We start from the raw sequence: 72,089 nt of genomic DNA on the forward strand, positions 1-72,089 counted from the left end.
ATTCAAGCATACATATATAAAATCTATCTATCCAATGACGAAAAATGTTGCTTGAAGTTTCACTGTGGTAGCATTGTGGTACATGGCCAAATATATGAAAACACAGCTGCATAAATTAGTGTATGGGACAGACATGCAGCTGTGTTAGTACTGGAATTCTCAGAGATATGTATAGATCCTCTGCTACTGTTTTCATTGGGATTATGCACAGTTCTTTGACTGCAGTGCCTGGATCTAATATCGTCAACACCAAAGAGTATACATCCAGCAATAAAAATGGATCATTTACAGGATCACTGAATAGATCACAGGGCTGGAACACCTCTCCTATGAAAACAGATTGAGAGAGTGGGGCTGTTTGTCCTGGAGAAGAGAAGGCTCAAGTGAGATCTTCTGTGGTCTTGCACACCTAAAGGGTGCTTGCAAGAAGGCTGGAGAGACTTCTCACAAGGGCGTGTTGTGATAGGGCAAGGGGGAACGGCCTTAAGCTGAAAGAGGGCAGGTTTAGAATAGAAATAGGAAAAACTTCTTTACGGTGATGGTGGTGGGGCACTGGAACAGAGAAGCTGTGGATTCCCATCCCTGGAGGAGCTCAAGAGCAGGCTGGATGGAGCTCTAAGAGCCTTGATCTAGTGGAAGGTGTCCCTGCCCATGGCAGGATGCTGGCGCTAGATGATCTTTCTGGTCTCATCTAGTCCAAACCACACTTTGACTGTATGAAGACAAGCCCCCTCAAAAGCGGAGGGAAAGCATCATGCACATGTTGCCTGTGAATATCTTATGTTCTTTGATGTTATTATGGAGAGGAGGAAGGTAGTTGAGGATCTCAGGGAATTAAGTCGATCTCTACTACAATTCTGCAAAGGTCCTCAGTTATATAACTTCATCTTCATTGCAGGCAAGCCTCAGCACAGTATATGCGGGCAGTTTTCAACCTTCGTCTGCTGGCATGTCCAGAAGAAGCTGACTCAGCCCATAGGGAGCACATGGCTGTTGGGAAAAATGGCTCCAAGCCACACTCCAAAGATGTGCTGACTCCTAACACTGCAATGCAGTGGAGAAGAAAATCTCTGCTGTCAGAGCTGCTTCCAGGAAGAACTCAGATTGCACTTGGAGTTCACTGCTAGGTAATGAAATCAAGGAACATGGAATTGCAGGAGGAAGAACATTGACTCATGCCCATCTATCTATCTGGAGTATCCCATAAAAATCATACTTTTTTCAGATTTTTAGTTAATTTCTTGGTGAAACATAGACTACCATGCTATCTTGGTTTGTATCAGAAACAGTATGGTCAGCAGGACTAAGGCAATGATCATACCCTTGTACTCAGCAATGGTGAGGCTGCACTTTGGATCCTGTGTTCAGTTTCAGGCGCCTCACTACAAGGAGGACATCGAGGTGCTGGAATGAATCCAGAGAGTGGCAACAAAGTGGGTTAAGGGTCTGGACTACAGTCTTACAACGAATGGCTTAGAGACCTGGGTTGCTTAGCCTGGAGAAAAGGAGGCTTGCGGGGACCTTATTGCTCTGCGCAACTAGCTGAAAGGAGTAGCTCAGGCAGGGGTTGGTTTCATTGCCCACGTAACAAGAGATAGGATAAGAGCAAACAGATTCAAGCTGAATCAGAGGACGTTTAGATGGGATATTAGGAAAAATTACTTCACCAAAAGGGCTGTCAATCCCTGGAACACGCTGCCCAAGGAGGTGAATGAGCCACTATCCCTGGAGGTATTTACAAGATGTGCAGTACTGGTATTTAGGGACATGGTTTAGTGCTGAACATAGCAGAGCTGGATTAAAGGTTGGACTCAATCACCATAGAGTTCTTTGTAGGCAAAATAAAAAATTATGCTCTTTTTTCTATTTCTAAGTATTTAATGATATTTTTCCTTTTTGCAGAGATTTAGTATTTTTTCAAAGTTGTCCTGTTTCACAGTTTTCCTGCAAATTAATAGGGCCTGTTGAACTGAATCTGAGCATAAACCCTTTTATTTTTTGGTAAAAGAAGACAACAACTATAGATGAAACTATAGATGAAATGCACTTTTCCCACATATTGAATTTATTCCTGTATTTAGGTGTTCTGTGATGACCAAAGCTCCAGTTTAGAACTGGATACTTGAGCTCAGCACTGTCCAGAGAAGGCTCTTTGTGAATAACTAGCAATCTACTGACAGAAAAGGTGTGGAAAAAAACTGAGATCGAAAGTTTACTAAGTCTTTATGCCACAGATTTCCCTTGGCATTTAAACATGGAAAAATCAATATAAATTCCTCACTTCTATGCTGTAGGCTAACTAACATAAAGTTTTTCTAATTTTATATGTCTTTGTGAAGAATGTGCAGAGGAAAAAAACAAAGTGAAAGCTGAATGTTTTTACTTTTACATGGTACTGCATTCCATTTCTGACAACAATCTGTATTCCTCCCAATCCTAAAAACAAAATAATTTTTATCTCTGAAGGAAACTTTTCTTGTAGAAAAATAAATGCCATGAGCACCAGAGTTTTAACTGCTAAGGATGGTAAGAACAGTGTTTCTTTCACAGGGCTACGATTGGCTTGATTTAATTCACTGTGAAAGACAAGTTTGACCGATCTCTCGTAGGTAGTTTAACATGACATCTTCAGATATATATTGAGGTCCCCTTATCTCAGTATTGAAGGGAACTCTGCTGACTGCACTCAATTGCCAAATGACTTAAAGCTTAGGTGGTAAGTTGGGAACCTTATTCTTTCCTTGAGATGTCAATTTTTTCCTTGACATCTAGAAACTTAATAAAATTTTTAAGTATTGTCATAGTGTAAACAAACTAAGTTAATTTTACCATTTTCAGCTAATTTTACTTACTTAAAAGTTCTCCATTTAAGACTTAGTGTTACAAACACTTCTGAAGGTGTCTAATTCTAGTGCAATACCCATTTCTAAACTAGACAGAATTAGTTACCATGCAGAGGTGCCTAATTCTCCACAGCAGTCAATATAGGCATGGGCAGCTGCAATACCACTGGAAAAGCACACTATTCAAATAGAAATTTCCTGGAACATACTAAAAGCTTATAGAGACTTTTTGGAATGATGAAGTCTATTACAAAGTAGTCTACTAAAAAGAGAAACCTTAGCCATGTATGCAGCCCTCATGCCAACTGGATGGAACTGGAATTAAACCAGCCTCTGAAAGGAATACTGAATGTTGTGACCATTGACACTGACCACTGAGATCATGCCACCCCTACCTAGATTGCTTTCTGGCCTCCACTGGATTTTCCTTCCTTGAAGTTTTATACAGTCATCAATTAAAACAGTTATTAAACACTGTAGACTTGTTCATGCTGTAGTGGAAAGAATAAGGCTACAAAACTGCAAATGCCCATCCATGTGTCCTATCTGTTTGGGAATGTCTTGGCAAGTAGAATGAGTTTGTGCAAGAATGTGGAGAGCTAGGCTGAAAGGATAGTGCAGGAGGGAATCTTCCCCAATGACTCGCAGCTGTACTGATTACCAAGGACTGGAAACATCTGTGTCTGTCCATCAGTTTGGGGGATAGAAAGGAGTGGGTTAGCTAGCCATAGTTGCAAGCACTTAGAGCTTGAGATCAAGAGTCTGCTGGCTATGCTGAGGTAAGGGACAGATAAGGTAAGAAGATGTGTGACTGTGAGGGTTAGGTGACCAGGAAGGAGACAGCCTGGGGTTAAGCAGTCATGCAGAATGAAAGGAGGAGTGAGAACTATGTGGAACTGCCTGTAAGATAAGGAATCAGTACTGTGAGAAGCTGCCAATAGGAGAAGGAATCAGAGTTATCAGAGAGAGGTCATGAAGGAAGGAGTCAGCTGTGTAAGAGAAAGGTCTGTGAAAAAAGACATGTAGAGTTTGTGAATAAAGGACTGGTGGGAATGCCAGTTCAAAGGCTGGTGGTGATACCAGCCCTGTCCATCTCAATATAACTGTAACACAAGAAAACCTGCAATAGGGTCAAAAATGGAGGGAGAGAAGGCAGGGATGTTCAGAGGGATGGCATTTGTCTTCCCAAGTCATCACTGCATGCAGTAGAGCCCTGCTTTCCTTGGCATGGCTGAACACCTGCCTGCCCATGGGAAATGGTGGATGAATTTCTTGTTTTGCTTTGCTTATGTGTGCAGATTTTGTTTCACCTTTTAAATTATCTTTGTCTCAGCCCATGACTTTTCCCACTTTTGCCCTTTCAATTCTCTTCCCCATCCCACTGGGAGAATGTAAATGAGCAGCTGGAAGGGGCTGAGTTGTTGGCTGTGGCTAAACCACAACAAAGACCCCAGGAGACAGAGTAGAAGAATCTGTATTTAGGTCAAGGAAGACCTTGTGTTTAGGGCTGGGAGACAGTGTAGCTTATTGCTGTGGAAATGAGTCAGTTAGCATGTATGCTCATTCCCTTCTTTCCTGGGCAGTTTGTGACAGTATGGAAGATAACCACCAAGATTTTATCCACCTTCTTTCCCAAGAAGAATTTAAACCACAAGGCTGTACTGTATACAAGAACTTGTATTATCTCTTCATTGTCTACTAATAGCATTTCCTCCCTGCTGACTGCAGGGCACGGTAAAACACTCAAAAGCAAAATTTACCAAGGATTTTATATTCCTGTATCAATCCTTCAACTTTTGAGGATGCATCCTGAATATATTGTGTTTAACGCTGCATTAGAAGTTAAATACATAAAAAGTTACATTTTGTGATTTATTGCATACACCTACTGTTTTTTTCAGCCCATTATTTTGGTGCTTTTAAAAGATGCCACTGACTATGTCTTGTGGCAGTGTTGCACTGAAGGAATATTACTGTACTTTCAGAGAGTTTCAAAAGATATTAATTTAGAAAAGGACATTTTCCAGTTTCCTCACTTTTCTCTGATTTCTATGAAGAGTTGTTCATACACACTGTAGTTCTAGTATTAGGTGTATCTGGAATCATTCTCACAAAAATTAAAGGGGGCTCAAGCAATCATGTAATTAATCCCTCATGCTAGTGAGAACATTTAGAAATTGGGATAAACTCTAACCTCAGCCCCTAGAAACTCAAAATAAAGTGATATAGCTTTCTAAGGCCCTGTGCAGAGAGGAGCCTGTGTTGCAGCGGATTTGCTGGCAGGAGTTGTGACCCTGCAGGGACCTGCACTGGAGCAGCCTGCTCCTGAAGGCCTGCCTTCTGCGGGACTCGTGCTGGAGCAGCTCAGGAAGAGCTGCAGCCTGTGGAAGGGGTATACATTGGAGAAGTTTGTGGAGGACTGATTTCTGTGGGAGTGACTCCACACTGGAACAGAGGAAGAGCGTGAGATGTCCTCCCTCTGGGGAAGTAGGACCAACATGGAGAGTGTGTGATGAACTTACCACAGCCCTCATTTCCTGTCCCCCTGTGCTGCTGGTGGGGAGAAGGTGGAGAATTTAGGCATGAAGTTGAGGAATAAGAGAGTTGTGGGGGGGGACAAGTCTTTTTCTGAAATTTAGTTCTTGTTTCTTATAAGCCTACTCTGTTTTGATTGGTAATAAATTATTTATTTATTTTTTCCCCCTGGTCCTATCTTAATGACATTCATTATTTTTGCACTTCATCCTCTACAGTGTTTCTTTTCTCACTTATATGAAAGCCAATTCATAGGGTCTTTTGCAATAGAAGAACGGGTCATGGTTTTAAACTGAAAGAAGGTTGATTTAGATTAAAGAAAAAATGCTTTTACAGTGAGAGTAGTGAAACACTGGAACAGGTTGCCCAGAGAGGTGGATGCCCCAAACCTGCAAAAGTGCAAGGTCAGGTTGGACAGTGCTTTGAGCAACCTGATCTAGTTGAAGATCTCCCTGTTCATTACAGAGGGGTCAGAATGGGTGACATTTAGAAGCCTATTCTAATTTAAACTATCCCATGGTTCTTGATAGTCCTCGTTGTCCTTCCTGAACCTTTTTCAACTCTTAGATAGCTTTTCTTCATTTCTTCAAGTCAAAGACGGTTGAGCATTTTATAGAATGAAACAATGAAAGCATTACACAGAACCAGATCACAACAACTCCCCATACTCCCATAAACTTTCTTGCATTTGGAAGTTGATAATGAATAAAATCTTGTAGAGGTATGTTTTCTTCACATTCAATTTTTTACATAGGTTTTTCATTGTAACTTTACAGGGTTGTCATGTAGCCCGTACTCCCCTGGTTTGCCAAGATTGCATCAACACCTGAAGCATCATTAAAGCCTGAATACCCAACACTGAATGCTCCTTCGTGCTTGTATTATCGTGCCAGAGGAAGAACTGAATAGACAGGCTCTTGCCAGTAGTTGTTTCCTTGCACAAGGAAATACAGACTTGTTCCAAGTGTCTCTAATTTTTGTGCTGGCACTAGAAGGGCAATGATGCTGGTGAAGGGTCTGGAGCCCAGCTCCTGAGAGGAGCAGCCGAGGGAGCTGGGGATGTTTACCCTGGAGCAAGGGAGGCTCAGGGCTGACCTTACCACCTGAAAGGAGGGTGGAGCCGGGTGGGGCTGGTCTCTTCTCCCAGGCAACCAGGCACAGGACGAGAGGGCACAGTGTTAGGCTGCAGCAGAGGAGGTTTGGGCTGGACAGTAGGAAGAAGTTTTTCGCAAAAAGGATGATGAGGCACTGGAATGAGCTGCCCAAGGAGGTGGAATCATCATCCCTGGAGGTGTTTAAAAGAAGACTGTGTGTGGCCCTTGGTGCCAGGGTCTAGTTGACATGCTGGTGTTCGGTCCGAGGTTGGTGTCGATGATTTCAGAGGTTTTTTTTTTCCCAACCTGATCGATTCTGTCCCGCTCAGATGCCTTTGCAGCCCCATTCGCTTCCGTGACCCCGGAGAAACGAACCCGCAGGGGCGGCTTCAAAAGGCATCTCTTTTTGATTTTTATTTGTAACAAGCAGACGTTTAAAGCTCCACTTTCCACGAGCTGTGCAAACCGACTCCCCACACCCCTTTCCCTCCTTCGGCACTGAGGCAGCCGGCCCCCGCCCCGCCCCGCGCATGCGCGCAGCCTCCCGGGGTGGCGCGGCCTGGGCGCCGCCAGCGCCGCGATGGGCTGAGGGCGGGCGGCGGCAGCGGGGGTGTCCGCGGCTCCGGGCTGGCCGCTCCGAGGATGGAGAGAGCCATGGAGCAGCTCAACCGCCTGACGAGGTCCCTGCGCCGCGCCCGCACCGTGGAGCTGCCGGACGGTAGGAGCGGGGCCCTGACGTAGCGGTCGGTCCCGGCGGCCTCCGCGCCCGGGCCGGCGGGGATGGGCTGAGGCGGCTGGGGAGAGTGGGAACGGGCTTCCTGTCTCCCTTCTGACAGGCTCTGTTTATTTGTCGTGCTGACAGCACGTGTCTGCCTTCCTTCCCCCCACGGGGCGCGGGGGATCCCTGCCGGCTGCTGCCGCCCCTGAGCCCGGGCGGGAGGGCAGCCGGGGTGCCGGACACCGACCGTACTCGCTTTTAAATCCTGCGCCAGGTGCCTCCTCCATGACAGAGCAGTGATGCCAAGTCTTTGTGGGGTTTTTCTTCGCTTGTTTGTTTTTTTAGTGGTGCTGAATTTTGTTTGAGAGGGCATGGTATGGTATTCACCGTCACCCGTCACAGTCTAATCTTTTTGGCTCTAAACCACTTCACATGGATGCTGGTCCCCATATCAGGATGAATTTGAAAACAGAGCTTCACGCTCTTACAGCAAGTGGTTTGGTGTTCCAACCAGGTCCAGTTTTTGGGAGGAGTAACTGTAAAACTCTTGGATGTTGCATCGCATATCTTCTTGTGAGTCATATGCGGTCACTGTTCTTTCTTCAGTGTTTACTTTTATGGATGAGTCTTTGGCTGCCCGTCTGCCAGCTTTCATCTCCAGTGGTGGAGGAGAGGGAATAATATTGTTTTCTCTGTGCATTCCTGTGCTTGGACTTCCTGGTGTCCTCCTGAACTGTGCTACTATACCCGTCACTTATTTTCATATTTATTATGTTGCAGTTCTAGTGTCTTTCAGTGCAGTTTCTCATAAATTTCACTTGACAGGCAAGTTTCAGACAGATTTTGCTGCTGCTTGTAAACCCTTGAATGGCATCAGTGAAAATTGACATAATACTATTAACTTAAGCTAAGGCTTAGAGAAATAATGGAGTAACACCAGTATAACTAATTGAAGACGCTAATATGAATAATGCTTTGCACAACCTGTGTTAGTTGGAGCTGCTTTAAATTCACTCCAGTACCAACGTAGGCAAATTGATTCTGAATTTTATCTGTTTTCTTCACATCTTGGCCGTTTTTATCTTGCTCTTCAGAGGTGTTTACATCATTGGAATGGCAGTGCAAGTGCAAGCCCTGAGACCTTTGGAATGAGTACTTCTATCACCCTGTAGTGCAGAAGGAATGTGAGTTCTATGCATTCCCTAGGAATTGCAGTGAGATATAAGGAGATAAATGAGCTTAATGCTGAAGTCTCAAATTGCGTTCCAAGAAGGTCTGCAAGAAGGTTCAATGGTCATCCAACTCTAGGTGCATCTTAACTCATTAGATATCCTCTTTCTTGACCTTGGTGTTCCTTAGGTTCATGCAGGTCTGCCCAAACTTTTCTTGAGAAGCAGGTTTGGCTTGTAGTATGTTGTTCGAAACGTGTACTGACAGGATCAGCTTGGAATAATCCACACTGGTCTAGGGTAATATGTAGTTTGATGGCTTCTTTTGTGCTGTGTCTTGAATTATGATTCCCCCCCACCTCCTGCTCCCCCATCAAATTTGAGTAACTTTAATTTGACATTTAATTCGAAAGATGTGTAGTTTACTCCTCCGTCCTTAAAGTGAGAGTCACAATTCTCTCACAGGAAATGGAGGTGTATGTTTGAATTTACTTAGGCTGAAGAAGGCGATAAATCCAGGTATCGAACTTCCATTGTCCCATAGCCATTAGGGTATTATTGGACAGTGTTGACACTTCTTTAAGATTGTGATCTTTGCCAACTTCAGGACAGTACCTCTGAGGAAATAGAGTAGTAAGTGTATCTTGCCAGAACAGGATTCTAGATCATGATTTTCAAGTGGGTTTTTTTTAAAGCAAGTCTTAACACCTAAGTCCAGTGCCAGTGAATATCCTGAACTTACAAGCAGAACTTAATCACTCTCCTTTAGCAGTTGTTTTCTGGACACTTGAGAACTTGACACAGATTTCTGGATGCTACTATTAAGGCTCAGTGCCTGAAAATTAGGTCTTGCAACTAACACTGCATTTGGTATGCCTTTTTTTTTTTGTCTTTATATAATCAAGATTTGAAATGCAAATAAGTTAGGTGAGTCCATGAGGTGTATAATGCTTTTTCTCTACCTTCTGTCAAGTAATTTATGTCAATTGGAGTTTTTTTTTATGACTGGAGAAAATAATCACAAGAGATAGGCATAATAACTCCTTAGTCCTGCACACTTTTAATTACTTCTGTACAGAAAAACTCTGGGAAAATCTGCGTGTGCTCCACAGTGTGGCTTCTGTTAATAGAATAGCAAAAGGCTTGGTTTTGTAACTGTGCCATAAAAGCCTGTTATGGCCCAGCTACACTCATATTTGACTGTTGTCTTTTTCTAGATCATTATACTTGCAATATAGTTAGACTTAATTAGAATCAATATTAAGCATTCCAGTGAAGCGTGTTGATCTATTTAAAAGCTTTTTTCAACTTTTTTTGGTGTCTTGCATAGGGTCTGATTGTGGAAATATAGAAGCATTTCATGTTTACATTTAGTTGATATTCTTAAGTTTGTTTTTTTTGTTTTATTTGAAAAGCTTTATCTTCCTGCCAAGAGCTCTGTGAAATGGAGCTCAGGATATTTTGGGTTTTTTTAGTTTGTGTATGCTGGGAGCTAATAATGGATAGATTTTTAAAAAGTATTTTTCTCAATTGATATTTATTTAGCATCTGTGTAATTTTATTTCAGGACTCTTTCTCTGTGTCCCCTCCCTCATAGCTTGTTCTTTGCTCAGCAGTCAAATTCCAGGGTGTGTGTTGGAGGTGGAGTTATCTGATGCTCACTGGATTGCCATAAGGAACAATTTGTAGAGAGTTCAAACTTGAACTTGGTGATTGTTGGTGACTCTCTGCGATATTTAGTCAATTTGGTGTTTTGAGAGGCTTGTGTCTCTTGCACCATGTGTTTGCTATAAACAGTGTTGATTTTTAAAAATTTTGTTTTAAAATTTTTATGACTGGCAAAATGTGATTTGAATTTGACTTCAGTGTTCAAAGGTAATAGATTAGCGTTACTTCTTTCTTTTGTTAGCTAGGGACACACAACTTCAAATAGTTGATAGCAGCAGTAATCTTGAAGCACTGTAGAACCATAATAACAAATAGCATAGCTGCAGCATGATAACAGTTTCTTGGATTCCACTTCATTATTCTGAAGAATCTTTATTTAATCTTCAGTAAAAGTCACTGTGTGACCTAGTGGAAGTACTGAATGTATAGAGGCATGGTATTAAAAGACATGAAATACTATGCTTGTTTGGGACTGTTTTAATTCTTCCTGTTCTGATTGCTTTGTAACTTTGGATCAATGAAGATAATGAGGAAAAACTTGAAAATAAAGATTTTGTGAGAACAATTCTGTATTTGCCTATCCTGAAACCATATACCTGAGTTCTCAGAAAGCATAGCCCCTCCTGTCATAAATTGGTACCCACATGAACAGTCTGTGGAGATTGTACTCTCAAAAATGGGTAGTTTGTTGAAGGGAAAAGTTGTAATAATTGTCTGTAATAAAATAAAAATTATTGCACATTAATATTATTTATAGTTATGTTAAAAGATTTTAAGTTTTGTCAAATTGATCTTCTAAAAATAGCATTTTACTTCAGGAAGTCTGTAAGTGACCAAACAGGCTCATCACACCCATGAAGTGTGCTGGCATTTGTAGCAGAAGTATGACGGAGAATGTGTGGCTGAATGTCAGTGTGTTCCCACCACTGATGGGGGTCTTTGTGTTCTGGCCTTTCTTCATTGCCTTCAAATGTGAAATAAAAGACTGATTAGAGATTAAAAATTCAATTGAAACTTACTGCACTCAGGTATTCAAGTGTAGAGACTAAATGGAATGGTTATGAAGTAATTTAAAGAAGTCACTACTACAAAATCATAGTCTCAGGGCTGTGGAAGTCACCTTGGAAGACAGAAAACTTCCTTCTTTTTAAAATTAAATAGTTAAGTGTTTTTGCATTGTTGGGGTTTTTAAAATGCACATTTCTTAAAAAATTTGATTTAATTAACAGAATTGTCAATTCAGAGAAATTGATGGTCCATTGAAAATTCTGTAGTTTTACTAAGTAAAAGACTCCACATTGAAATTTCATATATTGCAATTATGTTCTCTCTTTTATCTAAGTATGGTGACTTTATCTTTATAATGATACTTTGTGTGTGTAGAATCTGTGTAAAAAGAATAATATGTTGAATAGTGGACACTTGAAAAGGTAAATAAGTGTTACTAGATACATTTATTTTATGTAAAAGATATCTTTGTATTAACTAAGTAACTTAATTTCTTCCCAGACAATGAAACTGCTGTCTATACATTGATGCCAATGGTTATGGCTGACCAGCACAGGTGAGAGCTTCTTTAAATTTATGTTTTTTTTTTTTTTTTTTTTTGAGATCTGAAAAACCTGGCATGTTTGCTGAAGTCATAGCTTGTAAAGTGCTCTCAGAAGTCCTGCTGCTGAATTGCTGAGTTATGTTCTAATTTGAAATTAGTCACTGACTGTGTGCGTCCCAGCATACTTTTTCCTGTTTTGATTTATGCCATAGACTGGAGCTGGGATTTGTTGAAACACACAGGAAAATTTGTTCTATGATAAGAACAAAAGTGTTGTTTTGTAACTGTGCCTTACTCTGAGTGTGTATTTATAGATGACATAGAAGCTCTCAGTCTCATTAGACATCTCAGAAAGACATGGAATAAGGGTTGGAGAATGAGATTGATACTTCTGAAATTCCTCAGATGAACAGCTGTTTCTCTTACTGAGTTGTCCTCAAAGTGCTTGGAACCTGGAGGCTTTATAATGCCAACTAAGTGCTGCTTCCTTCACATGAATTTTATAGGGAAGCAGGCAGTAACTCTGACTGAAAGAGTAAGCTGTTTTTTCAGCCAGGACAAACATTTGTTCTGCTATGTAGTATTTTGAGATTGCATGCAAGGGTTTTAAATTATGTGATTAGCCCATTGCTGGGAGTTGAAAGATGCAATTTAAATTTTTTATCCCGGTCTTGTATCTTTCTACTTCATCATTATGATTTCACATACTGATTTTCCCTCTGAACTTTGGCTGTGTTTGGGAAAACTGTTGGCTATGTAGTTGGAGTGATTGTGATAAGGAGGAAAATGGGAATTTATATTTAGTTTAAACCAAATGTGTCAAAATGCTTGTTTTGCATATTTGTAAAGAAATGTTTCGGTTGTTTGGTCTAATTCTTACTAGTTTACATTTGAAACAGTTACCCAGTGTCACAGTTCATTTTTTATGTACAGTAAGAAGTGGAAAGGTATTGTTAATCAGCAAATGCTTAAAAGCTGTTTTATCCCTTAGTAATCAGTTGGAGGGAAAAGAAATAGCGATTAAGTAAGAGAATACTTGTGTACAACTTACAGTATAAGCTTTACTTGGATACAGTGAGTTATTCTTAAAATTAAAAAAATATTTTTTTGTTTGAAGGTCTGTCTCAGAGCTGCTGTCAAATTCAAAATTTGATGTGAATTATGCCTTTGGACGTGTGAAGAGAAGTTTGCTTCATATTGCAGCAAAGTAAGACTTACTTGAGTCCAGTCCAGAAGTTAACAATGAAAATATTGCCACAAATCTAAGGCACCAATGTAAGCTGGAAAACTCTGTAGTGTCAGTTAACATTTTGTTTTCACTCTTTTTGTATCTTGTTTGTTCTTCTTAGTAATGTTCCTGCCTCATAAAGAGGCAGATTTTACACATGATATCAAATGGCTTTCCAAACTCCAATGGAGGTTTGACTAGATAGTTTTTTACCTTTCTGTGAAATATCAAGTTTTAAAGAAAATGCAGCCATGATGTCCATCCTCTATACCTGTGTTACTCTTGCCTTTGTAGAGGTGGAGAACTCTCATTTGCAGGCGCTGATTGTTTTTGAGGTATTCTAAAACTGGGGGAAGCATTTGGATGTTTGTTAGGAAATAACTGTTCCAAAGTACTTCATGTGACTGTAACTGAGGGGAAATAACTTGGACACTCACTTCTAATATGTTTTGTATCCTGGATAGAAGGCTTAAGTACAAATTTTGATCTACATTATTTATTGTTTCTATAACTCTTCAATGGGGATATTTTATATGTAACTCTGCCTATAAATAGACAGGTTTCATATAAACAGAAATGAACCAGATAGTTTTTGATGTGACTTTTCAGGAAACTAAACTTTAAACTGATGAATGAATGCTCTGTATTTGGCTCCCTTTTAAATACCTTGGGAGTTCCTACATTTAAACTGTTAGAAAAAGAAAAAAAAAAAAGAAATAGTATTTAATATATGTAGCAGTATATGGTCACAATAAATGTGGAAATTCCAGCTTCCTAAACAGACTGTTAGAAATAGCTGTTTCCCAGCGATTTAATCTCAGAATTGCATATTGCTTATATAAAATTTACTTATGGAAGTACTTATAAAATTGCAAGCAAATCTTTAGCATACATTTTAGAAGTATATTTGAAAATATACTGTACTTACTGATTCTAAAAATACAAGAAGTTGTGTTACACTTAGTTTCTGGATTGTCTTTTATGTTGATTTAGTTATTGGGTCACAAAGGGGTCATCAAGCTGCTGGTTTTGCAACATATTGTCCAGTTGGTGTTCAGTTTCTTTGGATTGTTGTGTAGCAGTTCTGACATTGGAAGTTTTGTAAAAATGGATTAGCTGGTTGCAACAGATACAAAAATACTCTGTTTATCTTCTCAAGCAGTTCTTCATCTTGAAGAGATCAGGAGCAAAATAAACATGTAATGCAGAGTTTTTGTCTTAGTGACATTGGTTATCCTGAAGAGCTGCTATATTATGTAAAGTAAGAGTTCAGCTCTTTATTACAGGTTCAAAATTAATAGCAAAGAAATATTTCATGAGTTTTAGAATTTTCCTGATATTTAAACTTCTAAACATGACTTCCAGACACAGAAGCATAAAACCCCCAAAATATTTAATGGAAAATTTAGTCCTGTTAATAGATTAGGGATGAGGGAGGTGAGAGGAAATCGAAAGCAAAACTTTTAAAACAGTTTACAGTTTAAAGAATTACCAGTCTTGAAGACTCACCATTGTGTTTTAAAGTCATTAAAGTCACTGAGAAGGCTGGCATGTATTCATTGCTGCAAGTTATATTTGGTCACTTCTCACTGCATTAAGTGACTTTCCTTTAGCTTTGTGTAACCTGAACTATGAGGTGTAAAACAATTTACGTAAAGATGTTCCATGAGTGTGATCTGTTCATAATATTGCTATTGTTTTTACGCCAATCCTGATTTGTAAATATCCTTGTTACAGTTTTCGCTTTCTTATTTTCTTCTCAGCTGTGGATCAGTTGAATGCCTTGTTCTTTTACTGAAAAAAGGAGCAAATCCAAACTATCAGGACATCTCAGGATGTACTCCTCTCCATTTAGCAGCAAGGAATGGGTAAGTTTTAAAATGCTTAAACTCTTAAAAAATTTTGTTCATAATGCATTTGAGATGGTATATTCTGTAATATTTTTGCATGTTTTCTGCGTATTTTTGCCTTTGGCTTTCGCTTTTGAAAATAGAGAACATGGAGGTTAAAATCCTTACTTTGAATATTCATAGAATAACCTGTTAATAAATAATATTTGAATAATAATAGTATAAATAATAATAATATCTGAAATATAAATTCCAGTGCCAGTCATTTTAGTGTTTTCTGTTAATCAGGGGCATAATGATTCTTACAACAGTAATTGAACAAGGGATACATTCACCATCCAGTTAGCTGAGTAAGAAAAGGTTTTGGAAGGCTTGAAGGGAGTCAGAGACTTCTGATTTTTTTGGGATAGTATCTCTAAGAAAATTTTCCCTGCAAGGAAAGGAATACAAAGTTGGCCTGCACAGTGTTAGGGAGAGGGGCAGAGAAAAAACTCCAAACCAGCAAGCGAGTACCTGTTTAAGATCCTCCTTCTTGAAATGTAATATGTGAAAACATGCAGCTGTAAAGGTAATGTTTTTCTTTTTAGAACATGTAAGTGATAAAGTAACTGAATTGTATCACAACTGATACTTCACATGAGGAGGTGGTAGTGTGTAGTGTCTTCTGGGTATGTGTGAAGTCTATTAGTAGGAGAGGAAAGAAGCAGCCAAATGGTTTATAAAGAAGTGCAGAAATATACACAGGAGACAGTTATGTGGAAATGAGGTCTAAGAAAGGTGTGAAAGGTACCAAATAAAAAGGGAAAACAAAATAAATTTGTCAAGGTAAAGCATTTAGAGCATTAAAAATGTTAAAAAAACAAACAAAACATGAATTAGGAAGAAATTCCTCTACTTTTATTAAGACAGTACTTTTACTTACTGAAGATTTACATAGTTTTGCAATGACTGTCTCATTAAGTAATGATTTCTTGGTGTACTGTAAAGAGGAGATGGTGAACTTCATGGGCTTCTATTAGCTGAACTCTGGCTTTTTGTCTTGAAAGGGTAGTTCATACAGAGCTGGAATTGTTAGAGTAGTGGTTAAGTGCTTCTGCACTTTCCACAAAAACAGCTATGATTTTAGCCCTATGTTGTTATTTGCTACCCTGGGACTGTCTCTTTGTGAAGATCACTTCTCTCCTTCGTGTACTCAATACTGTACTCCTTATAAATTGGAACCACCTTCTGTGCTTAGAACAATGATAAATTAGAGTGAGTGGAGCTCTAAGAAGATATTTAGTCTTTGTAAGTGATTTTCCCTGACTGGATTTTAATGTATTCTTTTGCTTATAGCCAGAAAAAATGTATGAGCAAGCTACTGGAATACAGTGCAGATGTCAACATTTGTAATAATGAAGGCTTGACTGCAGTAAGTGCTATTAATTATCATAATGTTCTTAAAATGAGTGAAGAATTTGGAGATTCTTGGTTATTAAGCTTTTGCCATCTTACACGTAAAACAAAATTGCTATATGTCCAGTACCATTAAGAATCAAAAGAGGTGATCAAAATACCTAAGCATGTGATTGTATTGTTCAAAGCTTCTGTTATTAAGCAGAGCTTCTCTTTGTGAAAGTGTTGACAATAATACAGCTAGGTTCAAAATAATTTTTTATGGAATAGATATATCATTGCTGAATAAAATGTGTATCATAATTTTGTTCTTAGATTCATTGGTTGGCTGTCAATGGACGAACAGAATTGCTTCATGATCTTGTTCAGCATGTCAGTAATGTAGATGTTGAAGATGCTATGGGACAGACAGCCCTTCATGTAGCTTGTCAAAATGGACACAAGACAGTAAGTTTCTAAATTGTATGAACACAATTTGTTATTACTTGGTAATGCAGCAAAGTTGCTGTGTTTTTTTTACATTAACTTCAGAGTAGTAATGCGCATGATAATAGCTACAAGTGTGAAGAATATTGTGTGTTTTAGTATCGACTCCATGCACTTCCATGGGAACAACTTATTCATTCTTCTGGAGCTGGTTGATCTCTGTGCTTATGAGAGTTTAGCTGACTTACTGTATACTGTTCAGCTCTTCTGTCGTGCTGTTATTGGCTTGTTAATATCAAGTTTTTATTTAGTGGTAGATGTTTGAAAATGTTTTTCCTTATTTTTTAAGAATATGTTTAATTCATAATTGTGCAAGCCATTATGTGATTTTGAAATCTGAAATATTAATTTACTGTGAGTAAAAAATGAAAACAGAGTTGGGTCAGTTATAATTTTAACTCTAGAAGTAAACAAATTCTAATAAGCTCCTCTGGTATTGATCTGTGTGAATAATTTTTATGCCTGACCTTGCATTAGGACAATTTATATTCAGAGTTTAAGTCTGGATGCTTTGTTGCATTAGAGCCCCATAGAGTTACAAAGATTGCCATCAAAATAATTTACTACTAAAAAGAATAAATTGTGATTCTACCCAGATCCTTTCTGTTCTTGTCAGTGCTGGATTTTGGAAAGCCAAATTCTGAAAAAATGTTACCGATAAATGTCGCAAATTTATGCAACTGGAATGTAACAGAAGTTGTTTCAGAGTCTGCTCAGTGTTTTAATATTTTGGACATGCACTGAATAGTTGCAAACCAATAGGGTTTTCCAGTCCTGTTTTTCTAAAGCTGGTGTTTTGTTCTCTTGTAGACGGTGCAGTGTTTGCTGGACAGCGGTGCAGATATAAACAGGCCGAACGTTTCTGGGGCAACTCCACTTTATTTTGCTTGCAGGTTATATACCTTTAACTTTTGAATAGTGGCCTAAAAGTGAAATGTTTTTCCCCTTTTGCCATAACTGATCAGAAATTGCAAAATATAGGAAATCTAAAAGCTGACTGGTATTTAATCTTGTCTCATTTTTAAATGTGGTTTGGTGTCTTATCTAAATACTTAGGTTAGTACTGCAGGCTTATGTACCTCTTTCTAATAGACATGTTAAACACATGTTCTAAGTGTGAGTCATAGATAGATGACTGCTGAACCCTTTTCTGAAAAAATGAACTCTGCCAACTTAGAGAATTTTGAGTACTCTAAAATCAGAGCCTTTTATAAAGCAATTTGGCTATTCCTTAATGTACAGTATAGTATTACAATATACATGAAATGTGCATATGTGTGTTAAAGTTACAGTGTTGAATTAAAATTGCGTTGTTGCTTTGATCAGTTCTGTTTTCTTCAAAGTTTAGTTATATTTCAAAATTAATCACATATGATAAATGTTCTTTTGTTTTAATTAGAGCATTTCTGTGATTTGTTAGAGCATTTGCAACTTTTGCAATCCCTGTGTTTTGGTTACAGGTTTAATAATTCACATAAGATTAATTGTTACAAGCAAAAGGAGAAACGGATTGACCTGCTGGCCCGCTAAGAGTTATATTCTGGGAGCTGTGGTCTCTGGAGATAGTTTCTGTTGACTTGTGGCAGTTGAGAAGAAGAGAAGTGGAGAATAAATAGCTGCTAGTCTTGGCCCTTGATTTAGGGACTGGTATTTGTACACACTTTGAAAAAAGTAAGCAGCTTGTCTTGGCTTGGAGGATTTTTATAAGAAGGGAATGAGGCAAATACATATCGTATTCTTTAGAAATTACCAACTGGAGCAGCTGGCAGGGTAGAATGAACAGAGTGTGTACTACAGCAAACCTGGAAAGAAGTGTTGTAGGTCCCTGATGACAGGGAGGGCAGGATGTGGTAGCAGTGGCAAGTGATAGCTGTAGAAAGGGTATCAGTATTCAAAGTCTGAGTCTCAAACACCTGTTTTGTCAATGTGTTAGGTTGTGCACTTAGTCTGGAGAATTGCAGTGAAGATGCTGCAAGTAGACCATTGGTCTTAGCTCCTTTCTGACTGTTAATATTTGCATTGGGGCACAGTCTTGTACATTAGATTTACCTGTTGGCTTCCTGGGCTGGAAGGACATGACTGAGGAGAACTCATTTGGGAGCTATTAAGAGATCAGTGAAGCTACCTCTTGCCCCTCAGCTGTTAGTTGTCACTTTACCTGTGCCCTTTCTGAGCTGATAGGCTGCAGCTATCAGGCTGAGGATGCAGGCAGCCTCTTGTATGTTCCAGGATACTCATATACATTGGTGTAAAGGGTGTACTCCAAAGCAGCTTGAGAAATAAAACTTCACTGAAAAAAAACTTGTATTTGTAACCTTAATTGCTATATCTTTTTTGTCAGTCTTTCATTTCACTCTTTAGATACTTCTCTGTTAGTTTGGCAGTGTATGCACTTAATGGTGGTGAAGACAATATTCAAGTAATTGTTCCATGTGTTTTTAGTGAAGTAAACCTCTCATCACTGGTACTCAATTTCTATTTTTTTTCAGAAGAGAGGCTTTGGGAAAGTGTTGAGAGGTATAAATAGTTGGTTTTCTGTTTTCTAGGCAATGCTGGCATGGAGGGAACTAAGGGTCCTATACAACCTATAAGCAGATTAGTGAATAAGCTGTGAAATAGATTTTAATTTACTTTAAAGTAAAATTCACCACTTCTAGAGGCTATGCAAGGCATTTATATATAGACATTAGACCCATTTGAGTGATGTATTTATCTCTTGTGCAAAAAATAGATATTATCAATAAAAATATCTTGCTAATATTTTATTGATGATTAAAGCACAATTAGATAGTTTTTTCCCAAATATGGTAGAAGTGAGCAAAGAACTTGACAAGGAGAACTTCCTCTGTGAAGTAAATTAGGATGTAAATTGAGAAAGAGCTCTTTTTTTGCAGGAAATGCAGCTCATAAATATTTGAGGCAAGGCTAAGATGAATAATTTCTGAACGATGAGGGTGACTCTGACTTTATAAATGGCCCTAATTTTGCACTACTCTTTTGCAGTAACTATTTTCTTCTAGCTTATATTGCTTTTGTTGGTTAGATGCAATAAAAACAGATTTATGACTCACAATAGATCATAAATTCTGTATTAACTGTCTTTCTTTGTCTTCTTTTGAATAGCCATGGTCAGAGAGACACTGCACAAATTCTTTTGATGAGAGGAGCCAAATATTTACCAGACAAGAACGGTGTTACTCCACTGGATCTCTGTGTACAGGTATTAAGTTAACAACACTTCTTTTGTGAATTTCTGTGACTTGATACAGTGTCACCTGGTCATCATTATCTTTTTTATTCTTAAGGCTTCTGCGAGATGGTAGTCCTTTGGCGAAACAAGTGCAAAACATGATTTTTTATCATGAAATTGCTTCTACAAGCAGGTTCATAATTTCTACCCTTTGCATAAGTCAGATGCAAGAATTGGCCTCATGAGAAAGAGTTTCCAAGACTCCATTTGACTAGAAAATTTGGGAGTCCTTAGTATAATGGTAGTAGACAATTTAGGTGCTTACCTGTAAATGAGTAAGAAGTAAAGGCATGCAGAAAACAGTGATTTTTTTTTTTTTTTTTTACCTCAAACAATAGATTTTCTTTCCTCTTGAGGAGGTGTTGCTGTTAAAAGCAAAAAAAACTTACGTGTTGATGACTTCGTTTTCAAAGATATTTCTATATTTGGATGAAGAAAAAAATTCTTACATCTAACACAGCATTTTCAACTGCAAAACAGTTTGTCTTGTTAGATACCAAATACTGCTTGTACTGCTTGCTGAAGTGAATTTTTTTGATTTGTGAACACTTACACTTTTTTCTGTCAGATCAGTTGAATGTCAGTGTGTAAATAACATGATTGAATGGAAGCTTTTGAACTTTTGCTAGTAATCAGACTAGAAAACTGAACTGAAAACTAAAAAACCAAATCACTGGAGTGAGTGGACATCACACTACCTTTGTGCATGTCATCAGTTTGTCAGGATAAAGTTGGAATTTTCTGGGTTTTTTTTCTGTCTTTTAAAATTATTTAAACCTCAAATTATTTAATTTGAGGTGTTCTCATATGCCTAAGACTTCCACTTGAAATAATTGTGTATGTGCAAGAGTGCTGTCTCCAGTGCCTGTGAAGTATTTTATGTTTAACTCTAAAAGTTTTATTTCATAGACTCTCTGTGGAAGACATTGATGCAGTTAGGTTACTTACAATATTTCTTTTTTGGATATAAGAAACCAAGTAAGTCCTCAGCTCTGGTCACTGAGAAGTGCCAGATCACTATGTTATCTCACTGCTGACTTAACTGTGAAACTCAGAGTTTTTTAATTTGTTGTGGCAGAATGACTTACCATTATGGAGTTTGATCAGTTTCAAGGTCTGCTGCAGCCACAGACCTGTAAGACAGTATATGGCAGAAGAGTGTAGATTAGCTATTAAGACTAATTTCTGAATGGAAAGGGCTGTAAAGCACTGGAGAAGACTGCCTGGGAAGTGGTAGAGTCTCCACCCCAGAAAGTGTTCAAAAAATTGTGGATATGACACTTGAGGATGTGGTTTAGAGACATATATAGGATTGGTCTTAGGTGATGTTTGGGCTTGAGGATCTTAAAGGTATTTTCCAGCCTAAATGATTCTGTGATTCTATACCAGTGTGTGCTAAATGGTACAGTTATTATTTTTTATGATTAACGTTTTGAGCTTCTGTGTCAATTTCCACTTTTGCAATCCCTAGGGTACCTCTTTACACATAAAACTTCTGTTAACTTTTTTAGGTGTGAGTAGTGACACCTGGTGTTTGTTTTGTAATGATGATCTTGCTGTGTTCGAGATCATACAGTGTACAAGTTCATGATGCCACGTAGGAATGGAGAAAACACTATGTTTTCTTTCTTTTTACATTGAGGGTCTTATTCTGTGCTTACAGGTTGGTTTTTCAAAGTTGATACATGTTCTTAGAAGACTGAAATTTTAGATTCATGTACTTCTTGCCAACATTACCTTGGTCTTGAAGAATTGACTTGCGTTAATTCTTACAGATTCTGTGTGGGTTAATTTTTAATACTTAATTTCTTGGTACCAGAAAAATTTAAATTAATTTTTTTAATGCATAGTTTTTTTACTGAGGTAATGTCAACTGTCATTCAAGGAAGAGTCCCTGGAGTTGCAGCAGTTAACACATTATATGGTCATCTTCCCAGAGCGGAAGTTGATGCATATTCAGGTGTCAGGTGTCTGCTTAAAAATGCAGCTATGTTAAATAAGATTTGATACAAATAAACCAAAAAATCAAGTTCTGTTCTTTCCAGAAAACATTTTTTCTCTGAAGAGTGTGAAGTTAGTCTAAGGCACAAGTGGAATCATACTTGTGTATTGATTTTAAAGTTAAATAACCCTTTCATGGGTTTATCATATTTCTTCCTGTAACAAGTCAAATATGCGTCCTATGAGCCTTTAGAAAACGTTCATTTTGAAGGATTAGGTTCTGGGTGTAATTAAGTGGATGTATGCAAGAGGAAGAGAAGTGAAACATTGCACTCTTTTTAATCTCTGGTGATTGTTGGCTGAAGTGCTGTTCAACTGTACCTGTAGTTTGGTAAGTAGGAGAATGTTTCAAAACCCAGAAAAATGGGAGTGGGTATATGTGAGCCAGTATGCTGGAAAAAAATTTGATTCTGTCTTCTCCCAAACATTTTGGGATACCTAACTTTTCTACATTTTAAAATTTCAATTTATTTTAGAATAGAATTTCTCCAGCATTAAAAAGTACTGTAATCCTTAATAGGTGTTATTTCCTGTAACAGTCTAACTCTCAATTCTAATGTTTCTTTTAATTAAAACATTTTCTTAGGGTGGCTATGGGGAGACTTGTGAAGTCTTAATACAGTACCATCCTCGGCTTTTCCAGACAATAATCCAAATGACACAGAATGAAGATTTGCGGGAAAACATGGTAATATGGGATTCTATGGGTTATAGCCAGGGTTCTCTCTGTGTGTGATGGAGTGCTGAGTGCTTAATATGAATGGCAATCAGTACCACAGTAGCTGACCACTAGGTATCTTTCTTTTCTCATGGAAAATGTACATTCTTCACATAATTTTAAACACAAGAATTTGGAATTAAATGTAGGATCTGTTCTCATTTTGTGTTCCGACTTTGCACATTTGGCAGTGATCTAGACAGTTTAAAGAGCAGACATTGCAAACTTCAATACAAAGGTGCTGGTAGAGCATTTCTAGAGCATCCTATATATACAATTACTTAGTGTAATAGGGCCTATTTTCCTTAATTTAGTCATTATCTGCAGACCTCCATTCTAGGATGTGTCTTGAAGCTGAATCATCTGGAATTAGCTTACAAGTTTGTGGTATGAACACTCATCTGTATGAAGTTGCCTTGTACAATTAGAGTGTAAAAGATTGCAGCCACAATTTCATTTGATTATTATTTTTGTAGATGAAACTACTCATTTCTTTTTTAATGGTTCTCTTATACCTTGCTTCTTTGGTTGTTGTGGGGTATTACAATCTAAAGCAAAGAAGAATCAAGAAAAAAGGTTTTGTTTCTTGATTGTGTAAGGGAAAAGAAGCATGGGATGCCTTTTCCCCCTTGTAAATCTAGCTCACTGTGGGTTTGTCATACGTTATTTGTTTTAAAATAACTGCAGACAACCTTACAGACTGAAAAAAAAAAAAAGTAAGGTGCTGCCTGCCAATTTACTTAGTTTAGTTTTCTAGCTTTTTGATGTTTTCATTTTCTCTATAACTCCATTACTTCCACTATAACACTGAGGATTTTCAAGTCAGTGTTTAAATTTCTGAGACAGGGTTTAGTTGTACGGAGTGAAGTGACGCAGGTGAGAATTCTCAAAGTATAAGTTAGATGCAAGGGTAGATGCTATAGATGATTTAAATTAAAAGAGAAAGAACTAAAACAATGGAACAAAAAAACCTTTTGTATATTGTAGAAGTGAAGACAGTGAGAAAAATTTTTCATGTGTCTGAGTAATGGTGGAGCTGTGTGCAAAAACAAGATCTTAATGAGAGTATATACAAAATATTAGCTAATACGTTTATAGTTCTGTTTCATTCCTGAAATGTAACCATGTATTGAAAATGATTTTCTGTGGCCAAGTGTGAGCTGTTCCGTTTAGTCTTAGGTAATGACCAATTCATATTATCTGGAAGTGATGAAGTAAGGAAACTGGGTGTCTGTTACAAGTCAGGACTTATATTTTAAATGTCATAAGTTGTTCTTATGGATTAATAATGCAGGGTTGAGCATTCAGTGTTTGTAACATTCTGTAATGTTAAATGCCCTGTAGTGCATGAAATGACACTAGAATGTGTACTTGTGCAGTAATCTTTGTAAATGATAATGAAACCTTAACTGAGGTTAGATTGAAGGTTGTACAGTATAAATGTGCATTATTATTGCTAGATATTAAGACTTGGGTGATAGTGTTCTACATAATTGATAAAGTATTGTTGATCTGATACTCCTTGACACTATACAATTGCTCTTGTTTTAATCCTTCAGTTGCGGCAAGTTCTGGAACACTTGTCTCAGCAGAGTGAAAGCCAGTATCTTAAAATCTTGACAAGTCTTGCTGAGGTTGCTACAACAAATGGTCACAAATTGCTCAGGTAAGTGTGAGGTCACAAGCTGATAAACTACCTGGCAGTTAGTGCCACTTAATAGTTTTATTAGTCCAAACTGTCTGATGCTCAGCACATGCTGGAGTAAATGGATCTCAAATGTGATTTGTATGATAATATATGGTTAGATCACTGTCTTTGCAAAGACTTCAAGAGAAAAAGTTGGTGTCCATGTATAGCTGCTGGTATTTAGAAGCTTGAGTTGCAGATTTGGTTTGGTTAGTTTGGTTAGCCCTAGGAAGGGAAGCTTCTTAGACAACTTTCAAATAATTTTTTTTTTGTCTTCCCCCTTCTCACTTTTTCTTCCCCTCCACATTTTTATTTTTCTACATGTTTCCTTAGTATGCTTGAGGAGAGTTTTGTTACTTCTGACACCTGTCTCATGTTTGCTGTCTCTGGTTGCCTTACATGGCTATTAATATATATGAGAAAAAATTACATCTACCAGTGTGCTGTCTTAGCAGCACAAGCAGCAGTAACCTGGGGAGATACAGGCAAGCATCTTTACCTGGTATGCTTTCCTAGTTTTTGTGGCATCTCTTTGAGTTTGTGCAAAACACTTTGCTATTTATTGGAACATTTTACTTTTATTAGGTTTTCAGCACCTAACAGATTTTGTTGTAACCTTTATGCTTTACTGGAAAATCTTTACTGAAAGAGTCGACGGTTTGAAACCATGAGTGAAGTTCCTTATTAACATGTTTTAAATGGTATTTTGGCAAAGAGAGATTTGTGAGTGTTCTGTCATCAGAGCAGCCTGTCAGCATAGGTTGTAGAGGATTATGACATGGGAAGCTTCTTTTTTAAGTTGAGCTGGGGTTCAAGGAGCCCCTCAGTGAGATGGAAAATAAATAGTATATTCTTACTCCTAGATGCCTTTTTTTTCCCCCCCCATTAGTAATGTTTTTAAATGGAGCTTGTAGATAGCGGGTCAGAACTCCTGGATGATGGTAGGAAATTAATTTCATTACATCATGAATAAATCTTATTCTAGTGGATGTTCACTTTGATGAATTAATGTAAAGGTCTGAATCCCTTTAAACTTCGGGGTTAAAGTGTATAGACATTAATGAAATTTTGTTGCTGCAGAGGTAACTTTTTGAAGAATTTCTGCTGTTGCTGAACTTCAGTGTGTATCAGCTTAACTTGTAACACATACATTTTTGTCTCCAGGCTTCCTTAGAGCCAATAGAGCTCCCACAAATAAATTGTGATAAAGAGTAAAACCGTAGTGCAGGAAAGGGTTTCAAACTTGCTCTGTATAGGGATGTTATTGGAAGCTGTAGTAGCTGAATTACATCATATGAAGTAGTATTTGTTTCTGTTTCAGTCTCTTCACAGGTAAATGAAACTGATGTTTAGATTTGCTTTGTTACTGTTACTGCTATTCTGATTTGAGCAATGCTCCCTCATTGTGACTGTAGAAACAGTAGCTTTGTGCCTGTACTGTCTGTGAGTTTGAGCTGCTGTGTGCTCCTGTATTGCTGTGTATGGGTGGGCTAGTGGAGGCTGAAGACAAGGTGGAAGGGTTTCATTGCATTGGATGAGGACTCATTTCTAGAGATGCCAGTACTTCGAAGTGTCCTGTGGACTCTTACTGACCAGCTTCTCTTTGGTGCTTTCTAATATGTCACAACAGAAATGTGATAGCAAAAGAAAGCAATTCCAAGACAGTTTCACAGACGCAGTTCTGCAAAAACTGTGTCTTTTCTCCAGCTTGGTTTCCTGCCAGAAACAGTGAATTTCTACTTCCAGGAATATTTCTCAGTTGCTCTCTTATAAACACAATGAGGATTAAGGTAATACTTGGTGAATACTCTGAGCTTGGGCCTGAGTAAAATGTACTTCATACACAAAAACCTCCAATAATGATACTTTTGCATGGCTGAACTAATATCATCTCTATTAGTTTCCTGGGTACTAACCCCCAACCTGTTACTTTTGTATTTGTCTGTTGTTTAGTTCAAAGAGATCTAAAATTGTTTCTTGTAATGCTTCTAGCAAGTATCCAGGAGTGCCACTAAACTTGTGCCTGAAGACTTTTGCCTTGAGTACGAGCAAGGACCCTGTTTCACTTAGAATTACCTTAACCATATATTCCTTTTTTCCAAGAAAATAATTGAAGTATGATATGATTTCATCTTGCTGGTGCGGATTAAGCATAGCTGAATTACAAACACGCCAGTAGAAGTTAAAGTAAACAATATAAAAGCCCTGTAAGAGTTTTCTATATATGTAGGTCCTTATCCTGAAGACCAGGAAATTTTTCCAGCAAAATACCACTGCTGAGATAAGATAAACCTCAGTTGAAATGTTAGTAGTTTCTTTTTTTTTTTTTTTCTTTTCATTTTTCAATGAGTTAGCTTCTTGTATTCATAGATTCTTTTGGTATATAAGCAAAGATGTTACAAATGCTAGTTTTTAGCTGTGACAAGAGCTCCTGGTAACACAATTGCAGACTACCATTCAGGGGATTTTCTTTACCTGTTAAAAAACTTAACATTCCTACTGTAGCACTGTTTACTCTTTCTGTTCCTTTCTTAGATTGATTTACTGAAAACTTACCTGGTTAAATTGTCACAAGAAGGTCATACTTTGTATGGTAGTTTGGCGAAATTCTTAGTACATTGCTTTTTAAAGTTAACTCTCAGTCATTAAAATGTAGTGCTAAAAAATAGGTCCGTTGGTAATGACATAGGGTGAATGAGATCATAATAAAGCTATGCTAGCTGTTACAAATAATTGTGTTTCGGATTTGTGAATTAACAGATTTAATTAATTGCAACAGGCATTTATGGCACCCTATAAGATGTCAGTTTTCTGCTGTTTGCTGATCTTCTGGCTGAGAAGCATGCTTTTAAGTTGCAAGTGCTTTAAGGATAGAATTGTGTATATGCTCACTTCTTTAGTATTTATAAGTTAGTAGGATTTTATAGAAAAAGAATTAATTTCTTGCACTTTTTTATGCATTCAAGAAAGAATTCTTAGTACTTAGGGTTTAAGAAAACCAAGTTGAGTTTGGTGGAGAATGTTCTGCTTGTCCATAAAGTCATGAATATATCATATTTTGCACTGTTTTGGTTACAGAGTTTAGTATTTGGCAGTTCAATTAAGGAGACATAAAGCTTTCAGTGTATTTGTTGGATAAAAAAATAACAGAGCGGTGGTTTTGTTTAGTATCTTTTGGATTGTGTTTTTCTTGATAGTGGCATCTTTGCCATCATGATCCCTTGTCTGGTTGAGGTAATTATTGTGCATCTAGAATAATAGCTGGTGAGGATGGCAGCATATCTGATCAGTCAGTAGACTTTTACCATCGGATGCTCTCTTTTCTAGGTTGAAAAACTTTTTCATCTGGATATCCCAGTTTACTTCATGCACTGAGATTCTTTCTGTAGGAAGTTGAATTTCCTCCCAGGGGCTCATAAGAAGTGCATTAAAAAAAAAAAAGAAGTATTTTGAAAGATCTGGAATTTGCTGTTCTTCTAGTTAAAATTGCATGTCCATGTTAGTAAAATCATAATGCCTGTATTTGACTTCAGGGGCTGATGCAGGAAATGAAAGTTAAGATTTACTAGGGTTTGAAGCTTAGGGATTTTTCTCAGCATGTGTATCAGACCCTATCATTAGATTGCTTACTCCTTATTATACTAAATTGTTTCATCTAGGAAAAGAAACTTAAACATTCCATTTTTTTCCCCCAGCTTGTCAAGTAATTATGAAGCTCAAATGAAGAGTCTCTTAAGGATCGTGAGGATATTTTGCCATGTCTTTCGCATTGGCCCATCCTCCCCCAGTAATGGAAATGACATGGGCTACAATGGAAATAAAACTCCAAGAAGTCAGGTGTTCAAGGTCAGAAAAGTATATGATGTTGTTAGGAAGATAGACGTTAAAGAGATGAATGTCACAAAGCATGCATTCATTAATCAGACATCTCATGAACAGGAAGTAAGTTTGGTCAATGTCCCTATCCCTTTTTAAGTTAAACCTACCTCTCTCCTTCTCCTCTATTTTTTTCCCCACTGAATTAATCAATTTAGCCACTGATGCACATCTCATGTTGTGATTTCTGTTTATTTCTTATTTAAATAGATTGTTTATTAGGTGTTGAAGGCATAGTTACCCAGGTGACTTTGGTAAATTTTGTTTTTATTTCTGTTAAGAGTGTAGTAGTCTCAAAATATGATATTAATATAGTAGATTATATTAATGTAATTTCAAAATGGTAGCTGGAGTTATACTGATGGAGTGCTGTTCAATAAGCTTTGTCCAGCTTCACAAGACAAATGGAAAAACTGAATTCTTGATCTGTATGTTGTTCTCACTGTGATCATGAAATCTTTTCCAAAGTTGTTCTTGGATTTTATAATTACATGGTTTGAAACATAACAGCTCACTACTACCCTTATAAGGTTATTGATATTGATTTATAGCTGCTTTCAAAGACATGCTTTAGGTGGTTTCCATTTAGGGGTTTAGTTCCTGAAGGAGTTTAATAGTTTTATATTTGTTTGTTAAGGAATTCCTCTGTAGAAAGTTGTAGATTACCTTTTTGTAAAGAAGCGCCAGTTTCCTGTGTGCCACTCAGTCTTCATTGGATATACAACTGTGATGCTTTTCAGAGCACCTAATAAAAAAGAACTGCAGGGTAATCTTTCTTCTCCCGTTTTACTCCATACTCTTACACAACACAACTTGTATCAAGAAATTTAGATGCCAGTAATTACTTGAGGATTTTTCGTTACCTTTGCATTTCTTCCACTGTGTTGTGAAAACAGTATTTTGAAATTACTGCAATTATTTGATAATATATGTTCATCATATTAGGTTATTTCTAAGGGCTTTTAAGACAGAGCTATATTGATAAGATTATGGAAGATGATGCTCTTAATTCCAGTTAATTTAGTGAAGTATCTCTGTTTGTTTAAATTTCTTCTCTTGGAAAGACAAAAGGCATTAGTCTGTTTAAAAAAAACCCCAAAAACATGCAAGCACAAATTTTTGTTCTTCTGATAGCACAATAGTTTTGTGAACAAATTGATTTATATAATGAATATAAAACTAGTGCTCGAGTCTGAAAAATACTGTGTGCAAAATGCATTGTACAGTGTGTCATGTAATAATTGTTCTTTGGAATTGTTCATCAAAATAAGGCAATAATATGGGTTTAACCAGAATTTTGCTTTTAAAAAACAAAGCCCTACCCAAATCACAAGAATTATTTTATTAAAGGCAGCGCTTTCTAACAGTTTTAATTAAAATTACTCCCAGTATACCAGATTAAATAACAAAAAGATGTTATACACACTTCATACAAGAACTATCTTCAGTGAGATATTCTGTTACCAAGCTCAAAAAGGGAAAAAAGGAAGGTTTCCTGCTTTTTACCTCCACATAATTTCAGAATTCAGCATAAAATAAACAAAAACATTCAATTGCAATTTGCAAAGTAAGTGGTATGTCACTAGAATCACTTATCTATGTGCCTAAAGGACTTTGTGTGGCGAAAGAATTATTTCTTAGTTTACTGTGCATTTAAGTCTTGTGCAATAGACTTATATTAAACAACTGTCACAGCTGTCCTAGAAAATATCAGTAATTCTTACTTGTGGGAAAACGACATGTATGTTTTTAATAAGTAAGCAAAATGTTTACTACTCTTGCATTACCTAACAAAACAAAAAATTTCAGGATGATTTAAAAATTATTATTGTAATTATTATAATTATTGCAATTATTGCAATTTATTTACAAGTTTTATGAGTGAGGCAGCTATGCAGTAGAGCCAGTGTTGTGTCCACAGAATTTTAAAGATTGATTTAAATTTCAAACTCAGACATATAAAACTGCTGATGAGACCTTATATTTGTTTGGGAATGGGCACACAGTTCTGGCAACGCTAAATAATCTACAGTTGTGGTTGGTTTAGCCTGTTCTTCCCTGAATTTACAGTAGACTGGGTAGTGGGAGATTAGATATAGTGCTGAGTGAATTGGGTGACTTCCAGTTTTCTTAGTCCTATTTTTCCTTCTGCTTTTTTATCCTTTCTTTGAAAATGTGCTTGTGATGGTCTTTTTCACCTTTTGGGAAGAGATAAAAAAAACCTGACTTTTCATAATGCTTCATTAAATTTTTCTGTATCAATGTACTGATTGAACATATTTTGTAGAATTTTCACTATAATGTAGCTGGGAAGGGATTAAAAATGTGAGTATTCTTGGTCTGAGCCTGCTGAGGAATGTTACTGTTTGATGAGGTCAAGAAAATCACAGGGCTGTCTATGCTTTAGTGGAGTTCCCTGTATGTGATTCAGGCCTATCCAGATGTTTTAAAGTGGAAGCACTAGCTAATGATACCACATTCTTGTACTGATCCTGTATGACATGGAAGGATCGTTCAACTTTGTCTCCCAAGGTTGAAACAAGCTGCTAACTCAAATGAGATCGTACCAGTGAGAAACTTTGAGTAGTAATTTTGACCAGGTTTACACTCATTGCTTTTCCATGTATTGTTCTTCCAATTGCTGTTCAGTGTGATCACATATCTGGGAAACTTACTGCAAAATTTCTCTGTAATTGAACAAGATTGGGAAGTGCTTAATGTTTTTTCCTTGTTTCAGATACTGTTCTTTTCTAGAATTGAGGTAACTTCTCTGCTGTAACAAAATCACTTCATGGATTAGTGATCTGCATCCTGTGTCTTAAAAAGCTATCTGACATCTGACAAAAGATTTTACTTCAGTGTTGCAGTTTGAATATGGATTTGGTTACTGGTCTTGCTTTCTAGATGAGTAAAGAGGAAAGCATTGCATAGGTAAATTCTTGCATTTGGGAGGTAAGGTGTGCAGCTGTAAAAGCTTGGTACTCCATCAGACCCAGCTGTATAATTCTAGAGAAACTTTTCAGCACTGTGATATATGACAACTGAAGTTTGAGTGGATGACTTTGTTTAATATGAGGTTCATGGTGAGAATTGACTGAAGAATCCTGAGTAGTAGTTTGAAAAAAACATTGCTTGTGGTTTGATTGAGTATGTCCATGTGCCACTTGAAAAGGTCTGGTCATGGATGCCAACATAAAATGCTGACAGTCATGGATATGGAGGTGATGGGCAATGTTTAGAAGTGTTTTATATCCTGAAGCTGGAATAGAAGGAAAGAAAATGAAATGTTAAAACTACTGTGCTTGACTAGACTTTGAAATGAGTTTATAATCAGAAGCTGTGAAAAACGAGCTTTGGAAAAACAAATTGGGTAGAAAAGTTCTGAAAGGTGTGCTAAATCTGTGGGAAATAAGAGATGCTTGGGGAATATGGTGTCTGGCAAGCTAAAGATTAAAAAGTTTTGAGGGGGAAAAAAATAGATTTTAATACTGTAGTAAATAACTACCTAGTTTCTCCTGAGTTGCAGGTTAAGAGCACAGCTGCATTTTAATTCTCGTATGTATTCAATTAATTCTATTTTCCATTAGAAAGTTTTTTTACATTATGTTTTGTGGTAAAGTTCTGCCAGATGGGTGTTGGAAGGATAACTTGATCCTGTATGGCAGACATTTATGTAGAAAATGCCACCTGTGCTGGAGATATTCAGATCACCATCTAGAGAAATGTTTGGTAGGAGCACAGGCATTAAGTGAGTGATGTACAAAGTATTGAGCAAAGTCTACCAGTATTAGAGATCAGACTGGCTTCCCCCACACTTCTATTAGGAAAAAATGGAAGTGTAATGGTAAAGTTTTAAATGGTGAATTTCAGCAGAATCTTTAAATACACAGCTCTTATGAGAAGTAATTTATTGTGTATTGAGAATGTGTCAACTATGGGGTGCAACTGACAGTATTCCAGATAATGTACAGATGCTGTGAACAGCTCTTTATTTTCAAAAGCAACCTGAGAATATGAGAACATAACTTTCAGTGTTCGCTAAGTGTTTGAATGTTTTCTCTGGTGAAAAATGTTGATGCAACAGTAATACATGGAAAAAGGTATCCATTTAGAAGTTCACTCTTACTTTTGGAATACTGTGAAGTACTTGAGCTGGTTACCTCCCAGTAGGATTCATATCCCTATGCTCACTAGACTGTAGGCTTGTGAAACAAACCCTAAACACCATTAAGGGACAACACAGCCCTTGTGGATTTTTTTTATGCTCATGAGAAAGCCACAGGTCTTATCCCTTTTTTTCCTTCATAGTAAGCCTGTAGCTCAGAGTAAATGTGTAATGAAGGAATTGCACTGCATTTCAATTATATTGGCTTTTTAGCAGGTTGTAGTGAAAAAAAATGTCTTTCTTAAAGTAAAATAAAATGTGTAGCCTTAAAATTTGATATAGGATTCTGCTGATACTTGTTTCTATTTTTTAAAGCTATGTGTTAGTGACCCTGATTCTGAAACATCTGAGGTACTATCAAAATGAGCTATATGAGCTCACATTATGCATAAAGCACATTCTTATTAGACATGTGCATGAACCTGAATCTCAGCGGTGTTGTCTGGTATTTCCTCCATCTTCTTGATAGAGGAAGCTCCTTTGACAAGGTTCTTTGAGAAGAACTGGCACTCTCTTACCCTAGAAACTCAGTCTGTATGTTCTGTTTCCCTGGTTGGCTGCAGTGGTTAAGGCAGTAGTGTGCCGAGTGAAACCAAACTTTTGTCATATAGTTCAGTTCTGTAGTTCTTCTGTAGTTCTTTCTAAATGAGTTTGTCTTTCTTCCATCTGCTGCTTGATTTTCCTCCTATGTGAAATTCTCTCTTTGTGCTGTTTGGCTACAAATGCAGAATTTTTTATGGGTATTTGCCTCTTATCTCTAACATGACCTCTAAAGGATCATTTAAAGCTTTAAAATGTGCATGATATTTATTTGCCTTAAGAGGATTATCACATTATTATCTGATGTCAGCATGTTCATTTTTGTCTGTTTTTTCATGTGTTTATTGCAGCCGCTTGAACTGCTCTGGCATTCTCTGGATGAATGGCTTGTTCTGATAGCCACAGAGCTGATGAAAAACAAAAGGGACTCTGCCAACATTACTTCTATTTTACTGAAGCAAAAAGGACCAGATCACCAAGATGCTACTCCTACACCTCCTTTTGCCACTGCAGGAACCGAGGAAAGAAAAGAACTGTCCACTGATGCTGTTGAGTTAAAAACATATGATGTTGCTGGGAAGCAGGAAGCGTGTGCTGATTGTCAGGATGTTATCTCCATGACAGCAAATAGGCTAAGTGCTGTCATTCAAGCCTTCTATATGTGCTGCTCCTGTCAGATGCCTCAGGGGTAAGGAGATGATTCATTTTTCTTACCCAAACTATTACCATTTTAAAATCATATATACTTTCTTGGAAGAATGTTGTTACTGACCACATTTTATTAGTGACAGGCAAGACTAGTTTAATGCTTCCACTAGTTCATTTATTTTAATGGGGGTTTTTTTTGTTTGTTTTTTTTTCCTAGTGTAGTCCTAAAGTCAGCAAATAGAACTGTAACTTTTCCATAGTGCAGCTGCTAAGAATGTAGCTGCACTGGGGCGCATTTTGTATTGAATGTCTAATGGCTCTTTGTAGTCATGTAGTATACTTGTAGGTTAGTAGGATTTTGATATTTTGAAACTTAGCTGTATTTGCTGTTGGTTCTTAATGTGAAATTAACCCTGAATTTAATTTGATTATCCAAAAAGAAGAGCTATAAGCTCAGAAAAACAAAAAGTTATCTTTGTGTATGGAAATGATGGCTGAGGCAGCACTTGTTCGACTATATTACATAAAACAAGGAGAGTTCAGTCTCCATGTTCAACTGGAATCCTGTCCCAGGTTGAAAAACATGTGGAACATGGTTTTTTTGTGGAACATCCAGTTCAACTTAGGTCTGGTTTAAAAGGGAAACAAATGTGACCACTTGCAACTGAGATCATAGTTTATCCAAGATTGTTATGGATTATATTTGTGATTTTGACCCTCATGAGTAGAAGATTAAGCAAGTATGATGATATTACAAGCTCCCTGAGGAATCCAGAAGCAAGGGTCCAACTCGTGGTTATTCTTAATCACTTATAAGGGTTTTTCTTTCTCTGCCAGACTGAGTTGAATAAAAGCTTTCAAATTGGCCAGTAATATTTGTCTGGGGCATAGTTCTCTTGGATGTTCTGGAAGATGATTGGTTAATGACATTTTTGTCTCTTCTGTTAGTTTGTTGTGAGATCTTAATGCTGTTGAATATTTAGTTTCATGATGACTAGTCAAACAGCATCCGTTTCTATTTGTGTAGTATTCATTAAAAAAAAAAAAAAAATTTATGTAATTCAAATTAGTTTTGATTGCACTAACCATAAGCATCTTATGATTTTTGAACAGGATGACATCACCTCGTTTTATAGAATTTGTTTGTAAACATGATGATGTCCTTAAGTGTTTTGTTAACCGGTAAGCTTCAACAAATATGGACCTTGTAATCCACCCCTCTGTTCCTCCCTGACAATAATTCATTTCTTTTCTTGTTACTGAGTTGTGTTTTTAGATTGTTGCTGTGATATATGAACAGTATGCAATTTAATGGTCTTGCTGAACTCAAGGCAGTGTAGATTAATGATTCAGAGCTCAGACTTAAATGAACTCTTCTGCATATTTAAGTGATCTATTTGTAGGATTTGTGAGCAACAGAGTAATTTGATGAATGGATTTTTTCCTTATATTTGTTCCAAATAAGGCCTTTCCTTTTAAAGTAGATGAAAACTTTCATTCTTCCTCAAATGTGTGATGACTTAAAGGAGTCTAAACCATCTTTGTGCAGGTGGCTGTTTCCAGAGTTTCTCTGGAACTGCCAGGTTTATAACCTTTCTTCTGTGTGGGGAGCTGCTTCTAATCCTTCCAGGTCTAACAGATGAGGTAGTGTTAGTTGTTTGGAAACAAGAATTAGGAAAAAGTTTATAAAATAGAAGAGTCTCTTGAAACTTGTCTATATGATTAATTGCATTGTTTCTTTATGTAGACGTTTTGCATCATGAAGTGTTATTATTAGTTCTAAGTTAGCTTCTAACTTATTTTTCTTTCAGAAATCCCAAAATAATTTTTGACCACTTTCATTTTCTTCTGGAGTGTCCTGAACTAATGTCCAGATTTATGCACATCATAAAAGCTCAGGTAAATGTCAGGAGGTGCTTAGTTACAACTTCCACGAGTATACAAAGGGGTTTTTTTAAATTAAAAAATAATATTTAAAGAAAATCTATTTGAGGAGGATGAAAGAACTAAACATGGCCTCTAGTGCTTCTGAATCTGTAATGTGGAAAGATAATATTAAATAGATATGGCAGCCAGATTTCTGTATTCATAATTCTCTAAAACACATGGATGAGTCCATTGAGATAACCAATGCTGGATGTGTCTTACAAGTCCAACTTTCAGTTAAGGAGTGAAATTTATGGTTTTAAATCTTTTTGTAGACATTAATAGATTGAATTTAAAATGCTTTCCTTTCCCCTAAATGGCTTACATTTTGAGACAAAGCAGAGGATAAATACTTCGCTATTACTTGATTTGATCATAATTAATGGCAACTCATTTAGTGAAACTTCATATTGTCTTGTCTGTTCCAACAGCTTTATTTCCTTAGTAGTGAACCATACTGTGCTTTTATTTTTAAAGTTAAATTGCTTTTATTAATCCAGTTTCATTTTTGGGACATGGTGTAGGTGTATTGTTTATTAATTCTTTCATTGAAATGTGTGTTTTTGAAACTCCCTACCTATGAATAATGAGGAGACCCTGAGAACTGATGCCCTCTTTGTTAGATCAACTGATGTACATGCTGTGAATTGCAGGGGATGAGAAAGGTCATACTTGTGTCATATCTGTCTCAAAACAACTGCAAAACGTTAATATAAACACTGAGTCAAGTTAGAACCACCTCACCCAGGAATTACTTTGTAAGGTTCCTTTGGGTTGTTTTATATTGCCAATGAGCTTTATTGAAAACAGGGCTGGCTGGTTCATATCACTTGTGCTTCTGTGCTCAGCTGTGGTTGATTATCAGTAGTTTTACAGAAGCCAGTGACTCATTTCTTGTCGAAGTTCCTTCATGCTCTCCCCTTACCTGTAAGAAACGTTGTACTATTTTGCTCTTCTGTGGAAAACTTTAATAGCTATTTCTGGATAGCTGGTGGTCTAGTCTTTCTGCAGACCCAACTTCAGCAAACATTCAAACACATCTCTAGTCCTTTCTTCTTCCCAAAATGCTGTATAGCATATTAGGGCAACTCTGCACATCTCAAAAATTAATTGAGAATTATGCATAACCATTTGTATGGAAGATGAATTATTCAGGGGAATGCATGTATATAATATGGTTTGCACCTTGTTTTGTAGCCATTTAAAGATCGCTGTGAATGGTTCTATGAACATCTGCACGCTGGGCAACCGGATTCAGACATGGTGCACAGGCCTGTCAATGAGAATGACATACTTCTGGTTCACAGAGGTATTGTGTTCTAAATGGAATAAGTGTGTCTTTGAAAGATAATGAATAAGATGAAAAAAATAATTGGTATTTTTTATTTAGATTCTATTTTCAGGAGTAGCTGTGAAGTTGTGTCTAAAGCAAACTGTGCAAAATTGAAGCAGGGAATTGCTGTGAGATTTCATGGAGAAGAAGGCATGGTGGGTAAAAGTGCATGGTTTTCTTTTATGGAATTTTCATATGGAAATATTAATTCTCTTTCACAAGTGTGGTTTTGAACTAAAGCCTACTTTAAAAGAAATGTGGTTACTCAGCATAACTATTGAGTGAAAGTTTTGTGTACTAATATGTTTTATTCTCTTGACTTGCAGGGACAGGGTGTGGTGCGTGAATGGTTTGATATCTTATCCAGTGAAATAGTTAACCCAGATTATGCCTTATTTACCCAGTCAGCTGATGGTATGTCTCTGGCCTTTTTTTCCCCCCTAAATTTAGGGTGTCGGTTTTTATAAAAGCATTTTTGTAATCCGAAAAATCTGTGTAGAGGTGCAGATGATTACATTAAAGCTAAAAAGGAGAGATTCAGATCTGCCTGTTCAAAGTAGTCTTCTCCAAGGACATTAGGACTGGCCTGTCTCCTGCCTGTATCTGGCTGGAGACAGATGAAAGGAAGTAGATGTATTCTGGTCCTTCCTTCGAGCATGTTCACAAGTTGATAGAAGCAAAGCCCATTAGAGTGAGTAAAACATGTATATAGTAATATAGTGAGAGGGAGGACCAAATTTAGCAGTTGGTAATAACCTTTTTGTTGATGATAATTATTTCAGAACAGTACCTTGGAGAGTGACTGAGCCATATTATTGTAGTAAGGTGTCATTACGTTTTAAGACATTTCTTTCTGACATCTTTTTTGTGTAACAAAAAACCCCAAACAGACTTTCAAAACCCTGGGATAAAAGTCTTGCAGTGTTTTCAGATGCATAGTGTGTTTGATAAATAAAAGGTAATTTAAAAAAAAATGTAATGGAACATGATAATATTTTCACTTTGTAGGAACAACTTTCCAACCAAACAGCAACTCTTCTGTAAATCCAGATCATTTGAACTACTTCCGTTTCGCAGGCCAGATCCTGGGGCTGGCTCTGAATCACAGACAGCTGGTGAACATCTACTTCACAAGATCATTCTACAAACATATTCTTGGTATGGTTTTATTATAGTCCTGCTTATTAGTCATAACAGTTGTCTGAGTAGTAAACCTTTTCCTTTTTTCCTTTTGTATGTGTGTTAGAAGTGAAAAATCTTTGGAAATTAATGCCTTGCTAGTCTTTTATGTATATCAGGGTCACAACAATTCTTTGTATCACAGTTGTGAAATTTGTTTGTTCTTCTGAGTAGTGTCATTCTTGAGAAATGAAAATAATTGTTCCCTAGTTAGCTTAAGACAGACAAAGTTGAGAATGTTTGTGAATTCTGGCAAAAATCTGTCAGGCATTCTTGATCATGTCTGAAGTTCTTGTGCAGTGGTCTTTTTTTCCCCAAGGTGAAGCCCTGCTGTTGAAAAACTCTGTCTACCTACTTCAACAAATACTACTGATTTCCTAAAATAGGGTTTCAGAACTAATGCAGGTTTATCCTGTCTCCTTAAAGAGAGAAATTAATTCATATGCTTTTACTGTAGCATTCAGGAGGATTGGACAGACATTTTTATAGAAACGTAGCTTTTTTAGTAGAGGATATTCTCTGTTAGCTGGTGGTATCTGTGGTCTAGGGCTCTTCTCTGCTCTTCTTTAAGAATCTTTGGGCCTCTTGATTGCTGAACAAAATGCCCTTCTTCTGCATTGTCATGAAAAAAATTTAAAACCCAGTGCATTCTTGTTAACTCCTCCAATTACTCTTTATTTGTTACTCTTTATTTGCTGTTGCATGCGTAATTTCATTTGTGTTTGATTACTAATCTTTGGAAATATGAAGTAGCTTGGTGGCTTTCTGTAATTGTTTTGTCTACGTATGATCTTCATGTGATGTTTGCTGAGTCCAGGACAGATTAACTCTCAACTTCAAGTTTAGTGTTTATCTTCCCTGAAAGTGTTCAGAGAACACTTGCGGTTCATTGAAGGTGCAGGCTCAGTCATCTTGGTCAAGATCCTCACAGAAGAGCTTATTTTACTTCTCTCCCTCAGTACTGCTTTCTGTGTCAGGAGAGTGACTTTGCTGGGCAGGGGCCAATGGAGCACAGCCAGTCTGCAGCAGCATTGTATTGGCACTACTTCATCAGGCTCTCCTAGCCATTGATCTTCACACAGGAAAGTCTCATGTATCATGGCATGGCACAGTTTGGTGCCGACTTAAGCCTTGGCCTGTGACATCAAGAGTGAGTAGAAGATCATGAATGACTTGGGTTTGAAGGGATCTTAGATACCTTGGGCAGCTCTTTTGTAGCCCACTTTCTGGTACTGGAAGGCTGCTTGAAGGTCTCCCTGGAGCTTTATTTTCTCCAGGCTGAAACAAGTCCAGCTGTCTCAACCTTTAGTCTTCATAGGAGTGGTGCTCCAGCCATCTGATCATCATCATAACCTCATCTGTACTTTCTCCAACAGGTCTATGTCCTTATGTTGGGGCCCCAGAGCTGGATGCAGTACTCCAGATGGGGTCTCATGAGTGTGAGGTAGAGGGGCATTGCCTTTGACCTCCTGACCATGCTGCTTTCATTGCTGTGAACAACACTCACAGGCTAATTTCCTTGTGATGTATTCACAAAAAAGAAAATATTTTTTTTCTGCCATTCAGTGTTGCCTTGAGAATAGTGAAATGGTGTTCTTGTCAACTCTTTTGGAAATGACTGCTAATGATTTTGGGTTTTCTCCTAGTTTTGGCTTGTGATGATATGCTTGATTTATTGGCTTCTGAATTGAGAAGACAATCTATTACTTACTTTTTCTTTTTTTTTCACTTTGCTAGAATAACTATTGCAAACCAAGCAGCATCATTAGTCTCTGTTAATAAGGTCTAACTGTTCTTAGTAAGGTCTTGTCATTGCAACATTCTGTTTTACAGGCATCCTGGAACTTTCTAGGGGTTTATACACATTCAACTTGTTTAAGGTCAAAAAATCCTTTTTTTAACCACTTCTTATTACTTATCAGAGACAAAGAACTGGAAAAATTACACCTCTGCTTCTCAAAGTAGTTGCTTTTTCTGCCTCAATCGCTGTGATTTATTTAAACCTTTCCAAGGCCTTTTCCATCAGCTTTGCACATCTCCTATCTTCTTGTTCAAGGAATCAGAGTTGCACAGCAGTGGGTCCTCCTGAGCAGATTTGTTTTATTTTTGCTAGCTCTTGTTCATGCCAAATGCAAATTATTTGGTTACAGACATAGAAATTCCCTTCAGCTACTTGTCAGGCCTCAAGTAAAGGAGTATGAAATCTCTTGCGGTCTGAGACTGTTTCCATTCCTTTGGTTTTTCACCTTGCACTGAGATCCTTGTTTTTTATAGAGAAAGTATATCCATCTGTTGATGGCACTGAAACCACCAGTTGTGTGCAAAGGCCTTCTGTATCTGAGGAACACTGTGAACCTCTTTCAGAGAATAACTCCTCTTTTTAGTCAACAGACATGATGTGGAAGTGCCTTAATTAGAAGCTGAAACTTGTCTGAGCAAATGTTCATGCATTTCTTTGACAGTCAGGTGAGTGCATTACCTTTTTCCATTGTGGTGAGCTGGAATCTTCCTGCAACAATATCCAGTAAGTGAGGAAGGATCATCAACTTATGTGATGACTCAGCTAACACACAACTAATGTGCTTTATAAGGTATTAGATACGTAGTGTGCATGATTTTTTTAATGTGTGTGCTGTGAAACCGAACATTGTTCCATAGGCGTACATGTTTATTAAGGTTGCATTCTATTCCAGATGTAACACAGGGAGAAATACAGTCAGAAGTCAGTAAGACTTTAGATTTATTTTTTTCACACTTACCCTTCTGCTTAAGCAGGGGAGGAGCAGATGGTTTCTCTAGTGATGTTTTGCAGTTACTTTGTGTTTCTTTATGGATACAGTTAATTTCCATTTTTGTAAAAGGAAACTTCCACCTCCAGCTTAGAAAGATAGAGGGTAAATTCTTACCTGCTCTATCTACTCTTACATTCCACTCTATAACAGAAAATAGTCCTTGAAGTGGTGTAAACAAAAGGGAAAATTAATTTCTGGATCAGTGTATTTTGAACTGGAGGCCTTAAACCTTAAAATCTTGAATAATTGAAGAGCTTGTCTCAGTGCTTACCTGTAGTATCTCTTTGAAGTTCTGTGTTGCACAGAAATACCTGCTTCTCACAATTATGCGAAGATAGATTTCTCTTCTTTTTCAAACTACAGGGGCCTCCAAGGTATACAAGAGAAAGATACATAGTATTTTGAAGGATTCAAATTTTGTCATGATAAATCTGATGGAATTTTTTTATAACTGCCTGCTTGAGTCTATTCACTGGTAAACCAAATGACTGAGCTTAGTGCTTTGGTCTTACAACATGCTGACTATGAATGTACTCTGAACACTTACTGAGTTTCTTCTTACTTATTGAGTCTCTGATTCCTACTTTTCAGTCTTCTTTTCCCACACTTTGCATATATCCCTCAGAGACATCATTATTCCCACATTTTGTGTATCAAATGCACATATGCTTGCTAGTTGGCAAAAGTGAAAGTCCTCTGGAAACTACTAGACAGCTGTTAGATATTTTTGTTTTGAGAGAGATGACAGTGATATTTAATTAGTAAGTTATCTATTCCTCTCTTAAATTGGAGTGTTGCTTGATTTTATTTGAAAAACAATGCCTTACAGCTGTGTGCACACCATTTCAGTGCTTATCAGCTCTTCCAGGGAAATACGATAACATTTTTTACACTTGGATGTTTTGCAGTGGCTGCTAACCACTGAATTTTGTGTTTTCCTGCGTCCACAATCCATAGTGTGCTAAGGCTTCTACTAATGGGTGCACTTATGGCACTGCACAATGCATGGAAGATGGTGAAGCAAGGACAGTACTTCCCAATAACTTGCTTTTTTCTAAAGCTGCTGCTCCCCTCACCTCCAGCCCACTTGGGAAAATCCTTTTCCCAGATATTGTATCTTAGTGCAGTTGAAGCATCTATCATGCCAGAATTAAAATAATTGAGGTCTGCTTTCTTGTGAAGAGGGTAGCTCTCTTGCATAAACTAGGGTCACTCTCTTCTGGGCCCATTTACTCAAATGTCCTTGAATGCCATGCCTCTGAAGGGGTTTGTAAATAGGTACTTTCTGTACCTGGATGAAAGTCAGACTTCTAGCAACTCTCCTTTTAATGATTCTAAATTACTTGCAAATTCAATTACGAGAATAATAATTTCTCCCCCCTGCCCCCTAAGTAATGCTCTGGGGGAAAAGATACTTTTATAGAGAAATACGGTATTTGTGTTTCTAAAATTTAGGTAGAAAACTTTAAGACTTCGTAGGAAACCTTTAACATTTTGAGTTCAGAATGAGTGCATGCTTTTACTGAAAGCATTTTAGTGAACTAAAATTGTGCAAAGTGGTTTTTCCTGAGTGATGTCATTTTTTTCTCTAGGAGGAAAAGCATACAGGGGAAACTTGATTCTGTAGCGTTTTAAAAATATAACGTTACATTTCTGCTGTAGTTAGCAACAGTGTCTCCCAGTCTCCCTTTTCCTGTTACTGCATTACTCTGGTTTCTCTCTAGGGGGCAATCTTCTACCATGTATTAAGTCAGAACCCTTTTTGCTTTATCCTGTTTATTTGAGCAGTTTTGTTTTTTTGTTTGTTTTATTTCCCTAGGTATACCTGTAAATTATCAGGACGTAGCATCTATTGATCCAGAGTATGCAAAGAACTTGCAGTGGATTTTAGATAATGATATCAGTGATCTGGGTTTAGAGCTGACCTTCTCTGTTGAGACCGATGTGTTTGGAGCAATGGAAGAAGTGCCATTGAAGCCAGGGGGTGCGAGTATCCTTGTTACACAGGAAAACAAGGTGAGTATACAGGTTTATTCAGAAGATGGCTGTATAGGAAAAACCATCTGACTGACTTTCTGAATAACTGGAAGGATGCATGGTATACCTGCTTTGAAGAAAACACACACACACACACAAAAAATTACAGTTGCCAGCACTTCCTCCTTTTCTCGATTAGCATGTTACATAAATAGTACTACTTAAAATCTTTGAAAGAGTTCAGATTAGAGGTTCTTCTTTCTGACAGACCTGTGGAAGTGAAATAGGATTGATTTAAATGAAGGACTTATTTTAAAGGTTACAAATAGACCTAAAATTATGTCTTGGGTATAAAAACCAAGGAAGCAGAACGATAGCAATTGCTAAACATAAAATTATAGGTAATGTTGCAAAGTGTACTACCTGCTAGGCCAGTCTATAGCACTGGATTGCTCTAATTAACGTACAGATAATGGACAGAGTAAAAGTCTGCAGGAAGCTTTTTTAACCATTTACAAGTCACTTGATATGTGTATGGAAATAACCTACTTTTAAAATTTATTTTAATAGTAACAGGTCTTGAAAAGCCCCCAGTTCCTCTGCAGCATTAATTCAAAAAAAGAAATATGGGGAAACACAGCCAGACTTTGAAAATTGTTTAGAAATTGTAATAAACATTGAATCTAAGTGAATCCTGCTGTTACTGACTAAACAGTTCCGAGTAACTGCAGGAGTGCCAGGGGTAGACCTGCAGTTTTTTGTGATGTTGACTCTTGGTCCTGCTGCGTTCTGATTTTTATTTGTGTTGGGCTGGCCGAGCCTGTTCTCTGTGCTCAGTAAGCATTTGGCTTCAGGAGTGGTGTCGACAGCTGCTGCACTGGGGAGCAACCGCTTGGTGTCAGCCTTTGTTGCAAGAAGATTGCAGTTTGTGTTGGAGCAATTGGCACTGGATTCTTGTAGCTTTAATTCTCATTGTCATTAAGGCAGAGTGTCATTCCAATAGCAGGAATATGTATTATTAGCCTGATTCTGCACTGATTCCTGCTATGCAGTTATTTGTGAAAGAATACAGATGGTAAAACAAGTCTAATTGTAAAGGTAGTGGATTCTTAATTTCTTTATTATCTGGTGGAGAAAGCAAGGATGTTGATTCTTGTATCTGATCAGTCTTAACTTCTCAGTATATAAAAAAGATGCATTTAACATAAATTGTAATTTCAAAACTATTTAAAACCTGTTTTCAATTAGCATAAAATTAGAAGTTTGCTCACATGAGGAGCAGCTTAATTTACTCACCCATTAGCAGTTTAGTTTACTCTTCTAACTTTAGAGCTGGGGCACAGTCTAAAGAGGATGACTGAAAATGTGTAGAGGAGATGCCTCCATTCTATCTCATCAAGCCTTTGTCAGCATGGCAGGAGGGGACTAGAGTTTCTGTAGCTTTAATTTGAAAGGGGTAAGAAAGAGGTGACTCTGGTAGTAGCTTTGCAACTATTAATATTAATGCATTTGGAAAATCTGAAGTTGCAAAATGTGAGCTGAAAAAACATCTGTAAGATGACACTGTTTTGTTCACTGGCAAAGTTGTTGACAGTGACCAAGTTGTTGAAAATTGGAGATGTGTATGTTAGTGGTTTTGGGGGATTTTTTCCATTTTGTTTAATGTGGCATAGTTTTGCAATGTGTTTTAGCTTAGCTGTTCTATCAGTTTAAATGGGAATGTGTCTAGTTTATAAAACAAAATCCCTTTTTCTCCTGCAAGTGATCTTTTTTTTTTTTTTTCCCCTGCCTTTACCCAAGGAATGATAGATCACTGTTTAAAACTCATTCTATTTGTGATACCTCTGGGAGAAGAAAATTCAGCTTCTAAAAGAATTTGCTGTATATGCACACTAGCAGATTACCTGTTAAAATTAAATTATGAATGAATCTTTATCCCTTAAAAAACCTAAACAACAAACACATACACAAAAAAATTCCCTGTGCCAAAACCAAAATAAAACACACCTTTACCCCCTCCATGTACAGAAACCACCCAAACAGTCCCTTTCTCTTATTGAAAACTAAAACAGAGTAAATACACTAGTAGTAAGAGCTATTTGTAAAATGTTATTTTCTCGGAATGGGGTAATTTTTTTTTTATATTGACTGTGAATGGTTGTGGGACAATTAGATGATGCAAATATTCATGTCTTGCAATTGCTGTGTCCATGTAACCCAGCTGAAATACAGTTACAGTTTGGTTCAAATGCCTTTTGTCATGGTAATGGAGAGACTTCAAAGGAAAAAGTCAGGCTTTGTCTGAATTTATCTTTGCTTTTTGGTGTGTATCATTTTGCAGCTTTCTGCTTTTTAGGAAAAAAATAAAATTATACCTAGTCAAAAGTTTGACTATATGTTGTATTAAAGAATGGGGAAGATTTCCACAATCCTATGGCTTTCTTTGTCCTCCCAGAACCTGTCTGTGAGCTGGCCATTCTGTTTGGCAGTAAAATAGTAGGGTTTTTTTTCCAGGCAGCTGTAAAATGGAGCTGCTCTCTGAATCTGAAAATCATCATAACCATTGATCCTTGTCTCGCAGTATATGGGATTGTGAAATCGAGGAAGCATGATCTCTGCTTTATTTACCTCAAAGTAAAATACAGAACAACCCCTGACCCAAACTAGACTTTGTCATTATATTTGTGATGCCTGTCTAATGTGTGTTCAATCAAATCTCCCTTCCTTGAAGAAGGCTGGATCATAACTTTATGTACTGTGTAGGAATGCATATATAGATGTGAAATGATGTAGGTATTCCTGTTTTGTTATATGCTCCTAAGGCTTCAGAGGGGAATAAAATGTAAATGAAGTGCACAGAAAGCAAAACAAATTGACCAGGTTGTTTACTGACATGTATTATGTAAATTCTGTGCTACAGGTTTTTCATCATGTGCCAGTGCTGATAGCCAGGATGCCTGGCAGTTCCAGGCTATTGTAAACATTTCTTGTTGCACCTTAAGTACAGCAGCTGCTTTTTCTCATAATTAAAGTGTTCAATGTAGTATTTTGACACACATAAAATAAGTAATTTTTTTTAAATTTGATTTTTGAAAATAAGGTTGTGAATTTTTCTTTCCACAACACTGTTTTTCTGAGTAGCCTAAATTACATAAGAACAGTTTAAAAGATGTAAAACATGCATTTCTGATCATTGAAGACAACCAGTGTTAATGTTATTTTCAATCTTGGTATTGCAAAAATTTCTGATTTCTTCTGTATTCACAGACTGACTTTTGTCTAGTGCAGTTAATCTCCTTTGGCTGCCTCTCAGTCCTCAGAGAAGGGAGGTGTCTTCAGCTCCACTGATAACAGAAGCAACTGGGGGAGATTACTAGACTGAAACTAGGTTTTTGGGAGCAGTACTGCAGTTGAAGATATTATTGGATCACGCTCCTCTTCTTCAGAGTGCTTCACAAATTAATTGTTCTCTCAGTCTTATAAAATGGTGATAATGCATTAAAAAGCATCTTTCAACTGCAAAGCAAACAACCCCTCTGTACAGCTGTGAATGTAAGGAGCTGCCTTTAAAAATATCCTTCTGTTTTAAAATGTTTCATACTTCATTCTGTTTTTCTGAAAGGGAGGAAAGAAGAAATGCTTGGTTGCTTTTATGCGGGTTTGAAGTATTTTTAAATTAAAAATCAAAGTAGTATTTTCATAAGATTTTTTTCTTGAAGGAAGGTATAGTTGAGATGCTTTAATTGGGAGATACATTTAATGATTTTCTTATTAAAAGTCACGATTACGAAGTCAAAGCATTTATTTAAACAGAGTACTTTGAAAAATCTAGGAATAAATTTTGTTTTCTAGTAGAAAACTATTTTCTTGAGTAAAGAAACTTTATTAAACTTGTGTAATTTGGTCAGGATAGATGAGACATGTTTACAGAATTTGAATGTAGGCACTTTTCCCTTCTAAAAGGCACTTGTCTCCTTCTAAAAGCCTTCTACCATTAACACCTCCTAGGCTTTTGTGTTCTCAACAAAAGCAGAGTTCTGGTGGATTTCCCCCCCCCCCATCTCTGAAGCCTGTTGTAGTCTATTCCCTGGCTATGGTGGAAATTGTTTTCTGGTGTTTTTTAAAAACTGAGGAGATTTTTCAAGATTTTCTTAAAAAAATTGAAATTCTTATTAAGATTAATTACCTCTGCAGGCTTTATTTTGTATTATTTTAGGCTTCCAGAGATGGGGGGAAAGCAAGGAAGCTTTTTGGCTCACAGATACTCCTTCAGAAGTTAGCCCTTTTTCCTGAGTAATGTCATCTTGCTTAAAAAGAGTGTTTTTGCTTACAAACATTGGTGTTTATGCCCATAGCTGAGTTTAATGGAGGTTCTGTTAGATATGGGTGTGACAAATCAAGTTTGATTTGCTGCCTTTATCTTGGTATGAGTCCCTCTTTTTTGACTGGTTTATGTAACAATTCAAGCACTTCTGTTTTGGAATTCTCTTAGGAAGGAAGGTGGAAGAGCAGAAGGGGCTTATTTTGGGTTGCTTCCACATGAAAAATGCAAAGGGACTCTTACTGCCTTACAGTGGAAGAGATTTGAGGATTGCATTTGTGTGTTTGAGTTTGTTTGAATGCTGTCTGGTTTATTTGGGGTCTATCTTAGTACTGTTTTCTACATTCCAGGCTGAGTATGTCCAGCTTGTGACGGAGCTCAGAATGACAAGAGCCATTCAGCCTCAGATAAATGCCTTTTTACAAGGCTTCCATATGTTCATTCCACCATCTTTGATCCAACTTTTTGATGAATATGAACTGGTAAGCAGAAATGCATATGTACTTTTAAGCAATTTGTTCAGCATACTTCATCAGCAGTGTAAAGGATGTAGAAGTAAAGCTCAGTAAAGCATGTTGTGGCTTTTAAGTCTTTGCACGTTTTCCTTGAGGAGGACAGAAATCCTTTAAGAGTAAGGAGATGCTGTCTATTGTCTTTACTTTTTCAAAGTCTCAGAATCAAATTCCAGTAATTTTTTGTTGGTGGTTTGCTATTCTGTAACAACACATCTCAAATTTTCTCTGAAGTCATGGCAAGACTCAGATTTTTTTCTTTTAGGTTCTTTGGCAATAATTTCTCTCTCTTGCTAGTGCATACTTAAATTAAACAGATCATGTAAAGTTACCTGAATTCAAGAATCTTCATGTATTAAAATTTAGTTGTGGGTTCCATAAGGTTGCAATAAACTGAAAAAGCACTGTAAGCTTTCTACTTCTTAAAACATTACTTCTTAAAATAGCATAAACTCTTGAAGTAAGTGGTTAGTCAAGAGAACTAATCACAACCTATGTGCTTCTTCTGAAGGAACTTTTGTTGTCTGGTATGCCAGAAATTGATGTGAATGACTGGTTAAAAAATACAGAATACACCAGTGGCTATGAGAGAGGGGACCAAGTTATTCAGGTAACATTTTTTTTGCCTTTTAAAAAAACCCTTATTTAATAACGTAGAAAATATGTGGTTTTGTTGTTGTCATTATTTGTGCGTGTTTGTGGAGACCCATCTTGACTGAAATTTGTGGAGGTTTTTTTATGCTGTATTTCTATATGAAGTAACTTAAATATGTAGGAATTTGGTACAGAAAATTCCATAATTTAAGTGGCAAACTCACATATATTCCATTTGTTGTTTCAAGTATTACAAGTATTTAATGGAAAATACAAACTAACTTTTTTGTCATTTAGTGGTTCTGGGATGTGGTGGAAGAGCTGACTCAGGAAGAGAGAGTGCTACTATTGCAGTTTGTTACTGGCAGGTGAGAGACTCTTCTGTAAGAACAAATATATTGCCTAGATACTCTGAAATAAGACTTGAGAGACCATAGAAGATAATCTAGAAACTGGTTGCCCTATAGTTGATCAAAGTAGACAAAGTGTGTGTTAGTACTTTTGCTGTCTCTGTTGCTTGCAAAGTGATTGATTATGTATTTATTATACTTGACCACTTTGCAAGAGGCCTTTGTTGCTTCCAGGCTGTTCTTGACAAGACTATAGTGAATTTAACTGAGCTTTATATTCTTGTTCCTGTTACATATTTATGTGCTCTTGGCTTTTCTACTAATCAGCTGGGGCTGTAATATATGAGATAAGTAGGTATCAATTCAGTCAGTGTGCACAGAATATCCTTCTCAAACTGAGTTGAATTTAACGTTAGTGCAGTGTGTCAAGAGAAGTAAAGATGTAACTTTATGGAAGACTGTCTGCTTTATAAAGGTTTTCTGTCCTAAATCTATTAATTCTCCAGGGAAAGCCACTTTTATTTCCCTTACGGTTTGGGGCAGTGAGGGAACGTTTTAGCAATAAACGCCCCTGTGAGCTGGGTGAGTTGCTGAGCTTGTGGGTACAGACATTTCACAAAGTCATAAATGTGACACCTGAGTTATGCAATCCAGTCTTTTTCTGGTAGCAGGCAGAGATCACACCATCTTCTTAGTTTGATGTTCCATTAATATTCTAGGATTAGTAGAATAGTTGACCTTTTGTGTATAAGTTTTGTGGTTAAGCAACGGTAAAATACAAATTAGGATCATCAAAACTACCTTGTATATTAAGGAATTTCACAGTCACGGATGTATCATCAAATGGCCCGGTCTCCGAATTCTATTAGTTTCACTTGATTTATTGTGAATTTCCTTGGTTTTGGGGATCATGGATGATTTAAGGAGCTAGTTGTAACTGCATGTGTGGCATGCTAACTGCTTTCATTTTTAGTCAACTGGTCCATTTCTAAATCTAGACAGCAAATAAAGATCTTTTAAAATGTATGTTTCAAATGCTTCTTAAAACATTCCAAATGATACTGAAGTGGAATTCAGTATTTTCACAGCATTTGGGCTAATCTACTGGATTCTAAGGGAGACTTTCTATCAACTAAACAGTTACACTATCTGATTAATACATGCATCAGCATCATTTGTTTTGGTCACAAATCACTTACTGTCTTGTTCTTACCCATTTTCTTGTTAGTTAGGAAAGAAATTTTTAGTGTGACTTTAAGAACTCTGGTCTGGAATTTAAAAGCAATCTGCTCGGGATTTTTCTTCTGTATCAGCTAGGAGGAACCCTTTGTTTTCTTCAGTGTTTGAAATGTAATGGATATATTTTTTCCATAAATATTTAACTTTTGAAAGTTACCTCTAATACTGATATGCAACTGGCATTTTTGCACATAAGTCCCCAGACAGTCCTACTTTCTCTTAAGTGGAAGATTTAGATGCTGACTTTTCTGATAGTCTAGTACAGTAGTCAGGCTGGTATCTTAAGTAAAATTTTACATTAAAAGTATACCTGATTTCAAGCTATGATGTTTTGCTTACCTTAGTGAAAGATTTGTTTCTATGGGCACTGGTTGGTAGGCTACATTTAAAAGTCTTTTTTCTCTCCATTTCCCTTTAATCTCTTCTGTACTTACTTGATTTTTTTGTGTATGTGTGAAGTGGAACTATTCTTTCTTTCCAATCAAAGACTGAAATGAATTTAGTGAATTAAATAAAATACTTAGATTTATGGTTATGTTTTCAGTGTTTCTCTGACATCTCTAAATATTTCTTAGACTTTGCCTTTTCTCTTTTTTCCCCATTTTTACATCTCTTTTTCTCTTGTGAAGTCTTGCTTTGGTAGTTTCAGTGGAGATAATATTGCATTTGTCATTAGTAACAATTTTGAGACATCTTTTGATAGTAAAGTAATTGTCATGAGCAAAGTTTGAACATATTTGAAGATCTTAGAGCACTCAAGAAAAAGCCTAAATGTTATTGTGGCTCATGTTGGGAATCTGAAAGTTCACTTGCAATGTCATTTATCCTTTCTCAGCTAACAGCTGCTTGGGATGATACTGCCAATTTTACAAGCTCTTCTTATTTTTCTCCCTCTTGATCTGTTTGGTATTTATAATAGTATTTGGCTAATTTATTGTTAATTCTCCACTGGCAACTTCTGATGGTTTTTCAGTGAACAGTTGGAAGGAATTGTTGATAACTTGATAGATTCCAAATGATAAATTTTACTTTATTTGTATTCTACAGCTGCAAAGATTGTATAGAACTTCTTTGGGGACTGTAGTTTTTTGTTGAGCAGTAAGCAATATGCTTATGCTCTAAGAAAAACTCAGCATTGTTGTTAAATGTGAAAGATGTATGTGTCTACTGTCACATAAGAATAAGAAAACATGAGGAAAAAAGCTTAAAATCTCTTTTACAGTGTTTTCATTTCAAGGAAATTTATGCAAAACTTGTCAGTGGAAAAATAGATAGAAAAGGCATGATTGAGATATAAACATAGAAATTTCCAAAGCTATGAAATTGTGTTGTTGCTCATGCTCACAGCTGTTGTGATATTTTTTGCATCTATTCGGAAGATTTTCTTTACTATATTGGAAGTGGTTTGCTTAGAGAGAACTCCTTGGAGGCACAAGTTGGCAGCAATCTTTTCTTTAAAATGTTCAAAGCCTTGACCGCTTTACAATTTTGACCTGTTATATGGAAAATATTATAAGTTCCAGTGAAAAAAAATTTAGATAATAATAGACTGAAAGAAATTTTCAGCAGGTAGGTCTGTTTTATTGCTGATTTGAATGTGGGATGTTTATCAGAGGGGCGGCAGGACTATATTGGAATGTGAGCCAAAACTGTGGTATAAGAGTACTGATGTACCATCTTTTACTGCTGTTGTAAAGTGTTGCTGTAAGCACAATTCTATTTGTGTCAAAATAATATGCTGCAAATAATCAACACTTCTCTCTATCGTGGTTACTTTGTGTAGCAGTATTAGAACTATATGCTCAACATTGCTGTTGTTAAGCTAGGTAATACAGATTTATGTATTGGATACTACAGCTAGTTCTAAAAGGTATGCTTCAAAGGCGTTACTGTGAGTTGTGTCCCAGCTCCTTCACATTCAGCAGCAGCAGCCATTGTGCTTTTGTGTTTTTGCCAGGTAGTTTTACTGTGAGTGGAAACATTACTTCTTCTGTTACACTTGCTTCTGGCTTTTACAATTACTTGATTTGGTGAATATGGGAGCACTGCTTTTAGTATAGGTACCTGTAATCTAGAATTCCAGCAACTGTTACATATTTTTGGAAGGTTTATTTTGTTTTATTAGATTCTTTCTTTGCTAGCTACAACATCACAGAATAGCTGAGACTGAAAGGGACTTCTTGAGATTAACTTTCACAGAATATTCTTGAGTTGAAAGGGGCACACAAGGATTATCAGGATAACTTTGGCATTGTGTTAGTACCATGTTCTAACCAACTAATGTAATCTCATTATCTAGTCCAACATGGTATTCAGAGCAGGGTCAGCTACAGCTGGGTGCTCAAGATCTTATCCAGGCTGGTTTTGGCTGTCTCCTGGAATGCTGACCTCTCAACTTCTCTGGGCAACTTCTACTAGTGTTTGACCAGCTCACAGTATGAAAGTGTTCCTTATGTATAAATGGAAAATTCCTAGACTTCAGTTTGTGCCTGTTGCCTCTTACACTGTAACTGGGGACCACTGCTTCATCTTATTTATCCCTCCCTTCAAGTATTTATACACATTGATTAGATTGCTCTGAGCTTTCACTTCTCCAGACTGAACAGTCCCAGCTTGCTTTTGTCTTGTGTCAGGTGCTCCAATCCCTTACAATCCTTGTGGGCCTTCATTCAGCTTGCTGCATTATGTCCCTGTCACTCCTATAGTGGGGAGTTGGGAGCTGAATGTTTCTCCCCAAGTACAGAGAAAGGATAATCACCCTCTCCCTACTGGTTGCATCCTAATGCATTCAACTTCCTTTATTCTTTCATTATAGTGGAGTTTGAGGCAGGGGGAGGCTGAGATTTTTTTGGATGCAAGGGCTGTGCTAGCAAGATGTTATCTTGTAGTGTATGTCAGCTTAAGTTGATATTATGAAAATATCTGAATATCTGAATTTTATTCTATTTGTTAGTTTAGAGTGACAGAGAGGGTGTCTGAGCAATGGGCTATTGCCCATTTACACCTGGAGTTATCTTTAAATAATATGTTGGTAAAGAGAAAAAAAAAAGAGCAATATGATTAAGCGATATTGCATTTCTGAAGATGCTAGTGATTTTTATTTTAGTGTGTTCTTGTTTTGCTATAGCTTGTCACTGGGCTATGGTGTGACTGATGCAACGGTTTTATTAGTTACTTGAAATACTTGGTCTGGACTAGTAAATGAACAGACATGTCAAGGACACTTTGGTCATTTGTCCCACAGATAGTAATCAGAGAATAAACTGTTTTGTGATGTAGCTTAAACTTTAAACATAGACATGTTTGCCTTAACTGAGATAATGTCACAATATAAGAAGGATATAAATCTGTTAGAAAGCATTCAAAGAGGCCATGAAGATGGTGAAGGGCCTTGAGGGGAAGCTGTATGAGGAGCGACTGAGGTCACTTGGTCTGTTCAGACTGCAGAAGAGGAGCCTGAGGGGAGACCTTGGAGACCTCATTGCAGTCTACAGCTTCCTCAGGGGGGGAAGAAGAGCAACAAGCACTGATCTCTCCTCTGGTGACCAGACAGGACCCAAAGCAATGATGTGAAGCTGTGTCAGGGAGGTTTAGGTTGGATGTTAGGGAAAGGCCCTTCCCCCAGATGGTGATTGGGCACTGGAACAGGCTCCCTAGGGAAATGGTCACAGTACCAGCCTGACAGAGTTCAGGAAGGGTTTGGATAATGCTCTCGGGCACAGGGTGTGATCCCTGCAGTGTTAATCAGATTTCAATCCTTGTGGGTCCTTACCAACTCAGAATATTCTGATTATATGATCATTCTGCTACAAAAACTGGTTATAGACATAAGTCCTTCTTGCAGGCAGAATTATCTTAAATGTCAGTCAAACAATGATGCCCTTTGTTAGTGGACTGATGTGTTATTCAATCTTGTAATTAAAACCTTTAAACAACGAGAATTTTGATATCGGGAAGAAAAAGGGAACTTGAGTAAAAGTATTAGTAACTGTCAAATTTTCCTAAGTAAGTGATATTTTCAGTGTAAATATTACATTTTTTTGCCTTTATAGCATTATCACACTGCTCTAATTTCTGTCCATTTTCTCAGTTCCAGGGTGCCTCATGGTGGCTTTGCCCACATAATGGGTGGCAGTGGATTGCAAAATTTTACTATTGCTGCTGTACCATATACTGCAAATCTTTTACCAACGTCAAGCACGTGGTATGTTAACTATTCTCATGAAAATATCTTAAAATCGGGGCTTTTTCATGTCAGTCACAGTCAAAAGTACAGTTCTTTAGAATATTAAAAGGTCCGAAAAATTTTAAACAGTTTCTGCAGAATTCACTTTTTAACATGAAAGTGGTGGGTTTTATCCCAAATGATGTTACATTGTTTGCTCATTGTTTGCAACTCAAAGTTGTCTAATAAAAGGTAGTGAAATTCATAAAGGAATATTAAAGTTAAATTATTGTATTAGAACTTGCTGAAGTGAAAAAACAACTTAATTTCTTACAATATATTAAAATGCTCAGTGGTACTGTATGTCTGCACAGGCTTGTTTTCTTCCATAAATGTGATCTCTTCAGGGGTTTTTATCAGAAATCTTCAACGTTGAGTTTTTTGCTGAACTGTGGTGTCCTTTTCTTTTTCTTTACAGTATCAACATGCTCAAGTTACCTGAATATCCGAGTAAAGAAATCCTGAAAGACAGGCTTCTTGTGGCATTGCACTGTGGAAGCTATGGTTACACAATGGCATAATGAAGTCTAGAAAACCCATCTGACTGTTAATGTGCAATTTTGAGTGGCAGAAGTAATTATGGAAACTGTCAGTAGAAAGGATCTTAGATGCTGCAGCCCTTTGGCAGGGGTGGGCTTCAGAACTGGCACAGCATCATCAGCTTTTCCTCCATTATTGTGTTGTCAAGGTCGCTCTGATACCATCATAACAAACTTCTCAGTATGCTGTATTTTCATTCTTTAAAATTACAGATCTGTATGGAAATCAGTTTACATGCTTTTCATTATTACTTCAATCTGAGAAAGTTTTTCAGAATCTCTTTCCAAAGTTTACATTTGATTTCCAGCTACATGATTGAATGACATTTGCATTGCAGTCATTGCAGTTTACTTTGCACTCAGATGGAATACTGCAAATGAAAAGAGTTGTACTTTATGCCTTGTTGCATGTGAAAGTGCCATTTATTTTTGCAGACCACTACAGAAAGTTCAATTGGAATATTGTACAGTATGACAGAGCTGATGTATTTTCCATTTCTTTGCATAGTAACAGAAAGAAAATTTTATAACTTTTTCGTATTCTAATGTATATACTATGTAAAGATTAGACTGTTATGACTGGAAAAAACCAACAGATTGAGTTTATCTAGTTTATATTAGAATTTACACTATATTCTACTAAATATTTAAAGTATTTGTGACTTTATAGTCAACTTGCAGTTTAGAATTTGTAAATATTGTTTAAGATCTATATCCATTGTTTGAATGCCTTTACTCTTCCCTTGATATAATTGTATGTTCAAAAGGTATTAATTAAATTTTAATATTTTAACCAGAATTGGGATGTGACAAGTTTGTGTGTATCTGTGGGCAGATTATTTTTTTTTCTACCAGAATTTTATTCATCTTTCTGTAATTTAAATTGTCATGGAACCAGTATTTGAGGAGTCATAGTCAAAGTGTATGGATGGACATTAAAAAAATGCACAAGAAAGTAATTTGAGCTTAGGAGGTTAACTGACTAAACTCTGATAGCTAGAATCTTGTGTCAAAATTTATATAGAATTAGAATGTGTTACAATATCCAAAAATACACAGCCAGAGCTCAGCATATTTGATCAGTAGCTGTGCACGTTGGGGTTGATGATGCTGTTGCATAACTGCTTTTCTAGGGACCCTGGGGTAGGCCTGCATTATTGTTTTGATTCAGGCTAGGAATGTTTTTTTTTAGTTGTGGTTGTGTTTTTTCTTTGTGAATTAATCCGGTCATCCCTGCTTGTCATGCTTTTGCCTTGGAGAATGCAAATTGGATTCTGTCTAGATGAAACTACACAGAAAAAATTGATCCAAAAATGTACCAAATGCTAATGGATGAGCATCAAATTTATGTCTGCAAGGCTTAAATGATATGAGGAATGTCACAGAAGAATGTTACAGATCTGAAGAGTTTGCAAATTAACTTGGTCAGAGCAAACCCACCAAACATGCAAATTTTAAGGTTCAGGTCCACAACAGAAACTGTTTCCTATTGATCCCTTGATGTTTTCCTACACTAAGTGCTAATACATGTGTAGCCTAAGTTCACCAGCCGATTTAGGCTGCTTATTTAGTGCTGGTTTTCTTCATATTTTATTTATTTTAATCTAAAGCATACATAACCTCTCTGGGGGAGTGAGAGAGAAATCCATGGACCATCTTGCCACGGTAATTTTCCTCTGGGCTAAGCTTTATATTAGCTTCACTTCTGTTTTTGGTTCTGTTTGTGCACTTGTTGTATAAATGTTGATTTAAATTCTGAGGCAGTCTGTGGCTGCAACATGAGGAGAATACCAGTTTTAGTTAGTGGAAAGAGCACACTCTTCCAGCAGAACAATCCAGGGAAAGTTGCTTGGTTGTTCCTTTCAGGAAAGGAAATGAAATCTTGAAATCAGAGAGCAAAGTCTAACAAACACTCTGGAAAGGAGATATGACCAAAACAAAGTGCAATTGAAGAAAAACAGATAATTTTGAAATGGAGTGACTACAACCAAGTAGATTGAGATTAAGTGAGGCGCAGTGAAAAGGACCAAAACTTGCCAAAATGACTCCAACTAAAATCATGAAATCAGGGAAGAAAGGTAAATAACGAGAGAAGGAACTAAAGAAATGGAATGTTAACAAAAAAAAAAGCAATATTCCAAAACCAAGTGAAAACAATAAAAGTGAATGGGATGACAAGAAGTGCAGGGAAATGAACTGAAGCTTGCCCAAATAATCCTCATTGAAATGGCAAGATTTTCATTCTCTTTCCTGAAAGAAAATGGGGAGGTGCTGTTTTTCTCTGGCATGCTTGAGGAAGCTTAGGCTGCTTGAATAGGTTATATGTTTGAGGACATGTGGGGTTTTAATATTAAATCCCAATTACTTTGGATCCTTCAGTTCAGCAAAAGTACTTTGCTTTCTTGCATGGCTGAGATGTCCTTGGTTCCCTGGTTCTATTGCTTATTTTATCATATGCTTCTGCAAAATAGATTGATAGGAGGGCAGTATTTTGAGCAGTACAAATTTATCAGGCATTGGGCTTTTGTTTTCTTTATGTAAGCTAGGATTTTTGTCTTTATCTAAGGTTTTACTTTAAATAATGTTGTTTGTTAACTGCTATGCATTCTGTGATTTTTTTTTTACCCCCTTTCACATGTTTTATTTCCAGGAATATACAGCAGTTTCCAGGAAGCCAAGACATTGCATGCTCCTGCAGTGTTCCAGGTGAGTCACACTGCAAGGCTGAATTAACACAAAAAAGAAAACCTTTTTTTCTACTTCTGTATTATGCTGTAGGTGACAACAAACTGAGTTGGGTCTCAAACAGGTCACCCAACATGCTTGGCAGCTGTTTTTGAAATGTAAAGGAAGGTAAAATTTTAATGTTCTCAACAGTTTCCTATGACAGATTGCCTCTTACAGCCTCACAATGGTAAAGCAGATTATTCTTATTGCCTCTGCCCCACGTTAGTCATGTCCCTTATGCAGTATCCTGTAGGATTTCTTGTAATGTTTGCACTACTTATCCGCCTGAACAGATCAGAATGAAATTCCTCTAAAATCCTCCTGTAATAAGAAAGTGTGATGTAAAGATGTAGGTAATGGGAAGAGAGCTATTGATACTGGACTCTTGGTATAACATCAACCTTGTTATTGCTTGTTTTGAACAGGATTTTTTCCTGCTGAAACTGAACAATGCTGTTGACTGCAGCTGACCATGTGAAATTAGCAGGATTTAATTACTGCATTGAAAGACTGTTTTTAGGACACCTGTGCCCTATTAGCAACAGGGTATGAAAAGCCTGTTGAGAAACTATAACTTAATACAGCTTATAGTTTAGAATGGTTAATTGGTTTATATTTGTTCTCTCCCACTGTGCCAGAACAAGGCAGGGAGAGTCTTTTATCTTGGAAAGAACAGAACAGATGTCTTGTCAGATCATAGATCATGAGTACTCATTAGATTTTATTATCTTTATGAAATGTTAGATAGCAAAGCCTAGTTTTTGATGCTTGAAAATGTGTTGTGCATCTAATGTTGCAAAACCATTAAAACCATAAACTGTGAAATGCAGTTTAATGACTCCTACTGTATGTTCCATAGTCAAATAAGATTGAAAATGGAATCAGAAGAAGATGGTAGTTGGCCTGAATTTTCCAGATACTTAGAGACTTTCACATGCACAGTAGGAAAAATATTAAGATCACCTGTGCTTTAGAAATTATGGGCAAGTTAGTAGTTTATGCAGCTATTATTACTGAGAATTTTTAGCATGTCCATAGAAAAGCATTTTTCTAGTTGAGAAGTAAAATCAGCGAACTGCGAAACTGATGCTAAGAACCAAAGCTTTAAATCAACTAGATTAAACCTCCTCAGGGATTCTTGAGTTGTAAAGATAAGTGCTTTTCAAGTCAGAACATCTGTTTTTATCCACACTTACTATAGGTAATCATAGAGACAAGAGACAAGATGGGTAGACAAGAGACCGATACATGTTTTATGGACACACTTGTCAATTCTACAACATTTTTACACTCCAAGGACACTAACAGAATTAAAGTACTTCTGTGGGGCTAGCTGTTGTTTAGAGGCAGTAGGAATCACAACCACATAAGGAAACCTAGTGTAAGGTTACTGACTTAGTGCTGCTAGTTTCATTTGAAAATAGCTCTGTGCAGTTAGGTATATTGAAGCATTTCTAATTATGTATGTAAAGCAGTATTTCTAATTTCAGTTTTAGAAATCTGCATGTAATTCAAACTAATAGAATATATTAATAAAAATGGAATAAAGATAGACTGCACCTCTGAGTTTAAAAATAGCATTATCTTTCCATAAATGGCATATAATTTAGTTGGAGAACATTGTTTGAAATGCTGCAGATTAGGCTCAAAACACCACTAAGAGGGGCTGCAGTGGTCCACTGAAATATTTCCTCTGAAATCAATGTTATTTGCATGTCAATCACTTGTGTGTTAAAAAGTCTCTCATTGGAAACACTTTGGTCTCCTTATTTTATTAACTACTTTACATCAATAGATTTTCTCTTATGTCAGAGGCTCCCAGATCTTTCCTGATCTTTTTCTCTGAATGTGACACACAACCATTGGTAGGAATAGCAAATAACATCCCTAAATTTGTGTCATGTTTTTCCCATGGGAAATAGTTTTAAAAAAATAAAATGCGCTAATATGATAGGAAACTGGTTAATGCCAAAAGAGCAGAAGTTGAACAGGAGTACAAACACTCTGAAGGGAAGTGTCCCTGAGCCTGCTGTTTGCAGCTGCGTATACTTGCTGCATTAAGTGCTTGTGACATTCTGTGCCAAGAGTTCAACTATTCCGTTTCATACAATGCCAAGTGATTCATTGGGATTATTAGGATACTCCTGGGATAGCTTCACCATACTGATTGTCTCTGACATACCAGTTTGCTTAGATTAAAAAGCAATTGTTGCTGTCTAGTCAAATTTATAACCCCTGGTAAAAGGAAACTGAACCCTAGTGCTGTCCAGTACATAAAAACACCTTTGGTCTACAAATTACATGGATTGGAAAGAAAACTGAATGCTTGAAGAATGATACTAGTTAACATGCATAGGGTAAAGATTTCACAGGTGTCTAATAGACAGCTTTTCTGTGCTGGTAAGTTTATTCTGATGTATTCAGGTCAATGTATAAACACTATTTTAGATTAATTCTTCTAATTACTGTATTTCTACAAGGTGATGCAGCTATTGATTGGTGTTTGGATGCATGTGGATGTTACGACAGCATGGCTACAGCATGGCTTTTTGGTATATGTCAGCTAAAAGATGGGGGTGGATTTAAATTGTACTATGGGGGATCTAAATTTTGTATTAGATTAGGTCTGGAGAGGTGGCCTGGAGACAACTGCTGTGGTTTACCCCTAATTTGTGGGATGTATTAGTGATGCTCTTAGGTGTAAGACCATAAGCAAGAAAAAAGAGGAAATAAATGGCACAGGCACACTTCTGAAAGTGAAGAGTATGTTCAGGAAAGAGGTGAGTCGTGTCCTGAGTATAAATGTGGAATAACGGGTGTTTTGAGAACAGATATGTCATTCAGCTGGCAGATGGGAGAAGTGCCTGGGCCTTGTAGAGATATGATCCTTTTTCTTCCCTGCCTGATTTCAAGGCTGCAGTCTGCTGCCACTGAGGCTGGGAAGACGGTTGGGCTCAGCCAGGGGAGTTGTTGGAGCATGGTGAATTTTCTTTATGTTTGATGCTAGATCAGAATGAGCCTACTGCTGACTTGTGACTTTGGTACATCCCTCCTATCCCATGCTTTAAGGCAGATTTTTGGCAGTGTTTGCTAAAGCAAGTTAAGCTTCTGCTGAAAGGGCGCCACTTCAAATTGTATGTGAGAAGGGGCTCCCTTCTGTGGAGGTGAGATATTCCCCATTAAGCACAGGGGCATGAATAACTGCTGAAATGTGTCTCCGGTCTAGAAAAATTCTAAATGTAAAATCCATGTGTAGGGCTTGTGGGGGTTAAGTCATACCTGTGCTTTTGGTCCTTAGCACTTTGACACCATTTTAAAATGCACCTTATTTATGTTGTGTGTTTGTTTTGGAAATAGTCTCTGTGTGTCTTTGTTTAGGCTGTGGTTCTTTATGGAAGTGTTTTTATTTTAGCATATTTAGAATCTCCATTTTCAGTATTGACTGGATTGTGGCAATTTAAGAACTGTCTTAGACCAAGCAAACATACTTTCAGTCTTTGCTATTCATTAGTTTCTGTACATTATGTGACAATTTCCTGTGTCTTCACGGTAATGCTACCAGAGGAATGGACTGAAATAATAGAAATGTATGAGTGAACAACTGTGATAAACTTTAATATAAAGCTATGCTTTCTATAGGATGCATTAATACCACGATTTAAACTGTCTAAAAGTCCAGCAGTGTGTAATTACAGTTCATAGCAGTGTGCACTTTGTGTGTGGGTGTTAATGCCTGAAGAAAAGGTTTTTCTTACTGTCTTTTACAGAAAAAAAAACAACAAACAAAAAACCCTTTTACTGTGTCTTGCCCTGCTGGCCTGTAGGTTTTGTTTCTGCTTGTCTCTCTGTCTTGTTTCCAGTACCAAGCTTCTCAGTTACTCAGTCCTGACTGGTTTGATGTGAGTTCACCAGGGTCTTTTGCTCTGTCATGTATCTTTGTAGTTAACAGACAGCAAAGTTCAATGGACAGGCAGATGACAGGGAGACTGCTGCAGCTCGTGTTTGATATGTGTGTCTGCCACTGACCCCCTTTGTAACCTCAGTGAATCCCTTTGTGTCTCTGTATGTAGGCTGTGCTATTGCAGTTAGACTGTAAACTTCTGAGGGACAGAGACAGCTTCTGTGGGTCCGCGTGATGCCGTGCAGAGCGGATGAGTTTGGCAGGGATATGTGGAAGTATCCAGACACAGTGTCTGTGTTTTTACCCAGGGCTTACTTCTGTTCCTTGGGGACCGTCCTTGAGTGGGGTCTCAGGAGTGCACTTGCTCTTCTGTCTCACCCATCCTGCTGAGCCCTTCTGGCAGCTGGAACAAACTGGAGCAGGTGGTTGTTGTACACTGGTGCTTAGGAAACCTCAGTAACTTGAAAATGCTCTTTAGTGCTCACCAGTCACACATTTTGAAAATGGTAACAGAAGGGCTTGGGATCAACCAAACTCTCTCCAAGACTTGCTTCTGCTTCAGTGTCTTGTTATCCCATCACCATGACTGTATGCTTGGTAAAGTGTGGGGGAATATGTTAATTCCTGTGGTCTGTCTGAAAAGCAGTCTTGTCTGATCCCAGTGAACTGGCGAAGATGTTCCATACAAGTGTGACTCAGGTGCTTTAATCTGCCCTAGAAGCAACATCTTGTCAAGAGCCTTTGTAGCCTTGATGCTGGAGGCTTTTACACCCAGACACTGATGGTCTGAATGGAGAAGTATTCTAATAAGGCAGGAATCTCCATGGTTTAATGCTGATTCCTTAATGTTCAGATAAATAAGGATCTAAGTGTTGCTTTCCAGTTTGTGGCAAAGTTAAAAAGTTGCTTTTAAGCAGTAGGAGTTATCCTCTGGCAGGCAAATTTTACTTTCTCCTTAAAGCAGAAGTGAATTTAATTTTCAGAAGTCTTGATGGTGAGTGTCATGCTCCTCTTATTTGGGTCTGTTTCTGTATCCATTCAACATCATCTGGCAACTTCTGTCCCAATACTAACTGCCTAAAATTGAACCCATCCCAAAAGTCCATCTGGTGTCGATCCTACCTTTTTTCTATACGTACAAGCTCTCACTAGTGCAATCTGTACTTAGAGTCTGAATTTTTTTTCTGTTATGTAGAGACTCTAAATCTAATCTGGACCTTCAATATGTATTTGCAATGAATATGATTTTTGGTTCAATAAAATAAAGCCCAGTGCACCTGTATCTTTGTAAGATGAGCAGTTATGTACATGAAAAGATTTTAGGTCTGTGTTTGAAGTGGGTGGCACTTTAAAAACTCAACAGTTTGGGGAACAAACGTGGGTAGTTTCTTGATTTTTCCAGAAATGTGCTGGTCTCTTCATACAGAGTGCTATCCTTCAGCTCTACAGAGATGCTGCGTTTTTTAAAACATACCTTGTTTTTTCTATGACTGTGGAATATCAGATCTTTCAATTTCATGCAATTACCCTTCCCTTCAGGCAAATCAAACTTCATCAGGAAGGCTTCTGAGCAGGATGGAAGGCAGGATAGAAAGCAGTAAGCCAGCAAAGAATCTGCAGGGTCTGAAGGTCTCTAATTTTGAAGGTGACACATAGTTATGATAGTTATGTGGTGATTTATGCCAAGCATCAACTTCTACCATCCCTCAAAAAAGGAGTGCCAGGTATCTAAAATATTTCCATTGATTTTGCTGCTTTAGGACAAACTAGCCTGATCCTGGACCATAAAGCTGTGCTAGTTCAGTATGTCTGAACCTGCTTAAGTAAGGGAACTTAGTTATTTTGACATTTTTATCTGATTTCATCTTTGTAGGATACCAGGTCTCCCAGCTGCCAAAGACAAAACTAAATGTGGGATATCCTGTTCGTCAGACTAATGTAGATTGGTGGGTAAGGGAAGGTCTTTATTCAGAAGCCTTTGGTGAGATTCCAAAGGCTTTCAACTTTTGGGCAAAAGCATAATTTTTATCAATTACTTGTTTAAGAAAATGGTCTCTTGCTAGTAAATTGGTATAAGTTGCTGTAATGGGAGGATCATACAATATGCCTCTAATGAATAGTATTTAATACAGAGTTGATTAGTCCAATTCCTCTTTCCTCTAATGAATTTAGTGTTTGTATGTTAGCCTGTTTTTGTAGACAGCTCTCTGTGGGAGGTGTGAATTTGACTTTTGAATAATGTGCCTCGTCATTTCCTCCCATTTTTGATTTCTTTTTATTGCCAAACTGCTAAATTTATGTTTTGAGCAGTGATTTATGTAAATATTTACTGAATTCAGGTAAAATGAATGAGGACACTTACCTTTGAGGAACCTTTTACTCTCTTTAGATTCTTTCTCCATGTATAAGACCAGCTTGAAATATGAAAGTTAACATCTGCCATCTGTATTTTCATATGTAGTCTTGAACAGTTCATAAAATTCTGAATTTTTGAGGAGCATGTGTTTCTACTTACGTTGTCCTAAGACCATATTTCCTCTTTATTGCTGGATCTCAGAGGTTGTGGTAGGAAAAGACTCTGATCAGCAGTCTCCAGAGAAGACATAAATGTCTTGATAAGGCATTTCCTCTGCTACTTATCACAGGGTACCTAGGGCAAACTGGGGAAGAAATTTCCACAGAAATGTGTGCACAGGCTGCTGAAGACATCTCTTTGTTTCAGAGCTCAGGCTGCAAATATCACTCAAATATGTCAGTAGAACAGCTTTACTTAAAAGAGGATAAAATTAATGTCTTGAGGGAGAAGCCTGATGGGCAAACAAAGGGACTGTAAAAACTGTCAAGGCCGCTTTGGATGCATGGACAAGAACATTCTCCTTTCACTTCTAATTGTTTGCAGAAACTGCAGGAGGGCTGCAATGCTCACCTGAGGCTTGTCAGCTCTAGGATGTGCTCCCTCTTTCTCTCCAGCCTTGGTGGCTGCAACTGCCCTTCTCTCTCTGTCACTTCTTTTCTCTCTCTCTCCTCCTCCCTCTCTTATCTTTCTCTGTTTTTCTATTGACGGGAGAATTATCCTTCCATTTGTCACAAAGGAAGCAGGTTAGAAAGAAAGGGCTCTGTTTCTTGAAAACACTTTAACTGTACTTTTTGCATCAAATCTTATTTAATTCATGCCACCAGAAGAACCAGCACCAGCAGTCTGAGATGTGCTCCACTGTAGCCCTCTCAGCTGGCTCCTATTGCTTGTTTTGTGTGTGATGAGTCTGCTCTCCCTGCACATACACCAAGCACATGCCTGTGCCAGCCTTGAAAAATGTTAACAAATTTTCCTGTAGCTTTCACAACTATTTTCAGTTTTCATTAGTAGCTCTGATTATTAGGGCAGATGCTTTAAAGGTTGGCACATATTAGAAAATGCAGCGAGGAAGATCATGGTGATATCGGAGGAGACTGAGCCCCTTGTCATAGGAGTGAAAACAGGGAAGTTTAGTACAAGCCAACTCTGAACAGTTAATGAAGGTGAGCTAAAATTAAACACTCTTCAGCAGTCACTTAAAATGCTTCTTGCTCCAACCTTGCTGTGCTCTTTGTGGTATTCAGTCCTTACACCATGTGTCCCAGCTGAACTTAAAAAGTAACACTTCCCACCCCATAGCCTCTCCCAAAGAAACCACTTTGTGGTGTTTTGACTTTCATTTTTGTGAGAAAAATCTAATTACTACAGAGAGAGAGTAAATCCATAGCAAGCATGGGTGTTTTGTTTTTTTTTTTGTTTGGTGTTCTTGTGTTTATTTTTTTAGCATAAATTTCATCTAAGTGAAATTGAATCCATCTTCCCTAAAATCTGATAAGTCAAGGTGATTCCTTGTGCTACCTGGATTTCAGTTTGACTGCAAAGCTGATATCAGTTGAGTGGCGATGCCCTGGCCCTGTGGCCTTGAACACTCAGCCTAATGCAAATCCTATTACATTGATGTGTAAGAGATCTCTGTATTTACTGCTGTGTGACCATGCAGGCAGTATTTCTGATCTAAGCACTGACCAGTGCTGTTTGTTGCACTCGGTGAGATGTTAATGGCCAGCAGTAGATAAGATTCAAATAACCCAGTGGGGCAGGTCTATCTAAACCTTACAGAGACTGTGGAGCTCTTCTTGGAAAGCAAAGGCCATAAAATTTATTGATGCTGCAGTTATATTCTGGTGTCTCCTGCCACTACCCACCCTGCAGCTCTATTGCTGGCCATAAAATTAAGTTATTTTGTCACCTATGGTTATTAATTTTAACTTAAGCATAGTAAATTTAATGCAGAGATATTTACTTACTGTAAATTTGTCTCCCGTGAAACAAAGGGGCACTAACTTTGCAGACTTATGTAGAGGGTATCTGTTTCTGTTAAAAATAATGGAAACTGCAGTAAGTGTATATACTAAGAATCAATAAGTGTTTTATTAGTGCCTAGAGATTGTTTGACATAAAGGATTTTTAAGAAAAATCCAATTGCTATAAAAAGATAAAAACATTAACCATCTGCTTCACTTTCCTTTAACATCTTGTGTTTAATTTCTTCTTTGTAGGTAGGTAACCAATTTCTGTTATTTTCCTGTGATGTTTGGACTTGGAAGAAAATGGCTTTAAATTATGGCTTTTATTTATTCAAACGTATCGCTGGCATCATAAGTTTTATAGTTCCTATTCGAAATTTGAAAAATATTTGTTGCTACACCGAAAGAGAACAAAATTCAATTTAGAAGTATAATTTCCTACCACTAAGACACTTGATAACTTGGGAGAGATTAATAGAGCCTTATGGCAGAGACTTGATTTAAAGCAGGAGATTAACACTGCTTTATCAACCCATACCACAAGTGAATTAGCTCAAGAAATCTGTTTGAAGTTACTGAGTTGTCTGTTAGAAAAAGGTCTCTGGATATTTATTTGATCACTGCTGAGTACTTACTATAGGTTTGTCTATCTGACAACACAGGAACAAACTTCGCACCAGCCATGCTTATTTTACAGTAGCATGTTTTATGTTGTTCTTTGTTATCCCACAGGAATCTGGAGTGCTTTCGAGGTCAACTATTGGATCAGGGGAATAATTTCTAATAAACTAAGTTAAAATTATCGAAGAGAATTACAGTGGTGTTCTGATTTCATTGATATTGGGGACCAAAAAAAAAAGATGAAGTGGTGTTTTATTTGGAAAGATTTTTTCCCTACACTTTTTTTTAATCAGCAAAAGAAGCCTCGTTGCCTGTCCTATGTATAGAAATATTTATCTTTGGAGCACATTAAAGGTGTTCAGAAGTTGGGTCTGACAGGCTGGTGATACATGGATGTACACAACTAACTGAGAGAGCTGGGAGCTGATGTGCCAGGGCTTCAGCTGACTGCTGATCCAGGTTGGCATTCCAGCTCTGCTTCTGATGTAGATTATATCAGCACCAAATGAGGGAGAAAGAAAAAAGTCTGTGGCACTCAATCAACTTCTGTCATTTGGCACCTGTGCTCTATATCTGAAGATAAAAGACACCAAATTAACTGGAAGTCCTTAAGATCCTGTATGCTTTATTTGCACTAAAAGAGAAATTGTGTCAGGTGCATAAATAAATATAATGTATGCGCTTGTGTGTACACGTAAGATATGCATGTATGCACACAAATGCTTTTTCCTCCAGTACTTTTCAATTCTCTTGGAAAAATGTTTGAAGCAGCTGTTCTTGTAAGTTCAGTTAGTCCAGAATGAGGTGTGCATGATTGTGTGTAACTTTTAGTTTTCTATTTGTAGCATCCAGGGTTTTATTTCTAAAACTCCTTCTCCTAATGGATTTTTTGCCATTCTGGCTATGCAAATGAGTCTGCAGAATTGTCCTTCTAACATATAGATTGGATGATTGTCACAATATGATTTTAACAGTTTGTGTTTGTTGCCCACAATAAGGTCATACATTCTCAAATGCTGCACTGCAGAGGGAAATGCAAAGACTAGCAGATTGTATGCACCAGGCATGCAATGACAAATGCTTAAAAAGTGCCTTTTCTGGGTATCTCAAACAGCATCCTGTTTCTTTGGTACAGGTAAGAATTAACAAGACTGGTAAGGTGTGTACATTTTGCTGATGTGAATATCTGCATTTCATAAAACCAAAAGAGTGTACCTGTGGTGTGCCGACAAAAGCGTGGGTGGGAGAGCAGCATTTATGTGCAAACAGCTTGAAGCCTGTTTGTGAGACTTGTCTTAGGGAAGAGGGGAAGTCCTCTCTGCATCCTCTGGGGAGGAGCAACATGCTTTGCCCTGTGCCTGCTGCATGGGCATCAAGTTCTGCTCATCACAGTGAAGTACTAAACTGCAGCTTGGGGGTCAGGACAGCAAGCTGGTTAAAAGGGGCTGACTCAGCAACAGAAGAGAGCTAAAAAATGCTGAAAAGGAATTGCTGAGTGTAAGCAAATCCTCAGGGACATAAAACTGAACAATTAAGGACAGGTACCTATGAAAATATCGTCCTTATTTGTTTTCGCTTTAGGATTTCTCCAAACTTTTTTGATTCACTTCAGCAAAGGCTTGAACTACCTGCATGAGTTTGGTTGAAATACGCCACAATCTCTGAATGCTGCAAGGAGCAGGTGACAGATATGTCCATCTTGACAAGTTTTCCACATTGTTTCTCTTGATGAGCTCACACACAGCCACAAAGCTCACACACAACCAGGTTTACCCTGATGTAATGGGCAAAGGGACGAAGCCCTGTTACCTCAGGAAAGTTACAGTCAATAGAGGTGTTACCTTGTGAACTCCCCAGGTTTCCTCGGAGCTCACTTTTGAGGGGCTTCCCTTCCCCTGTGTGCCATCAAGGAAAGTGGTCGCCATCTGGTCCAAAGTGTTTGTAAAGTTCATCGCTGCAATAAATGTCATTCACAGGAATATAAACAGGCTGCTGCTCTACTGCGCTACTGGATATTCACACCAGTGTGCCAAAGCCTTGGAATTTATTAATGCGAGTAAAATTAAAATGGATATTTTCCAGCAGAAATTGCCTTGGCAGAACACTGGCTGTGATGATGTTTGGGACACCTCTGACTTGCTATAGTGCCCCATTTTTTTGCTTTTAGGCAGAATCAAGAAACGACCTGCTTTATGCTAGTTTCAGTCTGAAGGTATGCCCATGACCTCTTCTGACTTTTTGTATGGGAGGCCACAACATATGTGGTTTTTTTTCCCAGGAGTTAACTATTTCTAAACTATTAAAATACCTTTTGCAGAAAGACTGTCAGCAAAGAGAACTGAAGATCTGGAGATTACACCTTTTTCTTTACAAATGTATTTTAATAGTTAGCAGACACTGTAATAAAATCTTAAAACTTGCATATAACTTAAATTCACTTGGCTTCAACTGATGCTGGAAACTTGACCATTCAATTAAATATTCCTTCTGTAAAATGTGCTTTCCATGTCCATTGCACTTGGACACCATGGCCAAAACCTTTCTTGCTTCTAATTAATTATTGAGACTTTTAAATAATTTGAACTCTGTGCTCAGTGTTGTAGAGGAGGCATGTCTTGGGGAGGCATATCAGTTTCCAAGTTTCCAACAGTACATCCCTTGTCTCTTCCTGTCTTTCCCATAACAGCCTCCTCAGACTTTATTTCACAATATGCAGTTTATCTGGGTTTGAGGGTTTTTTTGTTTTTTGTTTTCAGACTATGGACAGGGGAGTTACAGCTAGTGTCTGATTGAATTTATGTAATCCATATGTAGGAAGCTTTTAACTTACTGTTCCAATTTTTAAATAGCATCCAAGCCCATGAAGGATGGGAAGGTGACTGGTAACAACCAGGGTGGATTTACCATGGGCAAATTGTTCCTGACCAGTCTGCTGTGTTCATGTAGTTGTAAGCAGATGAAGGGATTGTGATGGGGGATGTTTATGCTGTAATACCCTTCTGTGAGGTGCAGAGGGAAAGAATGGCAGAGATCAGAAGCTATCTGCAACAAGGGAAATTCTAAGTAGATACTAGAAATTTTTTTCCACCATGAGGATAGCCAAACACGGTAAGAGCCTGACCAGAGAGGTTTTTGCATGTCTGTTCTTGAAGACATTCAGAGCTAAAACATGGCTATGATCAACCTGATCTAGTTGATCTGCTTGGGAAAGGAGGTCAAACTACTTGGTGTGTTGGGGTCCTTTCCATGCATACCTGGGATCTGAGAAAGATATAAGTCTCTGGTTTGCTTATCTGATGGTAGCATCTCAAATACAGATCTCCCACTTTCCAAGTGACTGTCCTAACTAGTAGAAATGATGACATTTTCTTAATGAGAAATGTTCGCAAAACCTAACTTTGTTTTCATACTAGCAAGTTCTGGAGGAGGTGGAAATGACTCTTGGGAGTTACCTGTTCCTGTGCCCTGCTTCATCAGGGCACCAGTTTATTCTTGAGCAGATAAAACAGATAAAACCAGTTAACAGCACTACATAATTTATTCTTTGTTAATATATTTTTTTGTAGTGTAGTGGAAACAAATAGTCTTTGGGAAATTTTCTTTTACGGCCTTTTGTTTCAGACATATTTGACATTAGCCAGAAAAGCAATTTTCACGACAGAAAACAAGAAACAAATAGGACTTCCCTTGTGATTAAAGAGTCTGTGATTTTGCTGTTCATACTGTAAAGTGCACGAAAGCAACTCTGATAGAACTAGGAAATCTTCAAGGTTAAGTGTCACAAGAAGGCATCATTTTGTTAGAGCCATTCTCTTTTCATTTGCCTTGGAGAATGTTTTCAATAAGAGGCTGAAGTCTGTTGATTCTTGCAGTCATGCTGGCATGTTGCTGCCTCATCTGGACAGAAGGAATTCTGCTTTCCCCCTCAGGCATTTGAAAATATATTCCAGTGTGGTGACAGTCACCACCCTCTTCCCTTCATGTCCCTCCTACCCCAAGACAAGACAAGCTATTCCTCTGGCCAGAGAGGCCTCTTCCAGTGCAAAGGACTGAGAGAAGGTCTTTGAGCAGGAGTGAGTGGGTGACTGCATTGCTCCCTCTCTAGTGGTACTGGACAAGCTCCTGTAGTGCCTCCTGGTCTGGCAGCAGGGAAAACCATCATGTTGTTGCTCCTCCTGCTGGAGTTCCTTAAAGCCTAGAGAGAGGTGACAATCTCCACGTTGTTGAAATTTTGCTTGGGGAATATTTTGTAGATGATTCTAAGTGTATTTCTGCAGGCTGTCTTCCACTGTCCATCTGGGATTTTTAAGGGGCCTGCAACACCTCCAGAAATGAAGGGAAGGCCACCTTCTCCTGACTTCCCTGGACAGCAGGATAAGTTTGTGTGACTGAGGACCAGAGACATTGTCCTTGCACACCCAACTAGCTGTCAGAGGCTTCATGCCATTCACAGCCACAAATTTAAAGGGGGGCGGGAAGGAGTGGAAGAGCTTCAGAACTAGGTAAAGGTATCTTGTCTTTTGAGATACTAACTTAAACAGTTGAGATAGGGATGATATTTTCATCATTCACCTTCACTTTTATTTATTGTGCAAACCAAATGTCAGGTGCAAGGGTTTGTGAGGTCCCCTAGAGCAGGGGCTGCCTACACAAAGCCCAGTGCTTGAGGACTTCAGAGGCTTCTGAAACAGGATGCCTTAATATAGAGTTGTTCACTCAAATGGGGATGTTCGAAATTGAGAGTGAAGCTTTTAATTTTGGGTCAGTTAAATTTCCTTAGGGGCTGTGAAACTGATCTGTGCCTTCAGGCAAAAGTTCAGGGATCAAAAACTGCATCTTCCTATTGTAAAAGGGGGCTGTTGTTCAGCACAAAAAACAGGTTTATGTGAGTTGTATTTCAACTATTCTTTTTTGTTATTTTGTTCTTAGATCTCTGAGCCGTCTATAAGAGTAAAAAAGTTATTTCTAGAGAAATTGGAAACTGGTAGTTGATAAGTAGTGCTACATCACTCTGCAAAGAACACTTGATGAATGCTACCATTGTATATGAAATGTTTCTTTCCCCCCCTCTTTAATAGCAACATTTTAAACTACATTGTCCCGCACAGGGGACTGCTAAGTAAACCTGAACTGACATATGATAAATGTAAAGCTGTGGTTACAGCTCCAGAAATCGATGAATTGCATGTCTCACATGTGGAAGGGCAGTTCATGCTGTTGCTGCTTCCAGAGTGATGAATGTAATTCAATCTGTGAGCAGTAAAACATGAGTGTAACTTGCTAATGCAAGTGCTTGCCTCCAAGAGGAGAGAAAAGTTTGTGAGAAACTGTACTGCTCTGCTGTGAAGCATCCTGCAAAGTAATTAGTTCTAAACTTTGCAAGGAATGCAAGAGAGAACTGTTACTGTATAAGTCAATAACCCAGAGAATGTTTCTCCAACAAATGTGGTTTAGTACCTATGAGTATTGTTAATCCATCTCAGGCACAGGAGCACCAAACAAGATGTCACTTTGAGAGATACTGGAACAACAAAGATAATAATGCTGTAGATGAAGGCCATTATTTATGGCACTATGAATGCAAAGATGGACCTCTGGGAATGACTCACTACAACTCAGCCAGTTGGAAAGCATTTTAAAAGCTGTTCTGTAGCAAGAGAGTAAATAAATTCTAGAATAAAGAGGAAAATATAGCTTGAAATAGATTTCAGGGACTGGAAATGAAGGTGACATACTCCAGGTCTTGCTGGGGACTCTGGTTTTGACATGTGCCTGGTGGGCTGCTAATCATGAGTAGTTTCTGATAAAGAACATGGAGAAGTTTGCCGAAGCTGCTTGATTTTCATTTTAACTCAATTTTGAATTTCATATATAATAAAGGATATTTTTTTTCCAAAACAATTCAAGGAAATTCAGTGTCACAGTTCACTGAGCTTGTGCCATGACACTCTAGTGTTTCTGTAAGGTTCAAAAAGATTTTTTTTCATGTTAATATGGTGTTAAATAAGCCAACCCTAGCTGTCAGGACTGCCACAGCAAGACCTTATTGGTAGGTTGTTGTCACTATGCCATCAGACCATTATTGAGTGGGCATGCAGGAGCTGATA

The 72,089-nt window shown here is 37.5% G+C and overlaps 1 protein-coding gene across 3 annotated transcripts; it reads left to right on the forward strand.

The window, feature by feature from the left end:
• The first annotated feature begins 7,015 nt into the window (after positions 1-7,015).
• On the forward strand, positions 7,016-55,209 carry HACE1 (HECT domain and ankyrin repeat containing E3 ubiquitin protein ligase 1). Of its 3 annotated transcripts, none has more exons than XM_033055657.2 (24): positions 7,016-7,190; positions 11,537-11,591; positions 12,697-12,786; positions 14,571-14,675; positions 15,993-16,068; positions 16,368-16,499; positions 17,349-17,431; positions 19,662-19,758; positions 22,376-22,477; positions 24,067-24,173; positions 27,890-28,136; positions 33,126-33,463; positions 34,537-34,605; positions 35,235-35,322; positions 36,547-36,658; positions 36,740-36,837; positions 37,009-37,096; positions 37,691-37,840; positions 42,473-42,669; positions 47,302-47,433; positions 47,975-48,073; positions 48,355-48,425; positions 53,737-53,850; positions 54,290-55,209. In XM_033055657.2, the coding sequence occupies exons 1-24, from the start codon at positions 7,115-7,117 to the stop codon at positions 54,390-54,392; spliced, it is 2,829 nt and encodes a 942-aa protein (XP_032911548.1). In that variant the 5' UTR covers positions 7,016-7,114; the 3' UTR covers positions 54,393-55,209. The 3 variants fall into 3 exon arrangements, with proteins under 3 accessions (XP_032911548.1, XP_032911549.1, XP_032911550.1); XM_033055658.2 differs by having other exon boundaries at positions 7,043-7,190; positions 27,890-28,040; XM_033055659.1 differs by lacking the exons at positions 7,016-7,190; positions 11,537-11,591 and having other exon boundaries at positions 12,765-12,854; positions 27,890-28,040.
• The last annotated feature ends 16,880 nt before the right edge of the window (positions 55,210-72,089 follow it).

Source organism: Catharus ustulatus, chromosome 3 (genome assembly GCF_009819885.2).
Source record: "Catharus ustulatus isolate bCatUst1 chromosome 3, bCatUst1.pri.v2, whole genome shotgun sequence".
NCBI classification, from domain to species: domain Eukaryota; kingdom Metazoa; phylum Chordata; class Aves; order Passeriformes; family Turdidae; genus Catharus; species Catharus ustulatus.

Excerpts from the sequence above, each read along its gene's own strand:
- HACE1 (XM_033055657.2), top strand. The coding sequence starts at position 7,115 with ATGGAGAGAGCCATGGAGCAGCTCAACCGCCTGACGAGGTCCCTGCGC. Across the intron at positions 36,838-37,008 it reads TTCATGGAGAAGAAGGCATG|GGACAGGGTGTGGTGCGTGA; the intron begins GTGGGTAAAAGT and ends CTTGACTTGCAG. Across the intron at positions 42,670-47,301 it reads TTGTTACACAGGAAAACAAG|GCTGAGTATGTCCAGCTTGT; the intron begins GTGAGTATACAG and ends TCTACATTCCAG.